At 44.1% G+C, this 70,842-nt stretch overlaps 1 protein-coding gene across 1 annotated transcript; it reads left to right on the top strand.

Moving 5' to 3' along the window:
• The first annotated feature begins 10,111 nt into the window (after positions 1-10,111).
• COX7A2 (cytochrome c oxidase subunit 7A2) lies at positions 10,112-51,234 on the top strand. The gene is made up of 4 exons (XM_078648075.1): positions 10,112-10,261; positions 17,764-17,853; positions 50,270-50,354; positions 51,012-51,234. The coding sequence occupies exons 1-4, from the start codon at positions 10,244-10,246 to the stop codon at positions 51,068-51,070; spliced, it is 252 nt and encodes an 83-aa protein (XP_078504201.1). The 5' UTR covers positions 10,112-10,243; the 3' UTR covers positions 51,071-51,234.
• Positions 51,235-70,842: the final 19,608 nt, after the last annotated feature.

Genomic DNA, 70,842 nt, shown 5'->3' with positions numbered 1-70,842 from the left:
AGTCTCATTCCAGGCTCACTGACCTAAATCCCGGCACCCCTGTCTACCTGCCTACAGACCTTGTGTGACCCACTCAGGCCCCATCCTCCTCCCCAGAAAGGCTCTGCCTGAACTGCTAATAAAGGTGCAGCAGCGCTTTCACTTTTCCGGCGTCCAGAACTCCTGCGTTTGAACTGCAAGAATAAACCTCCACGATTTACAAATCCTTGTGTGCAGCAACCTTCACCCCCGGTATTACCCTTATTGCTTGTCATTGGTTCTTAAATGTGTGCTTGGTGCACATCTTTTTTGATGGCGCACTGGGGTGCCGCGGCGCACAGATTGGGAACCACTGCTATGAGGTCATGTTAGAATTCAGGGTTGTGGGTGTTCTGGTGAACGGCAGTTGAATCTGGGCTTTTTCTGTATTAAGTTGTACTTGCTATTGTGTTCTGGCAGAGTTGCCAATAAATCTTATCTACATTAATACTGGAGTCATACTTTACAAGGATACAATACAAATGCATTAGTATGAGCTTGGTCTGAGCTCAATTACTAGCTAGTCAACATAGCTAGTCTACCTGTACATAACGCAGGAGCAGATGGTGAAGCGCTACCCAGACTCCGCTCCTGGAGGGTGTGGTGAGTGGCCGCACGCCCTTGCCGCTGGACGCCGAAGGCCACCGCTTCTTGGACCGCTACGGACTGCTCTTCAGGCACGTCCTCAACTTTTGCTCATGGACAGTGCGGCTATGACTTGGTAACAGACTGCCCTCCCCCTCCTGACTCTCTTGCTCATTTCCCCCTCTAGTTACCCTCCGCGAAATTTGCTTTTGGTGTTTTTGGAATTTGCTCCCTTGATTTTCTGTCTTGGACTCTTATGCACCCCGCCATTTTGTGACTTTCTTCTTTGACTCCCCTGTCCCTGATCCGCCAACTTAGTGATCTTTGACCTCTTCCACTATCCCAGCTGGGCGACCTTTCTATCGTCTTGGACCTACTCCTCGTTGTCGATCTTGTTAATATCTCTGGTCCCTCTCCCGTTTTGCTTCACTCTCACTTTCCTGTCCTTACCTGCCTTCCTTTCCATTTCTTTCTGTTCTTCCCCCTCTGCCTTCCCCTGCCCCCTGAATACCTGGCTGAACGATGGCAAGAACTCCTCTGTAAATATGTAATATATGTAATCCTGAGTGAATTTGCAATTTGTATATATTTTTATCTCTAACCACTAGTTTATGTAGTTGACCTTTGTACTTACTACCATTCCTATGTGATTTTAGGGTTTATCGGTTTGTATCTCTTCCTTGAGTAACTTTACAACTTGTACATTTGCAATTTTCCCTCCTTTCACTCCACTTGTGTATATATAACTCTAACAGCTAGTATATGTAGTAGACCTTTGTACTTACTACCATTTCTATGTGATTGTAGAGTTTATCTGTGTGTATGTCTTCCTTGAGTGACTTTACAACTTGTACATTTGCAATTTTTCCTGTTTATATCTCCTATGTAACTCATGTAATCCAAAGTCCTTATGAAACGCAACTGGCTCTTTTGTACAGCGCTCTGACACTTTCGGGTAATGTTTGCGCTATGTAAAATTGCAATAAATAAATAAAATAAAAAAATAAATACATAGCAAGGCACAGTTTAACATCTCACGAAACAGCAGGAAGTGTCTTGGTCCAAAGAGTGGGCTCCAGAGGCCGGTTAATTTATCATTCTGAGTGTGTAAGTTGTATTCTCTTATTTTGTTCTGGTGTGCATTTCTCTTTAATTGGCACATTCTAACTTTACTGATGTCATGATGCAACTTGGTGTTCTTGTATTCCTAACCTGTCAGTTGCTTCTTAGCCTTTGATGAGAACACCAGTTCTACTCTGTTACTACAATAAATAATCTCTACAATTCCAATGTCAGTCTTTACCATTTTACTTCGATTACATCAGATGGCGACGATGGGCTTACGAAGCAAGTGAGGTACAGAGTGAGTGAAGCAGAAAAATACTCGACTGATGGAAAAGAACCAAGGAAAGCGCGTGGATAAGAAAACTACATCTAAAAGTATAGTGCTGAAACTTGAATATAATGGAGATGTTTAGCTGTTAAAGAAAAGAGAAACTTTCAGCAAGTACATCGGAGCGGTGAACTATCCAAGCCTCAAAGTGAAGAAAAGCTGAATAGCTAAGCGGTGAGCAAGTTTTCCTTTCTGTGACTTTGACTTTAATTAACTTTCGCGAAGGTAAATGAAGAGCGCTACAAAGGATTTATTGATCGGAAGTTAGTGACTATTGCCTGTTCAATATTTAAAGTTAACTTGCTTGTTTTATGGAATGATGTGCTCATCAACTTAACGAGAGTCAACGAAGCATCATTTGAATGTACTCACAAACTCCATGAGCGGGCGTCTGAGCGAGCGTCTGGTAGCGTGCATCCATTGTTGATTTCCGAGGAGAGTTTAGTGACGTTTAAGAGATCTGACACGCATGCGCTGGAAGACAAGACGTATACGTACAGCGTAAGAAACGTGTGGCCATATTGGATGCAGGAGCTGTTACTAAGCAACAACCGGACGAGCTGGCGTGGAGTAGAGAGTACATTTCATGAACGGAAAATTACCACAGATTGAGTTAAAAGCGATATTTGAAGTGAGTAAAACATATTCTATGTAAGAGGAAGTTTAAAGAGGAAAACTTTTTTGTTTGGAAGTAAGAGTACTCTACCGCTATTACGCTTAATTACGAACTAAGAAGGAGGAAGTGCTTTAAGTGTGTATAATATTAAGCAGCAAGATAATGGAGAATCCAAGTGTCATCGCACCTCCTATGTTTCTACAATTAAGCGGAGAACCACCTATAGAGTGGGATGAATAGATTGATATTTTTGAAAATTACATAGAGGCTTTGGATGGTAAGGACTTTAGCGCTACAAGGAAAAAAGCCTTGCTATTAAGTGTTCTTGGAAAACAAGGACAGCATGCTTTTAAGTATTTACCTGTGGGTTTGAACCAAGATGGTAGAGCAATTACCAATGTGTACACTGAGGCAAAAGCAAGGATGAAGAAACAATATTCGAAGGAGGTGAATGTTGTCATGGCTAGACATAAGTTTTACACACAGCCGCAGAGGGCAGAGGAGTCAGTGGACCAATTTGTGACTAGATTACGGGAATTTTCTTTGAAGTGCAATTTTGGAGAAATGAGGGACGAAATGATTAGAGATCAAATGATCGTCCAATGTAAGAACAAAAAAATGCAAGAAAAATTGTGGGCTGCAAAGAACCCTACACTTCAAGCTGCTATAGATATAGCTAAAGTTGTTGAGGAATCTACTGCGTGTATGAAAGAGAAGGGAAAAAAAAGAGTGTGAGAGAGAATGGAAGCGGTACAGGGGTGTCCTGTGTGGCGCAAAATGAAGTTGCGGTGATTAATAAAAAGGGTTTTGAAGTCAGTGACAAAACGGAAAAGAGAAATGGAGGAGGATACAACAACGTGGAGAAGGGGAGATATCAAGGGAGGATGTGCAGCAGATGTGGCAGTACATAACATAATGCAGACTATAAGCGTTGCTTTGCTTTTGACAAAGAATGTAGAAAGTGTGGAAAGAAGGGGCACTTCTCGAGGATGTGTAAGACGACAAATAGTGACAAGGTGGCGATTGTTGAGGTGAAGCGTGAGATTGATGTTGTGGAGAGTGTTGAAGGTGCAGATAAAATTTTATGTTTGGGTGAAGTGAATATGGAAAATGGAAGGAAAAGTAGACCTAGAGCTGTTTTCAACATCAATAAAAGAGATGTAGAATTGATGGTTGATCCAGGTTCGTTTTGATCAATAATCCCGGAATGCTTGTTCAAGGAGAATTGGAAGGGAACAGTTTTGTTGCCGAAGGATATCAACCCTTGTGGATACCAAGGAGAGTGTATAGATTTGTTAGGGTATATGATGGCTGCGATTGGGTTTCAGGGACGTTCTGTTAAGGGGAAGGTGTATGTTGCGAGTTCGGGACCAGCAATTTTAGGGTGGGGTCACCAGTATGACCTTCATATTGTCATTGACCCCAGAGCAAGTCAACAGGTGATGGTTGTGGATGAGATGACTGCTGGAATGATTGTTGAAAGTATGCCAGACTTATTTGCTGAACGTATTGATGAACTGAAAGGGTATGTACACAAAATTGTGTTGAGGGAAGATGCTGTTCCGATGCAGCATAAAGTGAGGAAAGTACCATTTATTGGGAGACAAGAAGTGAGGAAGATGCTGGATGACATGCTCGAGCAGGGTGTGATTGAACAAATAGAAACTTCACGTTGGGTTTCGCCAGTGGTGATCACGACCAAGTTGGATGGCAAATTTAGGTTCTGTGTGGACCTTCGCACACTGAATCAGAATATTGTGGTGGATAATTACCCACTGCCAAATATCAAAGAATTAATTTTGTCATTGAAGGGTGGTAGGTTTTTTTCAAAACTGGATTTGCGGAGTGCGTACCATCAGATTAGGTTGCACAAGGATTCTAAGGCGTTGACTGCGTTTATTACTACTGAGGGTGTTTACCAGTTTACCCCGATGCCCTTTGGACTCGCATCGGCAGCGGGGGGGTTTCAAAGGATGATGGGGTCGGTTTTGAGTGGAATAAGTAATGTGGTTTACTTTCAGGATGATGTTTTGATGTTTGGAGAGACTGTTGAGCAACACAATCAAAATTTTGAAGGAGGTCTTGAATAAGATGGAGCAAGCAGGGTTAACATTGAAGAAAGAGAAGTGCAAATTTGCTGTTGAAGAAGTAGAGTATTTGGGTTACACTCTTTCTTCTAGGGGTGTGAGGCCGAAGAGGGATCTTTTGGAGTCAATAAGAAAGGCACCGGCACCTTGTGACAAGGACCAATTGATATCGTTCCTTGGACTTATAGAATACTACGCTAAGTTTGTGGAGAATTTTGCAGCGAAGACAGAGAAGATTAAGTTGTTACTAAGGAAGGGTTGTAGATTTGTGTGGGGCAATGAGCAGGATGACTGTTTTGTTAACATCAAGAGGGAGATATGTGGGGCGAAAATCTTAACCCCATTTGATACCAAGCTCAAGTCTGTGTTGACGGTTGATGCCAGTGCCGTTGGTATTGGTGCGGTGTTAGCACAGGAACACGATTCAGTGTTGAAGACGGTGGCTTTTGTGTCACGGACACTTACGTCTTCAGAAAGGAATTATTCCATTATTGAACGTGAGGCATTGGCAGCCGCTTGGGGCTGCGAGTACTTCAGAATGTACTTGTGGGGATTTGAGTTCAAGATGTTGACAGATCATAAACCGTTGGTGAAAATATTGTCACCGGGTGGTGCTGGAAAAGGGTCGGCGAGGTTAGCTAGGTTGGCTGCTAAACTCCAAGAGTTTTTGTATAGGGTAGAGTATATTCCAGGGTGGAGGAATGGTCAGGCAGATGGGTTATCCAGACTTCCATTACCTTGGGAGGTGGTGGACAAATCGGGTGTTGAGTCAATGCAATCTGAAGGATCTGTGGCAGCGATAGACGAATTGGTGGATATGTGCACTGGTGCTACCAATAAGAGTAGGTGGAACTCATATATGGCAAGTGACGAGGTATTAAAAGGAGTTAAAGTGTTGATTGTGAAAGGTCCTAGGAGGGAAGTACCTTGCCTATGGGTGTGCGTCCATACGTGAAGATTTTGGAGGATTTGTCAATTCTTGATGATGAAGGAAATGTCATGATGAAGTATGATAAATTCATCCAGCCTCAAGAATTAAGATTTGTTTTGTTTGAGTTGGCACACGAGGGACATCTGGGACAATCCCTTAAGAAAAGAAGAATTAGGGAATTCTTCTGGTGGCCGGGCATGGACCAGCAGGTTTCGGAGTGGGTTGAGAGGTGTACAGAGTGCTTTGAGAGTGAGAAAAGGTTGAGAGTTGGGTCTCTGGGGAACTTGGGAAAAATTGATAATCCAAATTTGCCTTGGCATACTGTGTGCCTGGATTTTATTGGTCCTTTTTATTCTTTGGGTCAAGAAATGAGGTTTGGGTTTGTCTTGATTGATGTAACTTCAAAGTGGTTGGTAGGGAAATTTACGAAAGAGATTATGACTAAATCGACGATTAACTTGTTGACTGAAGTCTTCAGGGAGGAGGGTTACCCTGTTAGGCTGATAACAGATAATGGAACCCAATTGGTTTCAATGGATATGGTGAAATTTTTAGATGCGTGTGGGATTGTTCACACCAGAACTTCTTTGTACAATCCACAAGGAAATGGTATTGTTGAGAGGGCTAACAGTATGGTGAAGGGTGCGATTCAGATGGCGGTGAGTTCTGGTGGGTGTGTAAGAGACATGGTTAATGATTTAGTTTGGGCGTATAGGACAACACTGAATGGAGTCACTGGTAAAGTTCCGTTCAATATGATGAGGGGACGTTTGGCCGGTACCAAACTAGTTCCGGCGTGGATGAAAGAGTGCATTGGATTGGCTGTTTTGGGTGAAGGTTCTTCAGAAGTTTGTGAGGGGTTGGATGTGAGGAGGCTGGCTGTGAATGATTGGGTGAAGGTTAAACCTGGCCGTGTGCAGTCCTGCCAAGTATCACGCATCAGGCGTGACTCTAACGCATTTCAGTGTGGTGATCCGCATCACCGCACTGAAATGCTTTGTCACGCATTTGCATAGTGTCTCAGCCTCAGTGTAGCGCTGCCTAAAGCTGTAATAACATGGAGTTTGACAGCCGGCAGCCCCTGCCCGTGGCATGCGCGCAGTGCTCTTGCCGCCTCGTAGCTTAGCTGAGGCTGCTCGCAGGCAGCTAATCGTGCATCATCTGTCCACCAGCGCAGTTCTCAAACAGCCTGACTTTATGGAGGTGTGCAATGCCTCCGAGCCTCCTACCATTACAGCCGGGGCAGGGCGCCGTGGGGTGCCGTCACAGCCTGCTGCCAAGGCGGGGAGTTTGTTTTAGAAGGAAGCAGACAGGGCAAGGGACTGGTTATCGCCGGAGCCTGCGCTGTAATTATGGCGCTCGCAGAACTGCCTTCTGCTTGTCCCGACCGGGCCGTCAAAAATCGCCAGCATGGCATTGAATTCAATTATAGGCTGATCGTGCCTCTCTCTGGTACACTGCAGTGCAAGCGAACGTCCAGTGCTGGCACAGTGTACCGTGAAGGTTCAGCAACTCAGCTGCTGAGTACGGACTTAGTGTCTGTGTTGTGCCTGCACATTGATCCAGACAATGACTGCAGCCCCCAAGCTGATGTGAAGCAGAGCACCGTATGACTATGTGCCTCTGTACCACTGAGACTCTTTTAACACGCCTTCCCATTCCGATTCGGAGGCCCGTCCACTTCCGATGTCAAGCCTCCCGCTCTCTGCAGGGAAAGAACCTCATGGAGGAGCCCGGCCTCTGTTAGTTCTCGCCATCTGACAGAACTATGGAAGAATCAGCTGACTCATCCCCTAGAGAGATCCTTATCCTACACAACAGAGGGTGGGCGGGAGTGCTGCGCAGCACACAGAAAGGTAGGTGCGAGCTAGAATATGCACTGAGGGAGAGGTCACAAACGGATTATTTTTTAGTTTAATCAATTCTTTTGAACTTCGTTATAGTAACATCTTTATTGTACACATCAAGTTGAAGGCAGTTGAACAAAAGTCGTTTCACAATCCTTAAGTGTTCCACTTTGATAAACTGAAGCCGGCCTGCTTCTCTGTGGCAGATGAACCCTAAAATGCCTCGTCATAATCAACACATTTCATTCATCATTGTCAAAGTGAAATGTGGGCTTCTGCACAAAATAACTTCTATCAACATTTTTATTGTATTTTATATTCACACGCTTTCAGGGCAGTTATAACTAATACAGCACCCTGCCTACACAACGTGCTTCACTTTGTTTCAAACTCCGACACAACGTGTTTCAGGTTCTTTTAACAATTTTGCCTGGGTATCTCCAAAAAGGATATTATATGTAAATAGAATTTCTTTTTAAAAAATGCAGTCCTGCTTTATTTCTGCTTCAAGAAAGACTTTTGTGTAGCAATCTGTTGTTTCTTTCCACAATGGTTAGTGAAGTGCTTTGATTGGGAATGATGCAAACGTGCGCAGGAATCCAAGCTACACATTGAAAAGGTACTTCATTAAAAAAATGTCAAAACAATTTAAAAATGCCCATACTCTCCTAGGATGACACACTACCGAAATTAAGACCAATGCTCCTTCAGGAACTATTTTCTGCTATGCACATATCTGTTAAGTATGTCCATGCCATGTGAGACTCTTGTGAGTTCTGCTTTTTTTAGCTTACAACACATTGTATTCTGGGACTTGTGGTTTTACTTAAACCAGTGTAAGTATGTGCTTAAAATACCATCATAGAAAGTGTTGTAGCCCAAAAAAACGGAATTAGCTATGGTTCTTTCACATGACATGGGCTTCTTTGGCTAAAAGAGACAAGGATCCTCATCCTTTGCCCCAGGTAACAATAGCGACTGTCCTGCTACTTCAATAAAAGCTTCAGTACTGATCTAGCAGCTGCCTTATCAGTACTGCCCAACCATGCCATGCTGTGACTCTGCGGCAGCCGAAATCCGAGAGTCATTTGACTGCTGAGATCCGTGTTGGGGCCTCTCACGCCCTATTACAGACTCGGTCGGGGTCCAAAAATGGGTGTAATTTATTATATTTTGTAAGTTTCCCTCGTCTTCATGCTTGATTTTGCTTGCAAGAAAGTGTCACTCATAGCCATTGAAATGTCACTCATAATTACAATGAAATTAAAAAAATGTCACACAATGCAATCTGAAACCTTGGCAGCTATGCGTGTGGGAATGGGTCTAACTAAGTTTAGAGGTCCATTTAAGATTAAATCGGTTCATGACAAATTTGTGACACTCTATAACGGTGAACACTGGAATTTGAGGAGGGTTGCCTTGTACAAGAAAGCAAAATGTGAAGAACATGGTGGTTTACAGTCAGAATCGGATTTGGTTGAGGAGAAGAGTGGAAAAGAAATTGGAAAAGGGAAAAGAAATTGGAAAGAATAGTAAAGATACTGTTAGTGGTGATACTTTTATTTTACCTCAAAGGATCAGAAGGCAACCTAAATATCTTCATGATTTTGTGTGCAATTAAGTCTCTGTGCGGAAAATGTGGGCATATGTTCTTTCCTTTATTCCTTTTTATTTTTCTTGTTTTGTTATGTGTGCTTTGGTTTTTTTTTTAGTATGGAAGGAATGAGGATATGTTGTATTCTCTTATTTTGTTCTGGTGTGCATTTCTCTTTAATTGGAACATTCTAACTTTACTGATGTCATGATGCAACTTGGTGTTCTTGTATTCCTAACCTGTCAGTTGCTTCTTAGCCTTTGATGGGAACACCAGTTCTACTCTGTTACTACAATAAATAATCTCTACAATTCCAATGTCAGTCTTTACCATTTTACTTCGATTACATCAGTGTACTTCTAAACTAAAGTAACCATGTGTATAGTGTGCCAGATTATTCGGTGCATGTCGTGAAAGTAGGAATTAATTGCGAATATTCCTATTTTACCAACTGAAAACGGGATATTAATTTCAAGCGTTTGGAGAGTGCAGCCGACTTTCTGGTTTCCTGCTTACGTTTGCGGTTTGTATCTCAATTTCACCGGGGGTAATTTTAAACATGGGTTTTAACGTGTGTTTGAATATGATTCAGACAATCTCGATGCGCAAACGAGCACAATGTCCGATATTTACGTTTCCTTCGTCTTCATAGCTTGATTTTGAAATGTGTCACTCATAGTCGTTGAAATGCCTCTCATAATTACACTGAAATTATGAAAACGTAAATTATTCACTTATATGCCGCGGTTAGCGTTGCAGGGGACGCCTAACACGGATTCCCTGACGATTGTTTCCGCATTAATGACAACGCCTCTGCAATGCTAAAGCCATTTCGTCTATATTATGACGTCGAGTGCGACACACAAGTGGACAGAGGCTACGTTTAACCTTCTCGGCATTCATTTTGTAGTCAGGCACAAAGTACGTAATTTAACCATCGGGTGACGTCGAGTATAGCAATCGAAACAAATAAAGTTGCCTGACCTTAAGAAGGCCGCTTTTCTGGACGCGAGTCCCGAATCCAGTAAATAGTGCAGTGCGTGACTGCTGTAGTTGCGCAGGAGCGGATTTAGTATCTTGTCTACTTCCGCCTCTTTTCTGTAGGTGCCCTTGCTAGGAGGACTGTGGGAGTAGGTTTTCCTTCATTGGTGTCTAGTTAAGCGTGAGCCAAGATGTTGCGGAACCTTACGGTAAGCTAATGGCGCACTCCGAGGCACAGAGCGGATATTTTGTTTCGCATGGGTGTTGGGAATTGGACGAGCGTTTGGAAGCTGGGGTAGTTCACACTGTCCTTGAAGCCAGTGCTATTTCTCTCAATGTGACTCAACTTTCAGCAGTTCCTCCAGGGCTGTGGGGTTAAACGAGAGATAGAGAGAAATTAGCTCTCCAAATTAAGGTTTGTCTACAGTATTACTTTTAAGTTGGCTTTACAGTATCACGACACGATAGCGACTACTTTCCATTGATTGTATTAGCCATAATGACGTATCGACTTTTACTTTAATTAGTAATAACTGAGCACATTAGAATCGAAAAGTCTAAATGAAAGTCTCTTCAGAGACCCATCAACCTTACAACAATAAGCATGATGTGGATAAATGGAAGGTGTTGCTCTCATAATGTCGACTTCGATGGCTGTGTAATATGCAACCACGATGGCTATTTTTGTTTAAAGGAGTTTGTAGAGCGCATGGTAACACCTCCCGGCGTGTCCCCGCGCTATAGAGAAAGACAGCAGCAGCAGAGGGAGGAAAGAGAGAGCCATTTCACACAGCAAAGAGGCAAGTTTTCAGCTTCTTCCTAAATACTAATTCATTACTCTCCAACCTAATCTCTAGAGGCAGGAGGTTCCATTGCCTGGCGGCTAAGGTGCGGAATGATCTGCCACCCATTTTCGCTTTTTTGGGGCAGGTAGTTTTCAGTAGACCCATTCCTTTGGATCTGAGAGATCTGTTGGGTTCGTACACAGACACCAGATCAGACATATATGCCGGCGCTCTGTGATGAATTATTTTATGGCACCATAGCATTGCTTTAAAAGCAATCCTCTTACTGATTGGTAACCAGTGGAGGGCTGCTAGAGAAGGACGTGAGGGGGCACGGCGGGGAAGCCTTAGCACCAGGCGAGCTGCCGAGTTTTGTAGAACCTGTAGTTTGTTTATGTTTTTTACTGAAGTACCCATGAGTAGTATATTCCCGTAATCAATGCGGGACGTTATTAATGCCTGTGTCATGGTGCGCCTGGAGTTGGTGGGTAACAGGTCGAGGGTGCGGTTGAGGGTTTTCATCACCCCGAAACATTTGCCAACAGTCCTCTTTACGTGGCTGTCAAAGGACAGTTTATTGTCCACCCATACACCTAAGTTCTTCGCTTCTTGTGCGGGCGTGGGCAGGGGACCCAGACAACTGGGCCACCATTCTTTCGTCCATTTGACCTCATTTCCTCCCATAATGAGGACCTCTGTTTTTGTCCCATTTAATTTCAAACAGTGTTCATTCATCCACATAGCTAGTTTGGACATGCAGGCGTTGAAGTTATCAGCTTCCTTAGAAGGGGCATGGGTCAGGGATATGAGAAGTTGAGTGTCGTCGGCGTAAGAGACAAGCTCTACGCCGAACGATTGCACCACTTCCGCCAACGGGGCCATGTAGAGATTGAACAGGGTAGGGCTCAGGGCAGAGCCCTGAGGAACCCCCTGTTCTAGCATCACCCTGTCGGAGAGGAAAGTCCCTCTTTGAACCTGGAAGGTCCTGTTAATCAGGAAAGATTTCAGCCAACCCAGTGCCTTGTTGGTGACGCCCGCTTTATTTAGACACTGTAGCAAGATGGTGTGTGCTACAGTGTCAAAAGCGGCACTGAGATCCAGCATGATAAGGGCCATTGTCTTTCCCTTATCTGCACCTTCACGTAGGGTTTCAGTGGCCCTCAGGAGAGCTGTCTCCGTAGAGAAGCCAGTTCTGAAACCCGACTGAGAATTGTGGAAAACATTATGGTTCTCAAGGTGTTCCATAAGTTGACTGTTAGCGATTTTCTCTGCTAACTTGGCCACGTAGGGTAGCAGGGATATGGGTCGCAGGTTGTCCATTATGTCCAGGCTGATGTTTGATTTTTTCTTAATGGGTAATACTATTGCCTGTTTCCACTCCTCCGGAAGGCAGGAGGTAGTGAAGGAAGCATGTAATAGGTGCCTGAAATGAGGCTCTAGTACAGGAAAGGCTTCGGCTAAAATTTTCGGGGGTGCTGGATCCCTAGGGGATCCTGATTTAATTTTTTTGCACATTTTGTATAGGATTTCATAGGAAGGGACTGTAAAAGAGTTTAAACAAACAGGTGTATTTACAAGTTTGTCATTTTCGATGAAATTCGTGGCCGGATCAGTCTGGTTAGAGAAGCTAGAGTAGATTTTATGTATTTTGCCTGCAAAATATTGAGCAATATTGTTGCACACTTCCACCGAGTCATTGTGCGCGGGGGAGGTCACGTCCACTATGGATATCTCTTTATATATAAGAAACAGTTCCTTGGAGGAATTGCCTGCTTCCATTATGCGGGTGTGATAATGCTCTGCTTTGGCCACCCGAACTGATTTGTAATATTCTCTCTGTGTTGTTTTATATTGTATTTTAATATCAGCACAGAGATTCTGTCGCCAAGCTCTCTCGAGTTTCTTACAAGCCGTCTTCATGACTTGCAGTTCTTGGCTGAACCAAGGAGCAGTTTTTTTAGATCTCCTGGCATTGGACAGGGTACGACTTGGGGCTGTGATGTCTAGGGCCTTAATGACAATGTTGTTTAAATTGTCATTAGCTGCCTCACAGTCGATCCCTTTGGGAGGGCCTTCGTCCTGTACGATTTGCTTAAATGAATCAAGGGAGAAGTTCTTCCATTTCCTTCGTTTGTATCGTAGGGATTGATGCCTAACAATTTCCGTTTTGTCAAGCTGCAATGTGAAGGGAATAATGTAGTGGTCCGACCAGGGTATGGGTATAGGATCAGAGGTATGCACTCCCTGCCAATTGCTAAAAACGGGGTCTAGAAGGTGTCCTAGTTGATGGGAAGGCTCATTATTTATTAGATCAAGCTGAATAGATTGCAATTCCATCCGGATATCATCAGCGTTTTTATCTAGATGATCCTCGAAATGAGCATTGAGATCCCCCAGCACTAACAGTCTGGATTTCCTCAGTGCTAGATGAGTGACCGCTTCCATTAGGGTTGATGTAAACTCATGTAGTGTACCTGGCGGTCGGTATATCAAAATTCCAGAGATCGAATGATTGGGGCCAGTGTTAATTGTGAAGGTGCCGGCTTCACTGTGATCAACCTGAGTGTGTACTAGGGAACAGACTAGCGGAGCTTTCGTGGCTATGGCGATGCCGCCTCCTCTGCCGTTCTGTCTGTCCAATCTGGCTAGGGAATAGCCGTCGGGCATGGCCTGGATGATGTCCGGATCCGAGTGATCATCTAGCCAGGTTTCAGTTAAAAAGAGGATCTGAAGATTTAGGTCTTCTAGTAGATGATAGATTTCTAAAGCATGCTTCCGTAGGGATCTACAATTCAATAGTGCAGCTTTGATGATAGGGCCCGAGGAAGTGTGAGGGATTTGAGGAAGGGGTACAAAGCGGCACCTTGTGCATTCTGTAAGTGACTGGGCAGACATTGCGTGTATGCAATCGATAGGTGTGACTGGTTTTAGAGCAAGTAGTGCGTGTCTGCCATACCTTATGGTAATTTGAGTAGAACTGCCAGGGGATGTGGCCCCGAGCCACGGACTGCCGCGGACGGGCGCAGACGGGCTGGACTTTGGCTCGACTTCGGCGCGCTTCCGGCGCGCCCGCTGCGCCAGCCCGCTGCGCCGTCTGGTTGGGCGACACATAATATGGGGAGTAGGAGGGTGGGAGGCCGGCCCGACTTGAGCGCTGACCTCGCCTTCCTCACCCAAGATGGCGCCCACCGCCGAGTAAAATCTCGAACAAAGCGGATTTGAGTACAATATTAAGAGGCAAGGGTGTGTAGAGTGTCAGTGTGCCTGCTATATCAATTCCCCCTTCTAAAAAACAGCCCCCAGAATAAAAAGCGGTATGATGCTAAAAACGCTAAAAACGCTCTAAATAATTTTTTTACACAGCCTGTAAACAGTGCGCAAAGGTTAGCACGATCTCTTGTTCCTACTGCAGCTCGCAGCCCCAATAACCTCTCTAGGGAGAGCTACTGTAGGGCAGAGAGCACTGGGTAGGGCGCGCCTAAATACTGTGGGAGGGCGGGAGGCCGGCCCGACTTGAGCGCTGACCTCGCCTTCCTCACCCAAGATGGCGCCCACCGCCGAGTAAAATCTCGAACAAAGCGGATTTGAGTACAATATTAAGAGGCAAGGGTGTGTAGAGTGTCAGTGTGCCTGCTATATCAATTCCCCCTTCTAAAAAACAGCCCCCAGAATAAAAAGCGGTATGATGCTAAAAACGCTAAAAACGCTCTAAATAATTTTTTTACACAGCCTGTAAACAGTGCGCAAAGGTTAGCACGATCTCTTGTTCCTACTGCAGCTCGCAGCCCCAATAACCTCTCTAGGGAGAGCTACTGTAGGGCTATAGCGTCTTCGCATAGTCCTAACTATCTGAAAATCAAGGGCACTACCGTTACAGATTTATCAGTTGGAGTAAACATAAGAACAGAATTATGCAGTCAGTTTTTTTTCCACTACTTATTTTGGGTAAGCATTCGGATTTGATGGATTTAAACAATCCAGCCCCCTGCTCTATGCCTATTTTTACATTGTTTAAATGTTTTTTTAAGTGGTTAGATTACATTTTGTGGGATGGGGGGCATGACAACGTTGGGGTTCTTGTTGGCACCATTAACTTGAAGGGTGCCTTGTTTATGTCCGTTAATTGAAAGGACTGCACAGCTGTTTAATCTATATTTTGCCGATTTGGTCAGCGTATTCAGCAAATCTTTTCCTCATGATTTTGTAACCTGACGTTACAGAACACTTAATGTGAATGCTGCAGTCTTGATACCCATCTCCAGGTTTTGGAAGCTCATAATGTATATTTTTTGTGTTCCTATGAGCTTCACTTTGTCAACGGGTATAATAATCTGCTCAGATTTATGCCTTTTAATAAATTGCTTCTTCGTTTTATCGGAAGATCTAAAGTGGCAGGTGAGAGGAGTCTACCAGTGGTTTGTAGTTCTTTGCTATCAGAATTTAAAGCTAAGTACTATGGACCCATGACTTGTAGGATCTGAGGCTCACTCTGCTCTGGCTGCAGGTAACTAAAGTTAGATCCTAAACAATTTTGTGTACGTTGGCATTGGGAAAGAATGGAGCTAGGAAAGAGTATCACATGTTTTAATTCCCGTGTAAGCGTTGATAGAGCTTTTTTTAATCAGGTCTAGCCCAAGACAGGTGGTAAACCTAGCCTAGGAGTGAGTGAACAGACCCCACGTTCAAATTTTGACACACGACTTTTTTCCCAGTACTCTGATATTTGTTTGATTACTCCAATGAGTTTTGTGCCATTTCTCAGCTTGAATATGAAAAGTTTTAGGGCCTTTTCCAAAACGTATTCCAAATATTTGCAGAATTAATAACCTTAAACTAGGGTGCACAAGAGGCTGTCTTGTAAATAGTAAAAAAAAAAAAAAAGTTTGTGAGCGAGATTGGACTGAATTGCTCCAAGTTATGACTTTTTAGTTATGGATCAGTCAATATGAAGATTTCGAAACCGTGTACAACCATGTGGTCGTCTAGAATGTTCTAGGTGAAGATGGTTTCAGTTGAAGGTAAACCGTATTACCTTCCAATTAAAAGACATAAAAGAGTGAAACATTTAGCTTCTTTCGGAGTGCAGTTTCCATGGCATCTAGTAAATATTTTCAAACTCTTAATGTTGAAAGAGATATTTTGAAAAACAAACCCTCCCAGTTTAACTATTGCAACAGAAAAGAGCCTTGAACTTCTACTTTTGGTATCAGTCCTAAACCGAGCCATAAACCGGACACGTTTAGCTCCGCAAGAACATGTTCATAGCTGTTCTCAGAATCCCTGCGATAAAACTGGCACGGAAGCGTTTTCTGGTTGTTTATCGCGCAGTATATAGATATCTAAATATTCATTGTGATGATCAGACATTGTAGAAGCCGCACATTTTAAAATGAAATAATTTTAGTAGGATGTCCAGTTGTCTGACGGCCTTGAAGTGGGTTGTTTACCTCAAAACCTTTTCAGTTCATAGGCAGTTTTTGAATTTTCGGATTCCGTTTAGATTTTGGGGCACACTTTAATGTTATCTAAGTAAGGTTATATTTGCTTGATGAAAATATAAAAACATTCTGCGGTCATAGATTTTGAAATCCTGATAAACTTGAGGAATGTAAAGTAGATGGGTTTTAATTTTAGGCAGATATTCTGCAGTACTTGGTATACATGTAAGGTCTGGAAAGAGGTACGCAGGGAGACCAGTGTTCAAAATTAATCGGCACCCACAAGTTTGCTGAAGTTTACAAACATTTTTCTGCTAAGGAACTTATGCTGCAGAAGTAGTTTTGTTTACGAGGTCGAAAGGGAAACATTACTATTGCCAACTATATTAGGAGTGTACCCAAAGGGTATTTCTGCATGGAAAATATTTTCTTTTTCTCGAAACCCAGATCTACTCAAGTGATTGTCTACAGGAGTACGTTTATTAGAGGGTATGTACACATGGATATCTATGTATGAGGTTTTCAAAAAGTTGGAATGCTAAATTGAGTGTGTGTGAATGATTGCTTAAGTACTTTACAGTTAATGGGTCTATATAGGTTATACATCGAGAGAAAAGGTACCAAACAGTGTTTTGGTGTTTAAAAGACTGAATTTACTTACATACATTTTCGTACAAAAAAATGAAATCTATCGTAAGTCAGTAGTTGAGCACTTTTGCTTTAGTCTAGTAAATACCAAAAATTACAGATGCAAAGCACTATCATGTGTTCTATAAAATACAAACATTTGAGCAAAGAAAAGGTTGTGCCCTGTGATCATAGATTCATAGCCAAACACAAGTCTCAACTTTGCATTTGGTAACAAAGAATAACTTCAATTTATAATATGGTAAATATTAAAATCGAAATCACGTGTGTTGGAGATAGCCTTTGCTTCTTTAGTCAGAAATCAATAAATGTTAACTAGAGTTTGAATTGGTCACTGCAGAGCTGACTCACCTACCTCATTATCTTCGCATAGACACCTTAATATACATGTTTTGGTTTTAGGCTAATGTTGCCAAATGTTGTAAAGCTTTTTGTCAACTAGTAGTCGGTTAAATAGTTGTCCTGAGTTTGTGAATTTGTCGATGTTCTGTGCAGTGCATAACATTTAACTCAATAATTAATACAACTCACTCAGGTTCTGAATTAATAAATGTTCTCCACCTACACCCCCCAGAGTTGCTTGTCTAAAGGCTGCATACATTGTGAGTAGTAAATTCATATACATGGTCTGTATTTCTGTTGAATTATTTTACTTTTGCTGCTTGGGAACATTAAAAATAAAGCTAAGAAACCAGTTACCAAATGTAGAGATATCCCAGCAGTAGAGGTAGTATGGTAGTTGTTGTGTTTCCATGCTAGCTCTCCTGCTAGTGGAAAGCTAGTATGGAAAAACATAGATTGCGATTACATATTGTTTTTTAATAAGGTACCCTCTTTCAGGCGCTGCGTCAGATTTCTCGGAGAATGATTACCACAACTTCAAGGAAAAGGCTTGAAAACAAAGTTCTAGAGAAACAGAAGCTTTTCCAGGTACTTTTGTCAGTTTATGATGAGTGATACCATTTTACACTGCCAACCATGTTTTCAGTCTCGACAAAAAAATTGTCTACGAAAATAATGTAGATGGGGTGATTTGTAGAGACAAAGGGTCATTTGGGGTGGAAGATGGGCAAGGGAGAATGGCACTGAAATGTTGGAAGCTGCGGTAGAGAAGTCAGATGCACACATCTTTGTGATTTTAAGTCAGAAAAAGATGTAAACTCGGGATGAATAACCATTTTGTATTTTTACATGATGCTGGAAATGACGAACATAAATAAGATCTTGATAGTGGCCAGGTGTTCTCTGAGAGGATTCAAGAACTCAAACAGGGGAAGACTTTAGGCCAGGCCCTTTTTGCGGGTGACATGGGAGAAAATAGTAAGATGCTAAGTTATCTGGGAGAAGGTCTTTATTCATTTTCCAAGGTAAGGTTGCACATTTATTTTAGGGCTGTGTTTTGCAGTGCTTGTGACAGGAGTGTTATGTGCGCAAATGCTGCAGGAATATATGGTGTTGTAAACGCATCTTGGGGCATCCTCGTTTGACGAGAAACAGTCCTTAAGTGGTAGTTGAGAATGAGCAGGTAATAGGGATGATCTTGTGATGTAGTCGGTCAACGTTGGCACTATGCGTCTGATAGGTATGCTGGAGAGTAGGTTACCAGTCAGAGGCAGCTACTTGATGGTGGCCATTTGCTGTCCTAGTGGATGTGTAAGGGCTATTGAGACACATCGTGGTGAAGGAGACTCCGTCTTACTGTAATAGTGTATGCTTTGTGTTGATGGTTGTTGTCTTACCTCTGATATTTTATTCTAGTTAAAGCTGTAACAATAATTTGTAAGAGCCTGTCCTAGGATTTTATTAGTGTATTGTGGTTCTGCACTTTTTTTTTCTCGAGGTGAGATTTTCCATTCCTTCTCCTAGTTAAGGTGAGAGTGCCTGGAGTGGTATTAATCTTTTATCTCTTTTTTTAAGATGACCGTTTTGTATTCATAATGAAGTTTATGGGTATTGAATAACTGTATTAACATGGTCATTGGTAGTTGGCTGAAGAATTGCGCTTATGTCCTCCAAAATGTGGGAGCAGGTTTTGCATTGAAGGATTTCAGACTTAGGCTTGTTTAGGACTCTTGCTTGTGTCAGTCTTGAAAGTTTTACATCGGTAAGTTAAACTATTCTGTACATCTAATCCCACACAAGGAGTGGTCAGCTATACTGTAGTGGTAAAGAATTTTGTTTGTATAACCTTGTAACTCTCTCAAAGACCCATCTCCCCTCCCCAATTTCTTTTGTTTTTAGGTCGAGCTAGACAGCGCAGCTGCTTCTTCAAGACCTGCAGTAATCAGTCTGTGTGAATAAAGTCCATCCTCTTTTTTGCTATTTCTTTAAAAATCCTTGCTTGCTAGTGGTCAGTGCATCCTCTTTGTCCCTCCTTTCTCTCTTCTGTTCCTCCCACGGAGCAGGGGCTTAGCACTCTCTCATTCCTCTATGGTTCTTTATCTGTTCTCTGGGGGACCCTTTTCTTTCTTGGTTTCCTGCTCTTTTACTATTTGTCTGTGCTCAGCTTTACCACCCTAGCTTCTTGCATTTAAATATAGCATTCTTTCTCCCACTCCTCTTAACACCCCAGTTGTGTTACTGCTGCCTCCCCTACCCTGCCTACTGCTGGGTTACTTGTTAATAATAGTTGACATCCGTGCTGCTACCATTTTACAAGTGCAGTGCTGGTATTGTGTTTGTTGTGTATTTCCTGGACCCTCGGCCTACTTTCTCTTCTCTCCCTCCCCCTCTCAATCAGTCACAGGGATCCAGCCTGCCTCTTAGCAGATGGAGAGTGAGGGTTGTTCTGCAGCCTGCCTCAGAGCAAGGGGCACTGCTGTCTGTGCCTTTCCTGCTCCTTGCAGCTGCCTGGGCCCATGACTGGGTCTGGTCTCCGCAGAGAATGGCAGGTTCTTTCTATTATATTTACTGGCAGGCTCTCTCTATCGGCGTGGTTCCCTTTCACGAGCTACGCGCTGGTTTCGCTTTCATTCTCTTGTGTCCCCCCGCAAACAGTTTGGCCGACTAGGGGCTACCAAATGAGCAACTGCGAGTTTTTGCAGTCGACAGAGCCTGCTATACTTATTCCCCAAATTCCGTAGCCTCATCCCAGCTGCAATGTTACTCATGGAAGACAGCACACTGCGCCTTCCCCCACCAAGCGCACGTTTCAAATTAGCACTGTCCCCAAGTGCCCATTAAATGGAACCCAGTTTCTGTCCTCTGCTCCAGTTTCTCTTTGTACCCCCTCCGATCTATTTGGGTGTGTGAACAATAATTCTAGAATAAAAACAGAAAACCTTTTATTCTAGACATGTATGAAACCCTGCGACCATCATCAAACTCAAACCAGTATGTTCGCAATTTATTTGTACTCTGGGTCCAGTGAAGTTGCAGATTGTGTACCCCTGCTATCACAAAAACAATCATTTGCAATGCATTAGGTCTCGCATTTACGCGAGTTTGAGCTATTGGCATTTACAATGCCTGCCTTTTATTTGGTTTTTTCGTACCAAAAAAGGGGTTTGCCCTAATACTCCGCCTGCACCTGGGCAAAAGGAAACCACAAGGGAAAAAAATGATGCAGCGTAATAGATACAACAAACCGTTTATACATCTGACGAATACCTGAATTAATCCATCACTGAGAAAATATTCTCTTAAAGACCAATTATCTTATTTATAGACACACTCACACTGGGCTGTAAGTCCGATGTATATCTCTATACATCCATTTTGTGTGTGTGTGTCACACATATAAAGGATATGTATATGTGTGTGTATATATGTATATGTATATTTTGTCAAAAGCAAATCAAAAGTTTTTTTTACATACAATACATGAAAATACAAACCACAAATATGTAAATACATTTATATCTCAAGAAACCGATTCCTTACTGCCCTGATATTAGTATGGCTGCGAACGACCAATTTGTACACAAAAAACTACAAATCGCAACTCATATCAACAAAGATAGCCCTCATATCAACACCTCTCAGGGTACTCTTACATTTCATCCTGTTTATTCTATTCACTGGTGTTATGAATTTTCTTTATATATCGATGTAAGTAGTACGGGCTTCTTTCTATGTCAGGTCGACGCGTTTCAGGCCATTTCGTCTGGGCCTCATCAGGACTGGGGGCTAAAGGAAATCACCAACTAGGACCGAACTAACAAAGCATCTATCAGCTTTCAAACCTCGCCAGTGGGACTGCTTCTAGGCAGGTACAGTTTACTCCGGACTGGGCAGAGAGAATTGCAGTGGTTATATAATCAGCGTATCTGTGGACATGCGCAAGATACTTACAGCACATCTCCATCGACCATGGCCACAAGTACTGTGACGTGATTCTAAAAACGTGGCTCTGGAAACAAGCGTCACAATAAAATACAAGTAAATCTCAAGGCATACATACTTGACGAATAAAAAGGCTATCGCTTATCGTCAATAGGTCCATCCATTAGGTTGCTGGATGTTTTGGCTTTTTAAATCTTAAATTAGAGAGGGTTAGAGATAAAGGGAAAGGAGCCCCTTGGCATGACGAGTCCCTAAGGGAGAAAAAACAAACACTCCGGCTAGCTGAGCGGAGATGGAGACTTGGGTATGAGCCTTTGGAGCTAATTAATTATAAAATCATCCTTGAGAGATATAAAGCAGCCATCCTGGAGAAAAAAGCAATATACTACGAAACTAGGATTACTTCGGCAGGAAATAAACAAAAAGAGATCTTTGCAATATTGAAAGAACTGAGTCAAGTAGGGGAGAAAAACGTCACGGGAGTTTTGCCGACCTGTGATGAATTTCAGGAATTTTTCATTCATAAGGTCCGGGATATCGTCTCAGAAATCACTGCTAATCCCATAGACCATAGTCTCCTAGACCAGTATGTCCCTTCGCACTCCACCGGCCAGAGCTGCCAATTGGCCAGCTTTCCAAATCTCGACCAAGTTACTTTAACCACAGTGGCCAAACAAATCCAATCCGGTTCGAGACTGGAACCCTGCCCACCCGGCATTTTTCAAAAGGCCCTGCCAGGGTGGAAGAGCAGACTCTGGAACTACTCAAGGAGTCCCTGCATCTGGGCTACTTACCAGAAATACTGAAAGAAGCAAGGGTCACTCCCCTGTTGGAAAAACTAGGGGCGGATGCGTCAGCCGTAAAAAACTACAGACCCATCTCACAGCTCCCGTTTCTTGCTGAAATACTACAACATGATGTCCTGAAATCCCTTTCAAAATATCTAGATGACCACCAGCTTTTACATTCTAGACAAGCGGGTTTCAGGGCACACCATAGCACTGAGCTGGTGATGGTGGCTGTTCTGGATGAGCTCAGACGTAGGGCTGACAATAGACTTCCGAGTGCCCTGATTTTATTAGACCTTTCAGCGGCATTCGACACGGTCAGCTATGACATCTTGCTGTACCGGTTGTCTAATCTGGGCATAAAAGGACAAGCTCTCCAATGGCTAAGGTCCTTCCTGACCAACCGTACCCAAATAGTCCAAATGGGAGACAGGTGCCGACCCTGGGCTCCCTGACCTGTGGAGTCCCCCAGGGCTCTGCGCTGTCTCCACTTCTTTTTAATATCTATTTGCAGCCCTTGGTGGAGGCGCTCACAGGCAGGGGCTGCCAGGTATTTAATTACGCTGATGACACCCAACTCCTGGTCCACCTTGATCATACCAGCCAGGCTCAAGAATCCGTGAGAAATCTTCTCACTTGCACTGTAAACTGGATGGCAGTGAATTCACTAAAAATTAACCCAGACAAAACCGAGGTGCTTATTGTTCCAGCTCAAAATAGCCCTTGGTGTGAATTGTTCTGGACCCTGGAGTTGGGCGGGGCACCAACCCCAGTAGCAGTAGTAAAAAGCCTGGGTCTGAAGATTGACTCTGAACTGTCGCTGTCTAGCCAGGTATCGACAGTGGTAGGTGTATGCATGAATCTGCTCAGGCAACTACGGAAACTGGTCCCGCTTCTCTCCACCTCCGTCTTACAAACAATTGTATCAGCCACGGTCATCTCCCGGCATGATTATGGGAATGCTCTCTAGGCATCCCACAGAAGCTATTACGGAGGTTGCAGGTGGTCCAAAATGACACAGCTAGGCTTATTTTTAGCCTACCTAGGCGCACAAGAGCTACCCCCTTGCTGCATAAACTACACTGACTGCCGATAGTACAGCAGGTTCACTTTAAGAGCTTGTGCATAGCCCACAAGGCCATATACGGAGATGCCCCACAATATATAAAAGACAGAGTACAAAAGTACGTGCTGGGATGGACCCAGCGTTCCTTAGAAGCACTGCAGATTAGCCTCCTCTAGCTTCAACCTTAAGACTAAAGGGGGCAGAGCGTTTTCGATTCTCCTGCCAAGGATCTGGAATGACCTGCCAGAGTCCTTGCATAGGGAACCTGCCTTGCTCCCTTTTAGAAAGCTGCTAAAAACGCATTTGTTCAGAGCAACACGGACATCTGTTTAGCTCGCTGTCCTGCAGTTTTCTGCTTCCTCCCTAAAGCGCTTAGAGACCAGTGGTAATTTGCGCTGTATAAAAATCAAATAACAAATACATGGCGCTGTCATTTACAATATCAATAGCTTAAACTCTCGTAAATGCGAGACCTATTGCATTGCAATTGGTTGTTTCTTTGTATTTTTCATGCATCTACTAATTGGGGCACAGATATGCTACTATATTGTTTTTTTTAAGTTGACTTTTTAGTACAGTGAGACTTGCTTGACTTTGTATTGTGGTCACATCTTAACAGTGGAGAAAGCTTAATTAGCCCATTTTAAGCCAGCTGTAAATGTACAGACATGGACTTTTGTGTGAGGATATTTCCCTACACTGTCTAAAATGGCTGTCATGCCACTTTGAAAGCTACACTGACACCTGGTTGCCCTGCTGCATGTCCCATATTAATTCTTAAATTGGATCTCTAGTATGGTGACATGGTTATCAGATTAGATTCTTCTACATAATTTAGCCTGAAAAAGACTAAATGTGCAGGCACATTCTAGGTGCCTATTTATGTGGACAGTTAAGTATGCCTGTGCCAGCTCAGTTACTTTCCTTGGGCTGGAGGGCCAAACCAACCTTACCTCTTAGTGACTCACCAAGTGCCATCTTGTAACATCAAAGGAAACTCGTACAGAACTAGGAGGTGAATGATGGGATAGGTGGTTGACTTTTATTCCCCTCACATTTACTAAAGATTAGCCCTTCTGTTGCCGAATCTTTCAGTAACCAATCCTATATAGACTCTTGCCATGTGATGGCTAGGGTATTCTTTGAGAGGCCAGCCAGAAGACATGGAAGTGCCCTTGAAGTGAACTTGGCTGACTTGGATTCAAAAGGGTAAAGGCACTTTTTGAAAGCAGACCTGTTGGATTTCTGTTGCACCAGTTCCTTCGAAGCTTCTAGTACCATAAGGAAAGACTTAGAAGTGGCAAACATTACACTTGCAAAAGTTGGCGTGTAGAGCTTGGGATGTTTTTAGGAATTGCTCCACTTCACTAATACCAATGGCAAGTTAATTATTCCCTTTAAAAGCCTGATAGCTCTTCGGAATCAGATTGCTCGCTGAAAACGTTAAAAAAAAAAAAAAAAAGTTTCTTATCAGTTTCACAGGTATATCACTGAATATGTTAATACATATTGCGTAATATAAAGCACTATCTGGAATGCGGTTATACAGAAAGTAGATCACCAATATCAGACAAACTTGACAACAGTTGCAAATTGGAATAATAACATAGTTCTCCCGCGACCTACCAACCCGCCCAACTGAACACACCCCTCAGATTACATTGATTCATGCAGAGCATTCATTTGTCTCCAGGTTTTACACTCCTTGTTGGATCTACCGGCGGTAGGTGTACATCCCAATTAGCCCACTTTTGTTGGGACAATCCCATGTTCCTGAGGTGAAGTAGCTAATGAGTGTGACACTGCAACGTAATCTTTTAGGGGTTCCCAAATGTCTTTTGGTTGGGACGATCTAGGCAAGGTGCTGATATACAGATCGCTTTTCGTGTGAAAATGCCAGGCTGTTTAACCAGCTCTTTAATGATGGTGCAGTTTTTCCCCCCATTTAATTGCAATTTCTCTCTTGGCCAACATTAACCCCATGGCAATAAATTTCCGAATCCCCTTCGGGAAATTAACCACATAGCCCATCAATGCGACCTCTGGACTGTGTGTAATTTCCTTTTCCATCATTTCTGTAAACGTGCAAAAGATTTCTGCCCAGTATGCTTCAATTTTACCACCATTCCAAGTGAGATGCGCAAAGTCTGCATGAGGAGCCCCACATTTCAAGGAAAGGTGGGGTCTGTTCGGGTCAATCTTATGAATTTTCCCTGGAGTAATATAGAGTTGCTGTTGAAATTTGAAGTGGATCAGTTTGACGGCTGTTAAGGGAGATTTATTTTGACTGCATACAGCACGTTCAATAACCATGGTTCGGGTTCCAGTGGGAAACCCGGTAGTAGCGTCCTCAACGCCGAACGTACCCTGTTGAGAATGAATCTATCCATAAACTTTGCCTCATAACATTTCTCCTCCTCTGAGATAGAGAAAGCCTGCCCTCCCGTAAACGCGTCCCCAAGTTTATCTAGGTCGTATTTGGATGGCGTTCTTTGCACTATTTTTTTCACCCGTGATTGGGATCCAATGGCCATTAATAATTGGGAAGCCAGGAGAGTATAATATGGGAGCCCTCGTAATTCTAATCAGTTTTTTTCCAAGCCCAACTGGTGGTCGATACAGTTTATATGTCGCAGGGACCTTGGGGGAAGCCTGCCTCCGGTCGTAGGTACGAGATTCTGGCATCTGGGTGGAACCAGGAGTGCGCATAGCTGCATTGTGCGACTAAATATAACTGAAAATTAGGAGCACCAAATCAACCACCCCGTAAGGTAAGGTAGTGTCATGACTTCCCAATGGGCCTCTGGCCTTCCCATTTGAGTCTAATGATTCTAATGAGATGAGTGCGCAATGTCGAAGAGAAGCTGTTCGGGAGCGGTATGGGGATATATTAAACTGTACAGGAATTTGGGGAGGATAATCATTTTTATCAGGGCGACGCGGCCAGCAATCGAGAGGGGGTTTCACAGCCATTTTTCCACCTGCTTCTCGAGCTTGTGTACGGCCTGGCCGTAGTTTAGTCCAATTATTTGGGTAGTGTCTAAGTGGATGTATATTCCTAGGTACTTCGTCGAGTCCTCCCACCACTTTTTTACTGCTTGTAGCAAGGGAGAATGTCACTGATTTGTGCCAATTGATCCTCAATCCCGAAAATCGACCAAACCGGATAATTTCCCTTATCAGGGGTTCAATGTTTACCTGCGGTTCCCGTACGTACAATATAACGTCGTCCACGTACAAAGAAACTAAAAGGGGGCATGTGCGAAACTGGAGCCCTCTCTGCTGGTGCCGCTCCTGAAAATGCCGGAAGAGGTGATCCATTGCAAGTATAAATAAAAGCGGCTATAGAGGGCAGCCCTGCCTGGTTTCCCATGAAAGAGCGAATGAGCGAGACAAAGTGCCATTTAGGTGTAACATGCCTGTCGGGCAGCGATATAGGAGTGCAATAACAGCAATGAATCCCATGGCCATTCCCATCCTGCGCATAACAGATAGTAAAAAAGGGCAACTCCAGGGAGTCGAAGGTCTTCTCGGTGTCTAAAAGGATTGCTGCTGCTGGAGTATCCGGATTAATTCCGTGCAACACCGCAAACAGAGTTCTTACATTTAGGGGGGTGGACCTTTGGGGTTTGAACCCCGACTGAGCAGGGGAGATTATTCTGTCGAGTAATAAAGAGCCGCAGTGCAATCGTCTTCGCCATGATTTTGTAGTCTAAATTTAACAGTGACAGTGGTCTGTATGACCCACAGAGCAAGGGATCCTTCCCAGGTTTGGGGAGTAATACAGTCACTGCTCTCAGAGGGATGGCGGCAACTCATTACATTCAAGTGCCTCATGGTAGACCTCAAGCATTCGGGCAGCCAGTATTTCCGTATAAGATTTGTAAAAGCCACCAGTGAAGCCATCGAGGCCTGGTGCAGTGAAGCCGTTCAGCGCATTAATCGCGCTGATGATCTCATCCAATGAGAAGGGATCCGCCAAAATCTTGCAGAAATTTTTCTAGGTATACCAAGGCTATTTCGGCCAGGTAGTCTGACAGTAGTGTGTCATAGTATACTAAAAAATTCATCGCAAATTTCAGCATTGTCGGTGAGGAGTTGTCCTGACTTGGATCTGAGTTCAGTGATATAATATTTACTGTAAGGGGGTCTCAAGAGACGCGCCAAGGTGCGACCTGGCCACTCGCCCTCGCCATATCTGCGGGCAGTTGTATATTTACTAAGAAAATGGGTTTACCTCTCTGAACTCCGTGAGCAACGATAGACGTTACTCAACACTGTTCGGTGTTGGGCAGTGAAGTTGCTCCCGGTCTAGGGTTTCCAACTTCTGTTTGAGGCGGGCCAATGTCGCCCTTAGATCGTTGAACACTCCGGCATGTTTGGCGATGCGAACTCCCCTGATGTAGGCCTTAAAGGCCTCCCAGAGCACTGCCCAGGTATCTACCGATCCTGTGTTTAATTCGAAATATTCTTCTATTGCCCCATGAATCTCGGCATGGAACATGTCGTCGGTCAGGGCCCTACCTGGGATTCGCCATTGTCGTGCGTATTCTTCTGGTCCGGAGACACTAACCTTTAACACTACTGGAGAGTGATCTGAGTATGTCCTAGGAAGTGTTGTGGTGGTCTTGTACCATGTGTTCAAACATGGGGAGCAAAGCCAGTAGTCCAGCCTGGCCCATGTATCGTATTGAGCCGAGTAGTGTATGTAAGTGTTGGCTGTCGGGTTGCGTCGTCTCCAGATGTCAGATTCAGTGAGTCACACATTTCTACTAGAGCACCTCGTGAGCATGGTTTAGTATCTGAGTAGGCCGAGGATCTATCTAATGTGGGGGTTAAGCAATATATTAAAATCCCTGCCCATAAATATGAAGTCGCTGCCCAAACGAAGAACTAAAGAGTGTAACTCGTGGAAATATTCAGGATTGTCTGTTAGGTGCATACAGGCATACCAGTGTGACGTTATGGCCCATCAACTTTCCTATTACAATGGTGTAGCGGCCTTCTCCATCGCAGTGAGCTGCGTACAAATGAAAAGGGAGCCTCTTGTGGATCAGTATCGCTGTGCCCCTAGCTTATAAGATGTAGTTTGAAAAATGGTGACGCAGTCTCCAGCTAGCTGCAAAATGGGTGTAGCTGGACTTGTGGCATTTTTACAGGAACTCCCATCTATTTGATGCCTTTGTAGGTAATGGAGTATGTGTTTCCCTTTTCTGGCGTTGTCGGGTCCTTACGCCTGCAGACGTAAGGACCCGACCGTTTCAAACGATTACCAAATGCATCCAGTAAACATCCAAGTTGTAAATGCAAATGTACAGTATAATGCATTATTATCAAAAATACACACTGGAGAGAGGCAACGCCCGACCACGCCCAGCAATGTAGAGCGTTTACATGCGATACTTATTCTGCCTTAGCATTTATGGGAAAAAAGAGAACGGTTCTAATCTGAAAACTGCGGCACTGAACATGTTAACAAAGTTATTCCGTGAAAAAAGTTCAACACTGGCTGCTGAGCCGCTGGGGTGGGGAGAACCAGACCTAGCGTCTTTTTGTTGACTTCTGCTGTTCTTGTAGGATCCGCAGAATTCATGCACCGCTATGGGGGTGTCGAAAATGCGTTATCAGCCATCTATATCGACCCGCAGGCGAGCTGGATATAACAGCCCGTACCTACGGCCCAAGTTCCAGAGAGTGGTCTTAACACCGTTGTATTTTCGCCGTGCTTCTTGCACCATCGTTGATCCCTGCCAGATGGTCTCGCTATGCTCCCTGGAGAGGCAGCGTGCAGTTCCTCTGTCTCGGAAGTCCATTAATTGTGCAATAATGGGTCTCGGAGGGCAGCCAGGGTTGGGACGAGAGACTAAAAGCGGTGTGCATGCTCTACAACAAAGCCTGGGGTGAAAGCGTCTTTCCCAAAGAGGTCGGTAAGCAAGGTTTCAACAAAAGGTCAATTCGGCCAGTGTTGGAAGATTCGGGAATCCCAAGAATGCGTAGATTGTTGTGCCTGCTGTGCCCTTTTAAGTCTTCGTTTTTAATTGCAACGTCTTTAAGGATTTTTTCATCCGCTCAAGATGTTTGGTGGATTGGGCAGTTCCGTCTCCGAGATCGGAGACTCTCCCCTCCACCCTGTCCAGTTGTCTATCATGAACAGCTATTTTGGCCCCCAAGGTATCCAGGCAGGTTTTTCAAGAGTGTAAAACCTGCCATCTAGTGCTTTAACTCCGGCTCTCAATCCTGCCAAAAGGGAAGACTGGATTGTAGCCACGTCGACTGTGGGAGTCGTGTCCTGGCCACCACCTGCCATGTTGGCGTTGGAATCTTGTGCTTGCTCAGCCGGTTTTCCGAATGGCAGCTATCTTTGTTTAGGGTCCTTAAGGCCGATACCGTCTGCATGTGCGGAATGAGTAATCACCGCAGGTATTATCCGCACAATAGTTTTGTTTAAAACATTTTTTTTAAATTCTTTTTATTGATATATAACCAACACAAATCGGCACTGAAGCAAGACATATGAATAATTTACTGGTAGGAGTTCATACGATGACATTTTGACAATACAGAGTATCAATCAGAATAAAACCGTAGAGCTTTAGTTGGTACATGTTATGGTGTGGACAAGTCATCTTGGCTAGCGCTACGTAGCGGACTACAAATCTCCCCACGGTACGTGTTCCAGGCCCCCCAAATTAACAACCATTTCTTCGGGCATCCCCTTGCAACATTGACCATCTTTTCCTGGAACATGCATCATCCATGCTATTCTTCCATTCCGTGAGCGTAGGGGGGTTAGTGGCTAACCACTGCTGATCTATATTTCTTTCCGCCAACAGAAGTCCCAGTGTTACCTAGATCCTGCCCATTCTCCCCAGGTCTGTAGGTTCCCACACGTTCAACAGATTATCTGCACAATTGATGGAACAGACTGGCCAAAAGTCTCCCCTCAAGTGCCGAGGATGTGTCCGCACAAGAAAAGTACCCAGGAGCCACAAGTGAAAAGGCAGTGTTCCTAGATAGTGTCTATGTGATAGGGGAGCGAGAGTAGCCAAAGTGTGCAATGCCGGGAGCGGGCGCTGCCTCACATATGTTTTCTCTGCAAGACTGTGAGAGTAAGCTCTGCCAGTTAGTCTCAAGGGCCAAATAAAAAGGCGTGGGAAATGCTGCAGCGTCAGCTAATCCTTCATCTTCCCTAGCAGCTTCCAAAATGGCGGCTGTTCCATTCACCCCATCTGAAACAGTAAGGGGCTCTCTGTAGCTCCTTTTTACACCAATATGCGCAGTGGTTGGGTGCTGGCTGGTCGTAGCCTTGTAGTGAGGATTGCAGGCCACAGGCCCCTGGGTTCCATGCCCCCCCCATACCCCCCCCCCTTTACCAAATCGTCTACGCAGCCGGGTGGCTGCCTACCAGTCTTTCCCGCCGTCCCTATCACTGTGGGGCCTTGAGGAGTGCTACCGGCCTCATGCGCTCACTCCGATCCAACGTGGAGCAGTGGCGTGTCGCGGCTGTAGCAGCAGGCATAAACGGGGGGTGGGGTGGCTCACCCAGAGTCACACTACCGTTTTGGGCAGGAGCCCCTTTGTCTCCTCCTTTGTGGCCCGAAGGTCGTACTTTAGGCCGGGGATGTCCGGGCCAGTCTCGGTAATTCAAGGAGTCATCGACGGCTCAGAATAGTCTCCGCTGCATGGGGGGGTGAAAAGATTGTGTTCAGATGCCAACAGCAGTAATTAATTAAAGGACCGAAAGCATTTTGCTGGGGTCTGTTGGCGGATCTTCAGTGCTGCGCAGCCATCACGCTCGGCAGCCTGGCCACGCCACCTGAAAAGAAACCTTGATGCCTACCAGGAGAACATTGGACGAGATGATAAAGTATCCTTTCCTGTATCCCTTTCGGTCCCAATCCATAAACTGGGAAAGCCAGTTAACTGACTTTGTTCAAAGGGACATTTGGAGTTAGCCATACTTGGGACATTTGCGTGCCTGATCTGACACCTGCTCTCTGGAGAACAAGGAAGAGTGAAGAACGCCCATACAAGAGAAAGCTGCTGACCTTTTACCGCAATCTAGTATAAACGTTTTGTTGCTAGGCATGCTGTTGAAGACTTTCTGGGGACCTGCTCAGCGGCTTACTGTAAGAGGATTTGTACACCCCTGCTCTCCAAGTAGTGAGGCACGGATATTCCGGCCACACATGTTTTAGTTTGAACAAATCAGCATTAAAGACAAGTATCTTAGACAGTTAACAGAGTATCCTTTCCATTCCAAACACCCCACCGTGATCCTGTGAAACTGCCTACGATGTGAGCATGAGATTACCTTATTACGGTTTAGTGCAATATATGGCTTAACTTGCATGAAGGAAACTTAATTATGGGTAAAGACCGAGATAAAGCTGGTGCATTTCTCCTACCAAAGTTCCCCCTTGAGATAGAAGCACTACCCCTTCCTGTTTAGAACTTAAAAAAAAAAAATCTTTTTATTGGTGTTTTTGAAACTGCATTACTGCAAATTTGTCACTGTGGTAGGTATATCAGTGCTTACCAGTTATTGCCCTATTTTCATCCAGACATCACTGATACAGCGGCCAACCACACAAAAGACCTTCAAAATACTTACTTAATACCTGGATCAAAAAAAACACCTACATGTCCCCACACAATTGGGAGTCTGTGCAAACCAGAACAATGAGACCGCCTTGATCGCTACCACAGACGGCATCCAAACCCTCCTCGACTGCAGAGACTGTGGCCCTCTTCCTCCTCCACCTCTGTTGCTTTCGACACAGTTTCCCACAGCAGACTCTACAGCATCCGCAAACTGACCATTTTTGCAACCTAGGTATCATCCTCTACAGTGAACTAACCATGAAACCAGTCCACGCAGTCACCTCCTCCTGCTTCCCCTCCCTTTGTACGCTCTGCAAATTCTTCAGATGAATCCCACTCAACACCAGAAAGACCATCACTGAGGCCCGTGTCACCAACCACCTCGACTATGGCAACGTGCTCTCTACGCCAGCCTTTCTACTGTGCTCCTCAAGAGTCCAGACCATGCAGAATGCTGCAGCCAGACTCCTCCAGGACCTCCCCACGCCGAGCCATCTCACCACCTCAGATCAGAAAGCTTCACTGACTCACCATCCAGAAGAGATGCCAGTTCAAGGTCCTCACGCACGCTTATAAAGCTCTGCATGATCAAGGACTGGCCTACATCAGCCATCGTCTGAACGTCCACCTACCTGCAAGACACTTGCGCTCCTCCTTACTAGCCTGTGCATACACCCCTTGCATTTGTTGCATAGGGCTGCTCCTTCTCTTACATCACCGCCAAGACCTGGAACGACCTACCCCTCCATCTTTAAACAGCACCCCCCCTAGTGGACTTCAGGAAGAAACTCAAGGCATGCCTCTTCAATGAAGATGTCGCACCCACAGCGCCTAGATACCCCTAGGGGTGACAGTGATGCGCTGTACAAATGCTGATTGATTACCTTCTGAGATCTTGGAAATCGAAGAAAATGTCCAGTTCTCTACATTTATTGAAACTAGCAGCATCTTTGTTTCGCAGGCTGGTTTTCATTCTCTACATAGCAGATGGCTATACTAACTTTACCACAACGTCCCCATGATGCTGGACAAATAAGGTATTCCAGAAAAGGTGCTCTATTGGGTATCCTGCTTGAAAGACTTTTGTGAATCTGTAACTTTGCCACCCTACCACTCCCACTCTAGCTCTCTGGTACGTGGGGTGCTGTTGTGATTCTCATTTAGCCCTCATCTGTTTAACATCTGTATTACATCAATGTCTATGCTCGGTCGGCGGGGGCTGGACTGATCACATGACAAACAGGGACAAGCCTGACTTGCATATGACTGGGTCTAAACTGGGGTGGCGTAATGAGCAAAAGAACAATGGAGTTAACCCAGATCTCTTGACTGGGGTTGAATGTTTGATTCGTTCAGCATTCCGTCCATCATTTATTGCTACAGCACTGTTTGACAACTGTGGCATCTTAGATGAGCAGAAATTCACTAAAATTGAATGGCAAGAAGATTGATTTGCTCCCTTTTCTGGAGGAACCTCCACCAATTTGTCTTCTTCCAGATTGCTCTCATGTGGGAGTAGCCCCATCTCCAAAATAGTCTGTGAAAAACGTAGTGGTGTTTGGATGCTTCCGTTTCCTTGTAAGCTCAAAAATGTAACTGGTTTTTTAAATTACTTTTGGATGTTAAAGAAGTTCCGTCTCTTGCTTCCTCCACAGCACTATAGTTCAGTGGTTCAAGCAGTCCTCATATCCTAAATTGATTACTGAAATTCTCTTTACCTTGAAAAGCCGCAAAATTCATTACATTGACTTCAACTTCACAATTTTTCGTCCATATTCCTTAATTTCTCTCCATTCTGTTCCATTTCCCCCTCATCTTAGACGTCTACAGTGGCTTTATGTATTGTTCAATGAGCGTATCATAAACTCAGCCCTTCTGTTGTGAAATCTAGAATCAAAACTTTTTGCCAAGGATGACTCTTTTGATATCCTTCTTACCTTTTAGTATTCACTGAAGTTTCTGCTCTGCATAGGGTGGAAGAGCTTTTTTTTTTTTTAACTTGGGGCCAACACTGTGGAATTCTCTTCCTATCCATCTTTGCTTAGGAGCTGACCAGCTAAAGTGTTGCTAGGTCATAAAAACATGGCTGTTCGATTAAATTCACCTATTTCAAACTTGGCGCTGGGACACCCTGTCTGGTAGCAGTTTGCACTCTTTGTGTCAGTTTCATCATCCTTCATCTACCTCTGTGTATGGAAGACATTATGTGCATTTTATGTAGCCAAAGGAGAAATCTTCCATTTGCTTCCTCAGCAACTGCACTCCGAACATGTATAATACAAATGAAACATTTATTTAAACAATGATTCACAGAATTAACACTTGCAAGTCTCCAGCGGAAGTACTTGAATATACATTGGGATCCTCAACAGAAGCTTCATTCACAATATTCACTTCCTAACAAATGTTGTACATCGCTATTATATTGACGTTATTCACTTGATGCTCTGTGGGAGGGATGGCTTTGCAGCGGGACACTGATTGGGAGGGGGAACGAGCAGGAGAAGTTGAATTGACCACTACAAACTGAATCCATTTCATTATAATGGCGTTTACATGAGTGTGGCATAAGTTCATAGCATCTACATGACCTATTTAACTTGTTTCAGGCGCAGTCTCATTGGTTACAAACCATGCGTCATTAAATCTAAATCCCAAAAATATTTTTCACATGATATATGCATATTTAGCATTTTTTGAAACGCTTTAACAAGGGTTAAGTGCTGCAGGCCTTCCTCACCACTCTCGCAAACGAATTCAGGACTTTCAAAATCAGAAAAACGTTACCAGACTTGCAGGTCTAGTGACTTGAATGGTCTACTTGACTTAACTGTAATGTGCTTTACCCATAAACTCCTCTCTTCCTGTGTTCCTAGGCAAATATTTTTTTCACCGAATCGCATTTCACTTCATTGCCACATACAAGACCACTTTCAAATATGCGGGTTTAGCATGTCTGGAAAAATACTCGTTTGATTTAATAAGCTAACATTTTGTTCCATGTTTAAGAAAAAATTATTCAACATATACTGTACATGAGGCCTGACCTCCCTCTTTAGTTTACTAATAGCATTGCCGTCAGGGCGGGGTCCAACATGTTTCTCAGTTCATATTTTAAAACTCTTTTAATAAATAGATAACAACAAAAGCATGATTTGGTACACTTTCATTTACAGACAAACATTTTTAATTGAAATGGCCACAAACTTTCTCACTGACATGCAGTTTTACTGATTTAAAATTGTAATGATACGATGTGTTGAATTAAGCAAAGTATTCTGATTAGTTTTATTCATATCATTGTTTCCATCTCGGGTCAGAATTACAAAAATAAGTGCTTTTCAAACTACTGAAATGTATTTTGAAACGTGTACTGTTCATTTGCAAGCTAATAAAGTGTTGTTTGCTAATTCACTTCCGGAATGAGCAGAACATATGTTCTTTACCAGCTCGCCAGACGGGGCCAGTAGGTCCTAAAAAATGCATGGCCTTATAAAATCTGACTCGCCATAGCGAGTTGGCGACTAGATTTCTCAAGACCTATTATTATTTGTGTGACCAATATTCACCCTATTGTCTAAATGTCTTATGCTTTGTCCGTTTTACATCTCTAGTGGTGAGGATCATGGCTTCTGTTCATTATGCAGAGCTTTTTGTTAGTAAACACCGTAGAAGTATTTAAACTGTGAGGCAAAGGTGGAATGATATGAGTGTATGAAGCCCTTATAAGCCTTGTCCATTCTTTGTATTCGTTGCCACCAAAGTCAATATCTCATCTAGCTCCTATATCTTCCAGTGGGTCAGGCATGTTTAATACCAGGGTCTTGTAAATTCTGGAGATTTCCTTTCTTGCCCATCTGTTCCATTGTCCCTTTTGGCTCTAGTGTATTGAAGTCGGGAACAGCTGTTGGGTTTGTCAGGTGTACCTTCAATGTGTGACGTAGCTGTTAGTTTCTGAATATTTGGGACTTGCGAAGGGTGAATGCCACTAAATTGAAGAATTTCATTTATTTACCCTCCCAGATGTCGCCCAGTTATGTAATTCCAATTACTTTCCTTTCTGATTCATCCCACTGCTTGTGGCACGAGCATTGCAGGTGGTGCGTGTTAGATCTGGCGATCTCTAGTTGGCAATGGTATTCACCTTTTGTCCAAATAGGGACCCTTACTTCTAAGTCAGTATAAGGGGATTACACTTCTCAATAACCCCTGCTCACCCCCTTGGTAGCTTGGCACGAGAAGACAGGCTTATCTCAGAGGCAGAGTGTTGAGCATTTGTGAATATACACAGTAATACAGTGTAAACACCACAGATGGACACAACACAGGTTTTATAAAAATAATTATTCTTTAGATAAACTTAAACACAAGACCACAAACAACAAAAATCCTCAATACTACACTTAAGATTACTTAAAAGATGATTAAAGTCTCTGAGTTCAAGTTGTTGGTAAATGCGACAAAGTTCTCAACCAAGTACCTGGCCCGGGACCAGGGTTCAATTCCCGGCTCGGCGGGGTCTTGGGTCCTAAAATGTCCATGGACTCGACAATTCTCGCTCCGGTGCCTACTCGATTCACGGGTTCACACTCTGCGACTCTGGGCAATAGCTTGCTTAATCTCCACAATGGCCCCTCGCGGCGGGATGCCTGGCTTTCACCTTGCGGATACCCTGCCGGGGTTATCTCACAGGGGAATACCAGGACGGGTTCCCTAAGCAAGCGCTTAGAAACCGCTTGGTGATTTGCGCTATATAAATTCCTGTACATTTACATTTACATTTACATGTGTAAAGCCAAGTGAACAAAAGGCTCGCAGAAGGGGAGATGCGTCGGTTCTGTGACCCGGGGGAACGGTTTCGTCCTTACTCCATGCTTGCGCAGAGTAGGGGACTCGTCGTGAGCCTGACCGGTGCGGAGGTGATGCGTAGATTCTCGGCCTGCGGGCCAGTTGTGGTGCGCAAGATGGCACCTTGATGCGATGATCCAGTTGCGATGCTAGAAGATGGCGTCTTTGATGCGATGATGCCCTGACAGCCTTGCGGTGACTGTACTTTGGAGCCGTCACAGGCCCTGGGACACGCTTCTCTGACGATGCCATGGCGACTCTCTCGATGGCGTCACGCCTCTCTGGTGATGCGACAGCAGGCAGCTTCGATGAACATACGCTTCCAGGGAGATGCGACGAAGGCTCGCTTTTCCGGCGTTGGGATGATTTCAACTGCGGCGCAACACGCTTATTCTTGATGCGTCGCGCTTCCAGCTCCTAGTGGCACGCAAGTGACTGGAGTCAGAATTCCCAGCAAGGAAATTCAGGAGGGAGCTGGAGGTGAAGTCTTTTGTCCCTGAGACTTCAGCATGAGGCAAGCATAGTTCAAGCCCTTTGAGAATATTCTGTAGATGAAAGTCCTTACAAAGTTCCTTCTCCTTTCCCTTGGCAGCAACCACTGCAGGCCAGCCCAGCAAACAGCACACTGGCAGAGAGGCAGTACAACTCCTGCAGCTTCCTTGGTTCATCTCCTTGGCAGAAAGGTTTCTTGTTCCAGAAGCGATCTAATTTCAGGGTCCCAATATTTATTCCCCAAAATCCTTTGTTCTCTGAAGGCAGAGAGGCCTCTGCCTAGTCCAAACCAGTTCCTAAGCACTTTGTTTACATGACTCTCTTCTTCCTTTCACTGGGCAGGGAAGAGACATCGGCCGCCCCACAGGAAATGGAGCCAGCACAGGGGAGGGACGATAAAGATCTGGAGCACTCTGTTGACATGATTCCTCCTCTCCTTTCACAGTACAGGGCAGATACATCCGACAATCCACAGGGGGTGAAGCCAGCATTGTAGAGGGAAGGCCCAGCCTTATTCAGGTCCCAGGTGCAACTCCTCCCTCCCATCTAGATTTAGATCTCTCTATTCACCACTGGGCTGCCCCAGCCTGTCTCCTGGAATCTCCCAGCCCTGTCACTCACACACTCAGACAAGGAATACACAACCCAGCAGAGGCAGGCCTGGATAGTTAGGCAAGCAAATAACCACTTTCTAAAAGTGGTATTTGCAAACACATATTATTAAAACCACCTTCACTAAAAGATGTATTTTGTTATTCAGGCATGCTAATTTCGAATTTCTACAGTGTTCCCTTAGTCAGTTAGGATTATAAGAATGTAATAATCTAACTGCCCATTCTGGCCTATGAGAACAGGTAGCCTTCAATAGTGAAAAACGAAAATGGCTGTAATTCACTATTAGAACGTGCTACACACATCAGAGTATGCCCTACCTTGTACTTACAATGCCCCCTGCCCTTGGGATTACCATAGGAGTGTCTAATATGAAGCAAAGGGAAGGTTTAGAGACTGGCAAGTGGGTGCACTTGGTCAAGTCGACATGGCAGTGCGAGACTGCACACAGGCCTTGCAATGGCAGGCCTGAGACACACTTTACAAGCTGCTTCTGTGGGTGGCACAACCAGTGCTGCAAGCCCACCAGCAGCATTTGATTTACAAGCCCACGCCAATGATGCCAGGTCGAACAGTGGGGGATAATGTGACGCCTGCAGTGGATGTGGTATAGCTACCCCATATGTAAAGTCTAGTACTCCTGATTTTATAAGATGTTTTTTTTTTGTCTCTAAACATCCAGTTGCTTATGGGGATCAATCGAGCAACCCAGTAGTATTATCAGAAATACCCCCAGATGCATCATCGGGTAGTTGTATACATTTGTCGAGTACTCCTAGTTAGTCCCTGAATTTATAAACCATTTACTTACAAGATGATGTGCTACAAAGCTCTTATTACTGTTCATCTACTGTAGGTAAAGTGCCTTTACGTCCATACCTTGGGATGCATAATGTTGCCGGTGATCGTGCAGTGTTTATCCATTGCAGTCTATGAACTGACATTCCCTCTATATAAGTTACGTCTTGCAATAGATCCAAGTGTCCAGAGATGGAGAAGTAAATCTCCATCTTCCGCGCCTCGGCAGCGCCCGGCGCCCCACCCGCGGCCTCACCCTCCTCGCTCACCAGCAGCTCTCCGCACTTAACGCGTGAGGCTTTACTCCTCCTTAGAGACTACGCCCACGAAGGCCAACTGTCCTTCCAAGACACCGCTTATCCTCTGCACGACTTTGCGCGCAAAGGCCTATTTACTGGCGGCCTGCTGAATGTCAGGTCCCTGCCCAAACACGCCCACGAAATCGCGCAGCTCATAGACAATCACCATCTTGATGCCTTATTCCTAACGGAAACATGGACCCACTCTGACTGCAATATAGCACTGGATTGGGCCTGCCCACAAGACTTCAAAATCCTGCACCTCCCACGTCCTAAGGGGCGGGGCGGCGGAGTCGGCTTAATCCATAGAGCATCCTGGTCAGTAAAAACTATTGCTATGGACCCAGTGGTCGGGACCGAAATTCTTGGCCTTGCCATCGACTGTCATCTCGGAATTACCTTTACGGCTGTGATCTGCTACCGCCCGCCGGGAGCCTTCAACCCCACTCAGCAGCAGTCGCTCCTCACCACTCTTACTAATATGGCCACCTCACACAACAATCTGATTGTCTTGGGCGACTTCAATCTCTGGCCCAACGGCAGTCTAGATTCTGCACTTAACAATCTCCTACTTTCCTGTGAAGGAATAGGACTGTGCCAGCTAGTGAACAAACCCACACACTTAGCAGGGCACCAGCTCGACTTAATCTTCTCCTCCCCTCAGCTAGCACGTCTGAGCGATATTCTGCCGATGTGCTGGACCGACCACGCACTCATTAAGTTTTATATAGCAGGCAGCAGGTCTCGTAGACCGGCACTCCACGGCCCTGCACCCCCGTACAGAGATTGGAAGGCTCTGGACAAACTCAGACTGAATGGCCCAGTATTTGAAGTGGCAGACAGCTTTTCCATTACTCATCCAGTGGAGGCAAACTATCTATCCCTTTGCACCAGGATTTCCAACACTTCGGACCGCCTCGTCCCTCGGAAAAAGGGTAAACCCCAGAGACGGGCACCGGCCCCATGGTTTGATGACTCTTTAAGAGCTCTCAAACTAGCATGCAGACAAGCAGAGAGAAAATGGAGGCAGGGTTACTCTGATACCCACAAAATTCTTTGGAAAGAAAACCTCCGGGAGTACAAAATGGTTATCGCTCAAAATAAGGCTAAATATTACTGCTCCATCATTTCCAACGCCACTAACAGCTCAAAAAGTATCTTTCAGATACTTAAAAATCTAACTAATCCGGACTGTGTCACTTCTACACAGCCTCCCACCCAAGCCCTCTGTGACAATCTTGCAGTGTTTTTAATCAATAAAATCAACACTATTATTCACAACCTGAAATTACCCCCAGCCTCAGGCATTTCCAATACACAGAGACTAGACACCAGTTCTCGAAACTCGTCGCCTCCTGGCCTTGTCCTTTTGGCTAGACTTCGGGAATTCCCCCCGATTCCGGTCTTCGAGTTTGAAAGACTGGCGCTTGGTATTTCCTCGGGTTCTCCACTTGACCCCCTACCACCAAAAATCTGGAAAATTTTTGGAAACGAGCTCTTTGACACCATGCGCCTTATTTGTAATCAGTCTCTGCGCAGTGGCTTTGTCCCTACTCCCTGGAAACAGGCACTGATTACCCCTCTTCTGAAGAAACCTTCCCTGAACTCGGACTGTCTGTCAAATTACCGACCCATCTCCCTGCTGCCTTTCCCAGCGAAGATCGCCGAACGATGGGTCAGCTCGTGCTTGTCCGCCCATTTAGAACAAAACAACCTTCTTGATGATCACCAGTTCGGGTTCCGTCCTGCCCACGGCACCGAAACAGCAGTCCTGACAGCCATGGAGGACCTTCGCATGCGTGCAGACAGGGGTCAGCCAGTGGCGCTGATACTACTGGACCTGTCTGCCGCATTCGATACGGTCAATCATGATATGCTGCTGCAGAGACTTGGTGAGGTGGGAGTGGAGGGCACTGCATTGCTCTGGTTCCACTCCTACCTTCGGGACAGAAGACAGGCTGTCTCCCTTCCCCCTTTTCAATCCACCTTTGCACCAGTACCCCAGGGAGTCCCTCAGGGCTCCTCCATCAGCCCCATCCTTTTTAATGTGTATCTCTTCCCGCTAATCAAACTAATCCAATCCTTTGGGATCAAAACAATAAACTACGCGGATGATACACAACTCATCCTCTCTTGGGAAGGTGAAGATGCCACTCCTTTCTCGACCTTCCACGACTGCCTAAGAGAGACGGCTGGTTGGCTTCACATAAACTCCCTCCAGTTTAACTCCGCAAAAACGGAGGTCCTGTTCTGTTCAGGCACCAAGATACCCCGTCAGTTTCCGACTGATTTCTATCCCCCAGAGTTTAGTGACAAACCTCTGCCGGTTCCCTCGGTTCGCAACCTGGGAGCCATGCTTGACAACAAATTAAGTATGGAAACCCAGGTGACGAAAACCGTGGGGATATGCACAGCCCTGCTTCGCTCACTGCGGAAAATCATGCCTCTCCTCCCGGCACAAGCCAGGGCGTCAATAGTCAGGTGTACGATACTCAGTCGCCTTGACTATTGTAACGCCCTGCTCCTGGAGTCTCCAGTCACGCTGATGGAGCGTCTTCAGCGAATGCAATCTGCCGCCGCTAAGCTGGCTCTTGGCTGGTCGAGGAGGGCTTCGGCCACAGCAGCTCTATCTGAGCTGCACTGGCTACCTCTAAAACAACGAGTGGCCTTCAAGTCCCTCTGCATTGTCTTTAAGGCTCTGCATGGACTTGGACCTAAACCTCTGCGAGCCCTGTTTATGTGGTACACTCCTGCCAGAGATCTACGCTCGTCCTCGGCTTGTCTGGTAAAGGTACCCAGATTTAATAAAGCCAGAACAGGGGGAAGATCCTTCAGGGTTGCAGCGGCCAAGCTGTGGAACAGCCTGCCCACTGACATACGTCAGATGTCCCAGCTTCTTCCGTTCAGGAGACGTATCAAGACCTGGCTTTTCCCTCAATAACTGTCCGTTTGACTATCTCCCCCGGTTATTCGCTAACAGAGTATTCTACAGCGCCAGGAAGCCTGCAAGGTATCAGTCGCGCTCTACAAATTCCCAAAATAATAATAATAGTATCCTGTGACAGCCTTTTCGACACCTGTAACCAGTAGGCCATCCCTAAAAGTACATGGCTCAAGCCACAGTCTCCCTGGCCATCAGTATAAGTTAGTGGATAAAAGAGTAGCTCTCTAATTCCAGTGGAGTCCTATGACCATTGTGTGTGTTTATTTATTTCTTCCAACAAAACTTCGTTTTTGAAGTCACAAGAGACTCATTCAGTTATTCTTCAGTGACTGGGTTAAATGATCCAAATCTCCCACTTGTGAGGGGGATCGGATAACCCTGCACAGCTGGGTGGTAAGAATTTGTCAATATTTTCGTGTCCACTTTTATTAAGGATATGGTGCGGTAGCTGGAACAGCCGAGGAGATCCTTGCTATATTTAGGAGAGATGTAGTGGAATCCGAGGTGGGGCCAGGGAGCAGCCCAATCTGCCTCCTTCCATGCATTATACAGCCGGGGTGTCACTAGATGGCTACTAGTATGATAGAATTGAAATTTGCCTAGCATAATAACGGTAAGTTTCAATTCTATTAAGGACACGGAGGTGAGGATTATGCTTTTCACTCTACGCTTTACCAAACCAATTTTTTCAGCAGCCAGAAAAGCATCAAACTTCAATCGTTTCCCAAAAAAGGGGGAAGAAACACCAGTCCAACAGAAACTCAAACAGGACTACAAATCCCATAGTTCCAAGAGGTATTGTCCCTTAAGTCAACAGTGTCTGTCATCTACATAGACCCTCAATCTTGGTTGTCCTTCCTCTTTCTATGCACGAAGCACGCAACATCGTTATTGGCCCTGTATGTGCCATCATTTCCTAAAAGAGACAAAGACCGCACTTTAAGCACAACCAAACTACTCTGTAACACTAGCAATACTCAAAAACTATTGTGAACATAGCAGAAAAGATTTACTCACGCACATACTGGCATGCTCACACGAGATCGTGCTACGGGTGAGAATCCTTGCCTCTGTGTCCGTAATAGAATTGAAGCTTACCTTTACTATGCCATGCCTTGAGACAATTCACAACACACATTTGGCGTATCTGAAAAAACTGGGTATGAAATAGTCTGTGACAACGATTTAGGGATGCTACCCTACCGGGGCCCCTTCCACCGGGCAATGGGCCCCCGAAATCGCAAAGCGAATAGTATTAATAGAGCGATGCTCTAAACCGGCTGTTGCCAACTCTACCAGAAAATTTAGGATGATACGACGCCTGCGACCATGGGATGCAGACTCCGTCGAAGACACCAATGCATCCACTTCGCCCAGGCGGAATGATAACGTTTTGAGGTGCTGTCTGCCCAGGCCTTGGAAAGGTGTTCCTCAGCTGAGTTTGAAATACCAGGGAGCGACCAATGCTGCCTGGAAGCCGCCACGCAACGAGGCGGAGAGACCCCTCGGTGACTAGATGATGTTGCTCCTCGTTCGTACTCTGAAAGAGCCGAGGAAACAAGGGGAGTAGGATTGGAAAATCCCAAGAAAGTTCCAAAGAACAGGAAACCAAACTTGGGGCCTCCAATAAGGCGGCGCCATCACCACCTCCGCTCTCTGGCGGCGGATCTAGGCGGCCTGTCGTACAATCATCGAGAAGGCAGGGAACGCGCAACCCTTCTCCGGACTCCAATCTTGAAGGAACGCATCCGTGGCTACTGCAAGAGGGTCCGGCCTCCAGCTGAAGAAGTGCGGGAGCTGATGGTTCAGGTGGGATGCAAAAAGGTCAACTGTAAACTGTTCCCAAAGACCCGCCAGCCAACGAAAGACCAGGACATCCAATTTCCATTTACTGGAATCGACTAGATGTCTCGAATGCCCATCGTCCACCTGATTGGCCTGACCCGGGAGATTCTCTGCCATCACGGAGATATGATTAGATAGGCAGTATTCCCCAAAATCCTTTGCTAGATTCGCCAAAGCCGGAGATCGAGGACCCTCCAGGTGATTGACATAAAGGATCTCTGAGACATTGTCCATTTTTAACTGGACACAAGACTGCACTCTGTCCCTAGTCCAGCACTGAACGGCGAAGGACCCCGCGAGGAGGCGACCTGAAAATCGCTCTGCCGTTCCACCTTCCATGTGGGTGAGCCACCATGACATCTCGTCCTTCACTTCCGCTGAAAGGCGAACAGATTGATCGAAGGACAACCCTCTCCGAAGGTGATTCGCCTTTAAGTCTTGCATGGCCCGATAGTGTAAGGGACCCGGGAATATTGCCTGGATTGAAGAGGACAGAAGGCCCACCACCCGGGCAATCTGCCGGAGCAAGGTGTGAGTCCTGGGGATGGTCTACCGGAGCTCGTGCTGAATCTTGGCCATTTTCCGGGATGGCAGGCTCAAGGAAGCAAAGCGCTGACTGAATCCACAACGAACCCGAGAAAAACAATGCTCTGAGCCGGACTGAAGATGGACTTGTCTAAGTTGATTACCAAGCCAGGTCCTTCAGAAGCGACACCGTCTGACGCAGCTGCACCGACCACTTCCTGGGAGACCGCCATAATCGGGATGTCGTCCAGCTAAACAATAATGCGGACACCCCGAGGAACTCCACCACCAGATGAAGCACCTTTGTGAAGCACCAGGGTGCCGAAGAAAGACCGAATGGAAAGGCAGTGAACTGGTAAATCTGATCCCTCCAGCAAAATTGCAGAAACCGCTGATGCGGTGGGCGAATGGTGACCGCCAAGTACGTGTCCTTGAGGTCCAACCGCACCATCCAATTGGACGGATAAAGAGCATCCCGGAGGAGGTGAATCCCCTCCATCTTGAAATTCTGGTACACCAACCACCCATTGAACTCCTTGAGGTTGATGACCGGATGGCCCCCCCCCCCCCCCACCCCCCATCGGGTTTGTCCACCAAGATGTTGCTTAAAAACCTGTTGGGGTGCAGAGCAGAACAACAAACAGCCCCTTTCTGAAGCAACGCAGGCACCTCTTTGCAGCTGTGCATCCGCGACGGAAAAAGAGATTGGGTGCGGGAGGCACTGCTGGCGCGGGGTTTCGTAGAAATCTATATGAAACCCTCTGATGGTCTGCAAGACCAAGCATCCGTTGTGATATTTGCCCAAGCCCCTTGAAGAGTGCTAAACCACCCCCGAGACAGGCATGCGCCGCCGGCAAGACGCTTGCCATTTGAACCTCCGCCACCGGTGTTAAAGTTTCCACGGCCTCTGAACAGTTGTCCTCTTGTGGGATAAAAGTTGGAGTAATTGGCGTCGAAACTATAATTGTCCCCGCCTGGAGTCGTGTCCCCTGTTGGGAGTGTGTTGTGCACCACGGCCGATCACCCGGCCCCTGCCACGACTGACCCCTTGAGAGACCCGGGGCTGGAAAACTCTTCAGATTGGACTGAGCCTTGTCCAGTGAAGTAAATGTGGCCACAAATTTGCCTAATTCCTTTACAAATGTATTTCCAAAGAGACCCCCTTGTGCCACTGCTCCTGTCGCTGAAGGGTCCAGGTCCCTTAACTTAGGGTCCAATTTTATTAACCAGGAACAATAGCGTTCCGTCGAAAGGGCACAGTTGACGTCGCCTAGGAATATTATAGCACGCTGCGCCCAATTGGAAAGGATGTCAGGGGAGATGGCAGAGCCTGACACCTTAGCTTCCTCCACCATGTCCAGTATCTTGGTCAAAGGCCCTATCGCGTCCAACAGCTTGTCTTGGCAGGAACGCCAAAATCGATCAATACCTTTTTCGAGGGTCCTTTATGTACTTGGCCATGAAGGTGGCCATCTTGGAGTCGAGCTCCGGCGTGCAGGTGACCTTCCCTTCTAAAGTGGGCCTTGGGCACTCCGACCTCAAACAGCCCCTAGCCTCCTTCTCTAGGGATTTGTGGAGGCGGCCGGCCACAAACTTAGCCACCTTAACCCCAGGGCTCCAGGCCCCTGACTGAGGATGAATTATTTCATCAGGGTCCAGCGTACCCGAATCGTCCTGCGGCAGAGAGGTTGAAGAGCCAGCCAGGTGCCAAGTCGACGAGGACCCCGCATCATCGTCCGAATCCCCCGGTGAATCCCCATCCATGTTCGGGGAAACCGGCGCGGAGGGCAGGACGGGCTCTGGGACAGGAGGCGGGGCAGGAGCGGGGGGAACCTTAGCTAAAAAAGCGCTCTTCAACCTCTCAAATGCACCCTTGTCCACCCCCTGTGCTTCCGCAGGGCCCCCAACTGGACAACTCTTCTTGGGGGGTGGGGGGTCCCTCCTCAGGGGTGGGAGTACTGGTCCGGGGCTTGTAAACAGCCTTGCGCTAACTTGGCGCACTCCTGAAGATCTTGGTGGATCGTCGGAAGCGCCGGAGGGACGCGGCTTCAGTGACTGTAATTGGTTCCGGTCACGGTTTCGGACACGTGAACAGTTGACACGGTGTCCTGAGGAGTGACGCTGGTATGTGCTGACGTAGCGCACTCCAGGTCCATTACAGGTTGAAAAGATTGAGAATAGCAAACCCCTCATATGCCCTGATGAAAAAGCCACAGAAGGAGCGATGAAACATGTCGGCTTGAGGAAATGAACTTTTATGGTATATAAAGCAACCATTTTTAACTAGTAGTGCTTCACTGCATCAGATTAAAACGGCATCAGCAAGCAAAGCACCACTACACAATTCATTTATTTTTGTGGTGTGGTTTGTTTGGGGTTCTGTTGTGTGTACTTTGACACTTTCAACAGGTATCAGTGGTTTGATACGTTGGTCACTATTTGTGTTTTTCCTTCACTATTCTCACGTCCGCACTACTCTTCTGTTGAGTGCACGTTTGTCTTTTCACAATAGAGAGAGTTGCCAATGATGAGAAGTGGGTATACCGGGAATTATCGGGTTGTTCTACCGTGAGGTACTCTCTATTCTTCACACTTTTCTAGGTGACTGTTCTGGTCCTGTGTGAGTGTATTTTTATTCAAAAACACATCCAGACCTTGGAATTTATGTTATTTAACATATTTCTGGTAGTATTGAAATTTTGTATCTACCCGGTCTACGTTATACATGGATGTGTATAGGTGGGTGAGGCATTAATTGTTTGAGCACTCCTGAAGAAACCTCTCGGAGGCGCTGTTCCATGGACCCCACGACCTCATTCACATAGCGGTAAATAGATGAGTCTACCGTGTCAAAGAAGGCATTATCATAGGGGAGATACTCCTCTTGGACCTCCTCCTCCACATAGACCTCATCATGCTCCATTTGCACCAACAGACTGGGGCAAACAAACCAAGCTGGCAATGGGCCTGAGTGTCACAGAGGTAAAACCTCGATGGATGATCCTGGGGAACCCAGAGGTGATGTGTGGGCAGAGTATAGGACTGCACAGCTTTTTAACATGCAGCTCAAAGAACTGCCTTGAGGCATGCACTGGCCCCAGGCGTGCGCAGGCCGAAAAACTCCTCCCAGCGCGCCTGCACAAGAGTGCAAATGAACTTGCCCACAGGCGATTAAACGCGGTATCACAGCAATACAGACCCCCACCGAGGTGTTGAAATAATGGTGCCAAAAGCGGGAAATACAGACCCCGTTTGGGGCATAAGGTGAGGCAGTGAGGGGACAAGGCTCTTGTGTCCGACTCTCGCCACGTGTCTTCTCATCTGAGGGGACCGAGCTGCTGGAGCATCGAGACACAAGAGAGCCCCTAGCGGTACAAGCGAGCTCCGCAAGTCAATAGGCAGCGGCTGCATAAGGAGCGCTCACCCTCCCGCGGCCGTTGGAGAATCTGTGAAAGCAGGTAAAGCCAATAAAATATCACAATGTGCAGCACAGCCCTGGGCGCTTCCCGATTACAGATAAGCGCCCAGGGCAACAAAGCATGCAAGAACATGAAAAGAGAACTTCACTGCCTGCGAAGCAGCGAAGAAAGAGGGACAGCCAAGATGGAGGGTCTGTGAAGATGGCATGAACACTGTTGTTGGACTTATAGGACAATACCTCTTAGAACGATGAGATTTGTAGTCCCGTTCAAGTTTTTCTGTCGGTCTTCTGTTAAATTGGTGTTTCTTCCCCTTTTTTTTTTTTACGGAAACAATTGAAAGTTTTATGCTTTACTGACTGCTGAAAAAATTGGTTTGGTAATAAAGCGAAGAGAGAAGCATAATCGGAGCCTCTGGTCCAGACATGGAATTCCTTATGTAAGCCAGTCTCTCAATGGTATTAGTGTGAAGGGATGACTTTTGCAATTTCTTATTTAGACATTTTGCCTTCAAACAAGTCCATACGTTTCAGTGACAAAGTGGGGCCCCACTGTGGTCAGAGAAATGACTCCTCTTGTTGTGCAGTTTCATTAGTTTTGAGCAATATAGAGCCTCATAAGAAGAGGGAGGTGGCCTTTTTTGTATCTGGAATGTGTGACCAAGTGATTTCCAGGGGGTCGGAAGGCTTCGGCCTGCGTCTGATTTATTCTGGCACAGATCAGGGCTCGAAAAATCATAAACGTTTCACTAGACCTGCAGGTCTAGTAAGGTGAAACATACTTGACCTGACTAAAATGCACTTGGCCTCTGTCTCTGAAAGCTGTGCGAATGTGACAAGTTAACAAGATTTAAAAGCATTTTTATTGCTCATTCACTTTGTGATCAATAAAGATGCCTTTACATTTTGCTATCTTGTCACATTTTACAATAACTTGGAACGAGTAGTGATGGATATCAAATTGCACCTCTCTCGTAATGTGCAGTTGTGTCGATAAACCATATTATCCAACAAAATTATCTTTTAATATAGTGCTGTGTGGTGCATATGCATCATACTACCCCAAATGCATAACCCACTTTAGCCTAGGGCCTCCGTGCCAACATGAAAGATAAGTACCATAGCACTCCTTATAACAATCCACATAAAATGTTTCCACTTTACTTTAATAATTAGTACATTCAATAATTTGAGAACCACAGCCAAGTGTTTTATCATAGAAGCTTGTATTTTCAATTGGTGGAAAACAACCAGTCTGGTAAGTACAGCAGACACGTGATTCGCCCCGTCCGTGACTTTAAGGCTAAAGCAGTGGTAATAAGCCGCTGATACGATCTAGATTTCCGATGAGACCTTTGTAATATATGTGTGATAAAGCCCGCCTTTTTGCAGTAGTATTCTTAGTAGAGGGAAGCAACGTATAGGCGTAGTTTCATGTGATGTGATGTGAAAAGTATTTTTAAAGCGCAGCGTACACTATACAGTTTCTTGGCGCTGGAATAGAAAGGACAGAAGGCACCGCCTGGGCAGGGCGCGGGGGTGCATAGCAGCAACAGGAAAGAAGAAAAGAAGAGGAAGAAAAAAAATAAAAAATAAAAGGGCCAGAGAAAAGAAAACGTTTTAATTGTACGCAGTGCGGAACAGATGAGTCTTGGGATCTGAAATGGGTGTAGGGAGAGGCAAGCCTAATGTCCAAAGGGAGGGCATTCCAAAACGATGGAGCATGGATGCCATGTATGTTCCCTGAAAAAAGGACATCTGTACCGTCTTTCTATAGTAGGTATCTTCTAAAAGTGGTGGTGGTAGATACGAGCCCCGACACCAATAATGTCCTTCTGTTGCCCGTCCTTGGAAACCCGTTAGGTTACAAGCGAACCATGATAACCCCCCGTATGCAATTGCCATGTCCCCCATTGAAAGTCCTGAGCGCCCATAAGTGAAGTGCACTTCACATCCGGGTGTTCGAGACTTTAAATGGGGACACAGCAATGTGGTACTTACCTTTTTATCTTGTCACATTTGCTATGCTTGCAGAGGTCAAGTGTCAAAGGTCAACTGTCAGTCTGTCTTCCTACTCGCCAGAAAGAGCGAGTAGGACCTAAAAATAGCTTGTCCTTTGCTGAATCTGACTCGCAGATACAACTGGGTGAGTGGATTTTTCAAGCCCTGCTGATGCACTGCTAGTAGTCCACTACTCTTCTTCCTGTACTTACAATGCCTTCAGTGGAGCATGATAGGCAGAGTAGATTGGATACAGCAGAGTGGCAGTTATCTTGCCGGGTTGGATGCAGTCTGTACGGCAAGGGTCACACTATCCTACCAGGCCGCAGTTCCATCGCCAGTCCTAGGTAGCCAGTAGCCTCTATTCACTGTGGGGTGAGGTATCTGTTGGAAGATGGCAGGATAACCTGAGCAGTTTGGCAGTAGGAAAGTGCCAGTTGTAGCTCACAGGGCAAGGGTTGGTCTTCATGCAAGAGGTATATGATGGCCTAGAGAGTATCTGTTCATGCTACAGGGGCTGCCAAAAAACCATTGCAGCAACGTTTTACACCAAGTAGTTATTTACTGCATAGGTTTGCTGTCTGGGTGCAGGGTGGATGGTGCTGCCTTGGTAGAAGATGAAGTAGACTAGGACCTTACTTTTAAAGTTCCTCATCAACAGAATAAAACTGTGCCAGGGAACTAGAAACGGTCTGTTTCAGGGAAGTAATGTTTCCTTTCTTAACTGGTTTTAATGAATGTTTTGGCTTAGAAATTAAAATTGCATGGATAGAACTAATCTTGAGCTTTATTTTTTTCTTTATTTCCAAAACGTTTGTTCAGGAGGATAATGGCAGGCCAGTGTATCTAAAGGGAGGAGTAAGTGATGCATTACTCTACAGACTCACAATGGTTCTTTCACTTGGAGGTATGTTTGCCAGAATTTCTAATTTCTAATTCCTATTTATTACTTTACTGATAGTCCATGTGCGGCATGCTATACCTTGCCAGTGTACTCCCTGCCAAGGCTTTTGAATCTAACTTGTAATTTCCACACGTTATGTAGTTCCATATAGGTTCTGACTGATTTGTACGTTTCGAAACATTCAAATTCTTCTGCATTACTAGTCCTATATTTAGCATGTCTTTGTTACACAGCTTTCCAAATATTTGTTGTCTCTTATTGGTTAAATGACTGTGGCCAATGTATTTGCCGTATGTTTATATATGTTTGGATTTAATCCCTATCTGCATGACCCAGGGATGACTTTGTCCCTTCCTCTTATGTGCAAAAATTCCCATATGGTCTTTGCTTTTACGACGGACAGCATTTATACCTGCCTAGTGCCATTTTTGCATCTTCAGATTATGTATCAGTTTCCAGGCAAAAAGCATGGACCTAAGGATTGGGGTGTCAATGCCCTATGGTAATGATTCATACTTATAAGTGGGCATGACCGCTATAACCATTTTATCCCTGTTTAGACTTGCTTGTGTTTTTCAAGCCACAGATATTCGTGGATTTAATTGGAATGTTGGGAATGCCATCAACGTTCTCTTACTAACACTGTTGTTCTTATTACAGGAACAGGGTATGCTTTATTTGAACTCTTCAGCGCCGCTATGCCCAAAAAACAGAATTGATTCCAGTCTACAGTTTGTCAACTTAACGTTTGCCAGTATCTGTTTGCCCATCTGAGTGCAAATCTTCATGGACCGACTCCTCCTAAAAGCTGGATTCTCTTTCGGGATCAATATTTATTAAAATGTATTACACAGACTGTGACAAATAAAACAGTTCGACATGGCTTCTTGTTTTTTGAGTATTTTCTATTTTGCCTATTTATCTGGGTGCAGCGTAAATATTGTTGACCTTCATAAGATAAGTCATTTTTAAGTCGAGCAAGACAGCACAGCTGTCTTTTCGAGACCTGCAGTAATCAGTCTGTGTGCATCAAGTCCATCCCCTTTTTTGCGATTGCTTTTAATTTGTCTTTGTCCTTTAAAAACCCTTGCTTGCTCGTGGTCAGTCCTGCCTCTTTGTCCCTCCTTTAACTCCTCTGTTCTTCCCTCAGAGCAGGGACTTAGCACTGTCTTATTCCACTATGGCTCTTTATCTGTTCTCTTGGGGACTCTTTATTTTTTTCCCTTTGGTTTCCTGCTCTGTTACGGTTTCTGAGTTTAGCTTCAGTGCCCTAGCTGTTTACATTTAAATATAGCATTCTTCCTCCCATTGCCTCTTACCACCACAGGTGTGATATTGCTGCCTCCCCTGGGTTGCTTGTTAATAATTGTGGACATTATCTATCAGCACTGTGCCTCTTTCAGGAGCTGGTTCCATTTTCATTGTTTATTTCCTGTCGTCCCTCTGTCTCTGATTCTCCCCTCGCCCTCCCCCCCTCAATCAGTCAGCAGGCTCCAGGCTGACCTGCCTCGCAGTGGAGCCCGAGGGACGCTTCAGAGCTGGGGGCACTGCTCTATGTAGGTACTTTGTTTGTAAATATATATGCCCAAAAGCATCTCCCACTCGACCAACTCTAAGTCAGTTGTGGCTAAATATAGCTCAGCTGGGCTTTTCCTAAGATGCTGTACATAAGTCAGCATACAAAGAAACATTGATTCTTATTGATTGTTTTTTTTTATTTATTGCTTGATTTGGAGGTCTGGGAGACAAAGGCTAAACAAGACTGTAAATATATATATGCCCGAAAGCACCTCCAACTTGAAGTCAGATGTGGCTAAATATAGCTCCGCTGGGCTATCCCTAAGATGCTGTAAATAACAGTCAGTATACAAAAAACATCGATTCTTATGGATTTGTTTTTATTTTATATAAATTAGAAAAATATTTTATTAACAATTTTTTTCTTCCTTTTTTCATATATGCCTAATACTGCTTGAATAGTGCAACATGATGATTTTCCCGGTCAAATATACACATTCGAACAAATAATACAATACATACATACTTGCTATCAAGAAAGAACTTATCCCCCTGCCATATCACATATACACTCTCCTGTCATGCACTCATTACATACCAGTCCTGCTCATACATACTACACAAATCATACTTTGAGTTCCAGCTTCAAAGTGGTATTTGCTCTTATTGTACACATGGGGAGAGATTTTCCTTTATTTCCATGTTTTTGCCACCAGCTGGAAGGGTAACATGGCTGACGTACGTTTCAGTGGATACAAATAATTAAGTCCACCTTCATCAGGGCAACTTACTCATTTTCTTTAAATGCAGCGCAGAATTAAAAGAGGGGGGGGGGGTCTGAAAGTAAAACGGGATGCATATCATTTATGATGCCCAGTAACAAAGTTAATTAAAGTTATATTTTTTATTTTTTTATCGGTCTCTACTGCTACAGTTTTAAGCTTCTTAACATAAAAGTATTAACGAAAAGAAACAAAAGCTCCACACCGTGTTTGTGATAAGATTTGAAGAAAAGTCATGTGAAGAAAAGTGCCTTGCATATCCTATGAAGTGAGGTGATGTATTCTGTACCTTATATCCCCCATGCTTGTTCTGCTAATGTAATAATAAAATGAATAACCCCTGGGGCCGTGCCGGGCTATTATTGTGACTTCACAATCTGGTTGACTTTTCTCGGATTCCACGTGGATAAAATCACTGTACGTTAGTTACTAGTGTTCCAACCTCTTCTGGTCACTAGATCGCTGTAATAGACCGGAATATGTTGTCTTATCCATTCATCTGCACTTTATTCAAAGAATGACAATTTGTGTTCTCTCTATGGTTACCTCTTTTTTGCTTTGTGTGTTGGTCTTTACTGGGGCATTGGGTGTGGCATCACCTGAATGCCATTGATGTTCCAACAGTCACTAGTTTACTAGAATAAACCAGAATTAGTTATCTTATACTGTCATCTTCATGTTGTTTAAAGAATGCATATTTTGATTAATTCTGTCTTTATACCGCTTATTGTCTTTTGTTCAGCCTTACTGGGGCTTTAAATTTGGAGATAAAAAGGGGAAGAAAAAGATTTTAACAAGCCAATTTCCTCTTCTATATATATATATATATATATATATATATATATATATATATATATTCCATTTTATTAGTGAGAGGGAGATGCTGTTATTTCTAAAAACCTCGTTTTAGAGTAGTTTATATAATCACTGAAATGGTGGAAATGCAAGCTATCTGTGGACCAAGAAACCATGTCACTCCGTTTTTTGCCAAACAATTGGATACTGTCACTGTGCATTTGCACTGTGCTTATGACTTATGTGCATGTCTACTTTCATATTCGCTTCTGGAATACCGCGTATGTTACCAGGTGAGATATTATACCCTCAACCTGAGAATGAATGAATAGGAGAGCGACTCTGCAAATGCAAGCTTGTGCTTATTGCGATAATGTTCAAGAAGTCCGATATACTTTGGCTGTGGTGGGGAGTCTTTACACAAAGATTTTGAGACGTGGGTCCGAGAGATGTTGATTCGTTTTTGCTTTTTAAGTATAGATTATTGTTTGTGGTATAAACCTCGAAGTAGCAGCATCTCTTTATTGATCATAGAAAGGGTCCTTTTTACATGGGCTGCACCATTATCCACTCTTGCGTAACTTCCTCACTATATTGATGATAAAAATTATGCTTTTTATGTGGGCTGCCCCTTGATCTACTTAATCTCCTCCCATATTTCATGTCTATCCAGAATGCAGAAGGTACATCCTCTTGAGGACAGGTCCTAATCTACACTGTCTGAATGCTAATTGGAATGTCTCCTTCTATTTATCATGTCTGACAGTCATTTGGAAATTTTTATCTATCTCGGAGCTAAAAAAGGGTGCGTGTATAGTTTAACTAGACTAATTTGCAACACTTTTCTTGCTGTCATACATATGTTACTGAGAAACTTCAACAAGCATTTGCAATGCAATAGGTCTCGCATTAGCAAGGGTTTAAGCTATTGGCATTGTAAATGACAATGCCTTTTATTTATCTGTCTTGGTAACGAACACATAAATAAAAGGCATCATCATTTAGAATGGCAATAGCTCAAACTCTTGTAAATGGAGACATATTGCTTGGAGAGTGAAAACTGGCATGGCGCCTCAATGCTGCAGGATAACATGTCGGGCCTGCAGAAGGAGAAACTCATTAAAGAAAATAGTGCTTACAGACTAAATAAGAGGTAGCATGTAACAACCGAAGTAAAAAGGCTAGTGCTCATTGGAGGTTACACATTTAGAGAAGGCAGTACTAAGGAGAGACAAACAAGCCTATTAAGAATCCGAAGCCAGCATTTACGAAGGGCAATGACACAAGCCAATGACAAAAATTGGCGGAGAGTGGACGGGGCTTCAAGTCCATACTCTAATACAGCATGCCTCGCAGCGCATGCGCTGGCCAGGCTCGACCTAAAAACTAATTAAAGGGGGAGATTAGGGAGCAAAAATCAGGATAACCAGAGAGCTGCAGAATAGTCAGCAGAAGGTGCAGTTAGGAGGCTGGTTGATCAAGATATTATTCCTTCAGGAAGGGACACGCTCAGAATTATGTATGAAGAAATTAGGAAAAGTTACAGTGGAGTGTGCAAAAGAAGATAAGATCGTTCTTACGCTAGGTCCTGGCAACCATAAGAACATATTGACACCATCAGAAGCCTTACTGCATCTTTGGCTCATGAAGTTTCATTATGCTTCCCACACTAACCCACTCAGCTCATGCGGTTTAGACCCTTGCATCAATTTATACCAAACAATCCCTTGGAAGACATCTTTTTACACATATTTCTACTGTTTTTACACAGTCTGTAAGAACCAACATATGTAAACAAGTGCAGCACCCCTTTGTGACTGTATTTACAACCCGAGGCTTAGTCAGATTACTCCCTTTTACACTGTCCATGGTCCTTTCCACTGTTCCTCTCAGACCTTCCTCGTGTTTAAAGTTAACATAGTTAAGGCCACTAGAATCATACAATTTGCTGACTGTGGTGCTTCCCTCATAAATATAGATGTACCAGACTTGGCACATTAAAATCTGGCATTTGATACACTATTTGCTGTTTTTACAAAAAAATGTTTCTTGCTCAAATGGATAAACAAATGACTAAAACCATGCCACACAGTGCTTCACAGTGGCACCAACCCCTATACGTGGGTAACTGGTTGCATTTCAATTGTTAGGTTGCTTATTCCAGTTAACTTTTAAACTGGTACCACGAGGTGAACATTTTTGCCTAAATCCTTTACTAGTGTAATAACACCACAAAATAGTGCAATAACATGGCCACAGAATGTGTCACATAACTTGTCTCGTAGCACAATTTAGTAATCGCTGCTGCATTTCGGGTCCTCTATTGCGGTTTAATTCCAGTGGCTGTGAACACAATATGCCCTTTATTGATACGTTGTAAATAGGATCTTCTGCTGGCCTTGGCCCTCGACACAAAGTTTTTCCAGGCATATTAGATTTGATTTTGTCACTAATAACATTTGCAGAGCATACACAACAAACAATTGTCTTTTGCAGTTATTTTTGAGTTAATTAGTTACCACATCATTTAAGGAAAGTAAGCAAGTACTGATCTTTTCTTCAATCTCTGTCTGGAACACAGAACAAAACGATATAATATGCTCGCTTCTGAGCAGTGACAGATGTTAATTACACTGAGGCTCTTCCTTGCCTGGGGAGTAGGAAAAATAGACTTTTTTTATAGAAATATAATCCTAAAGTTACACTTGTCTCTGGCCTCCTCAGCACCCACGGAAAATACTTCTGCCCCTCTTACCAGGCTAGCAGCACTGTTTGTCTGCCTGTGACCTCTGGTCGTTGCTGAATAGCAGCATACATTGTTTGTGAAACCAGTTTTGATCACTCGGAAAAAACAAGCGGAAAACCTCTGAAGGCTGTGCCGCGTCCAACACCAAGCCCCCTCAACACGTCCCCAGCGCTTCAAAATCCTATAGTTTGATGGATGCAGGGACGTAATAAAAGCAACACGTACAAACAAATGAAATAAAATAAATGTAATACAATCCACACATGTGCCGCCGCAACTGGCATTCTTTGTGGGAGATTGGCGTTCTCATAGCAAAGCGAAAAAATGAAAACATTTTCAGCAATGTGGCTGTAAATGTATCCGTACTCGGTGACTGCAGCCACAGCTAGCTGTTACTGGGGGTAGCATAGGCCACATAACAGCACAGAAAATAAGTAATGAGAAACAGGTCCTGGACAAAACATGTTTTTCCTTACCTTGTAGATTCCAGACTCTGATATCTCATATCTGTCCAATCAGCTCCTTCTACTGGAACCTCCAGAATCTGATATCGCATATCTGTCCAATCAGCTCCTTCTACTGGAACCAGTCCTATTCGTGTCCAGCCATGGGGGCTATCCAGGGTGAAATGATAAATGCTGGTCTCACACACACACACACCCCAAACGGTTCGTGAGCATGACGCCGGAGGGGGTCCTGTTTCTGTGCCGGGGGGAGGAGGGCGGCAGCTTCCCAGCACAGGGAGCAGAGCAGGAGGATGGCCAGCTCACATAGCATTAGGCAAGGGCAGCCATAGGCAATCTCTCAATCAAGCGTTGTGGGCACCGAGGGCTATTTTGATTAAGTAAAGTAGGTGGTGGATCTACAAAACACCCAAAGCTCAGAGGGAACGCTGAAAATATTCTGAATCTGGGGACATTACAAGGCAACCAAAGTACAGCATAAAACACATAAAATTAATGGGCGCGTGAGAGTGAAAAGCACTTCAGGCAAAGTGAACGGCCGTAAAATCTCCAGCAGGAAGTGAGAGTACAAAGCGACCAGAGGGCTGGGACTTGCATGGCAGCATCGAGGAACATACACCACCGCAAACCCCTAAATACAGCTGCAGGATTCAGGGTAGCTTCGGGAAGTACTGATTCCTACAGAAAGGAGGGAGCAGCTACCTCTCTCAGCGCGGCCAAAATAAATCCTGAAATATGTAAATCTGTAGAAATGTACAAACATCCGCCACCAAGGTTCCTGCGCCAGTCAACCCACGCAACTACCACAGCAACAGTAACTGGCAGCCTCCTACCCGACGCAGAGAAGAAGGGCTAAAAGTGAACAAAAGCACGCGCCAGTTCTCATAAACATTAGATGCATAGCGGCCCCTAAAGCGGCCGACAGTGATAATAATGAAAGCGGGCGCATTGTAGTGTAGTTCCTATTATCCCAATAGGCTCTGCGCATTGGAATAATACCTTCAATAGTATAGGCCTAGACCAGACGTTAACTAGGTCTTCTATTGTCGATATTAGACTTAAAGTTTTGGGTTTGCCAGCTAGCTCAGAGTTCACTAGAAACTTTCTCGAATAGGCAAGGAGGAGTTGAACCTCCCTGGATAGACAAGAAGGGATTTAGTTTCTGACAACCATAGAACATGACAACTTTGCTCTCCCCTAATCAAGAGTGTATCTCTAGAGTCGTGTGAAAACAAAAGACAACTTATTTTACTCAGTCAGTCGGTGCATTCTTAGTCTCACCAGATTGTAGAGAAAAGGAAGAGACGGGCGTGTTCAATAAAAGATGTTATTTATTGATTAGTCTCTTTTCTCATACAAGAGAAATGGATCGATATTATCGCAATACTTATGGTTAAGTAAAGTGCATACAATAAAAGCAGAAGTATAAAATAATACTGTAAAAACATTTATATGGTTTCTGAGCCATATGCAGGTTTAAAATGGATAAAATATATATATACATATACATTTGACTAATCGTACTCAGCTGGTGTTTCTAACTACGCCTACCCCGGTGTACCTGACCTAAGCCTAATACGTGGGCGGGAATAGAAAGTAGCAGTTTAAGTTAAGTTTGTTTTGCCAAGTGACTGACTCAAGAATTCTCTGCGAGGGGTTATTCAGTTCTGTACCTGGAATTTAGGATGAATGAGGGATGGTATCTCTCGTCTCTGGTCTCGATATTCCAGGCTGCCTGCGAGGGCTACCCGGAAGCGCCGGAGCTGGATTTCTCGGCAGGAGAAAGCAGCGTCTCGTTCTCAGCGCGTCAGGAAGGCGGGGCTGCGCCAGCTGGGTCTGCTCTGCTCTGGGCTTCGGCAAGTCTGGCTGCTCCGATCTCGTCACCACCGCGTGTGTTTGCTTAAGGCAATACCGGTAATATTTATACCTGTAAGGTGCCGAGATTGACGTAAGGATGGACATAGATACGTCAATAAGGATGTCATACGACTTGGTCGTTAGCACATTCTTTTGCTGAAGTTCTCGATGAAATCAAAACAATGGCCGCAGGGTTTTTCCCAGGTTGTCATAGGTTTGATTTGTTTTGAGAACTCCGTATGCCTTATCAGGGGCTGGAGGAATATCGCTTGTCTAATTAGATGGCAAGCGTTATGACCTAATCAGATAACACGTTCCTGTGCCGTGGTGTGGCTTCATCAGATAACGGTTTCTGCATCATGGGATGGCTGCTAGTTAACTTGTTAACCAGAACAGGGTCAGGAATAGGGGGATCGATACAGAACCTATAGGAATACATCACACCCACTCCACGCTAACTATGGCCATATTTACGAATCTAGGCATAGTAAAACATACTGTAGAGTATTGTGTATACCTTACCACCCCAAAATACATATAATGCATTTCGAATTTATCTAATATACGAAAAAATAGTCACATGTATTATATGCACTCAAGCTGTAGAATAATGCCAAAGTAATCAAGCATATGTATACATTATTACTAATCGAATATGAGAATTACACATGAAATGGCTCTTAATACAGAAGAAAAAGTTCGAGATCATTCCATCACAGAATAAAATAATTATGAACATACCAGCGGGCAGCTAATGTCTATAAAGTATCTAAAAATAGAAATTTCAGTTCTCTAAGAATAGTTCTTACTTTAAGCAGAAGATAAGTGTCCCGAAAAATCGTAAAAAATATTTTGGGGCTGCTGAAAAAATTGCTGTCCGTGAACTGGAGGGAAAATTGTTCATGGTATTTTGTTATTAAAGTTGAAGGCCAAATTCAGGGAACGCTGTGTGCTAGCTTGCTCAAAAGTCTCTCTTTCTGCTCTGGAGAGAACATCATATCATTTAGACTGTCGAAAAAGCTGTCAACCGCTTCCTGTGAGAGTTCCACTAACTCGGAATAAGATGTAACCATGCATTCATGTGCATGATTGTCTCCATTGACGTTTTGATTAGTATTGCTGACAGAAGGTCGTACCTGATGGATGCTGCTTTCATCTTGAACTTCACTACCCCTTAATCGTAGCGGTGAAGTCTCCACGAATGCCGTCATCAGGATTGGCAGCCGTTGAGGGCAGCACAAAGCATGGGCCTTTATTGGGCTCAACAATGTTTCTGCATCCATTGGCGCATCCGATTGTAGCGTCAGACAGGTGTCCAACACGCATTCTTCTCCGCACAGCATGCACCTTAATACAGGTAAAACACATCGATGCCACATTGGTCGAAATGAAAGAAACCAAGTCATGTTCAGGTCTCTAAGCCGGGTTAGTCCCAGGATTTTTGATATCCGGTCCCGGTATCCAATGGCTCGGATTGTTTCTTCCCTTGTCGCAGGTGTTTTGTCTGTGACACGGTTTGCCATAACGAAATATAAGGACTAAGAATAGAATTCCTGCAATTAGTCCCAAAATGAGGGGAAGTCCGCCAAAAATCGAATGGACGAAGTCTGGAAAAATACCCAGTATGGCTTTGAATGGTGTTAATGCCATTGAGAATACTGTCTTAAATACTTTTGAGACTCCACTGGTATCAGAAATATTTAAGATTTCATTCAGGATTTCTGCGAAATGTATGGGGGAATTAGTTGATAACAATGAGTGAATCTCTTCAGTCGTCCTTGCGACTAGGAGATCATACGTTTCTTTTGATGACGTGAGCCTGGTTGGCGTCTGAAGAAGCACTGTTTTCATTCTGCTTAAAGTGTCTATTCGAATAGAAGTAATTTTCAAGTTGGGCCATGCCCTTGCCTCCCTGTCTGGAAAGGAGCTGGAGAACAGTAAGCGTCCACAGCACTTGACCTTCGCAGTCGTAGTTATGAGATAAGGAGTCCCGGGCATAAGACTACAGCATCTGCGGTCCACAATTAGAATGTAACTCCCATTATAGAGTCTTTGAAAAAATGGTTCTATCTCTGTTGCAGGTGTGCCTAGCTGGTGACATGAAAGGTTATTCGAGTTCCCTTCACAGGCTCCATGCAAACTAATTCCATTACACAGAAGTGTACCGCTTAGTGACATCGCACAATTATTGCCACTAAAACACTTTCTGTCCTTTAGTACTGACACATGCATGTGAATAGGGCAAGTTCCATGTTGTCTTAATGTACCCTTTTCCCAATTTTTCGTACATGCCAGCCTGTATATATTTTTGGCAGTATTGAAACCTGAAGGTTGATATTGGAATATTAATTATCCCATGTATTATCCATTCACTGACAGGTCGTTCTGACATTGTCACTGGTAATCTCTCGAGTTTCTCAATGCTCAGGATTGTATAATCAGCCCCCTTCTGTGCCATACTGATTTGTTTATCAGTAAGGTTAAAGATATTGAATAGTGACGTTGTGTTGATTAAACGCCAAGGCACATAGCCTGAACGCAGATTTTGTAACGTCCAGCCAAGCTGTACAATAGAACGCAATTGAGACTGACCGTGTTGTAACAACAGTAAGTCTTGCGATAATATGTCGATTGCTGAAGACACAATGCTGTCCAAAGAAAAAATTCTGGAGGACAGAGTCATTAACCCATTGTCCACTACAGAAAGTGATTTTTCCAAATTAATACGGTCAATTTCCCGTATACTTTCTGCTGTCTCAATTTGAGTCACCTTCCAGGCCTCGTTGTAAGCTGCATATACAGAGGCTGCTATGAAACGTTTGACGCTGTTTGCGCGGTCCCATAATGAAATCACGCAAGTCAGCACCATCAGTAAGTAAAGTTAGGTGTTGCTTAATTTCTGTCAGTGTGGAAGTTTGTAGCCATTGAAGGCATAATTTGCCCACACTGTAGGTGGTTATTATCCCTGGGTGTTGTCTTTGGGAATATCTAGGGTCTGGCCTGGTCAATGTGAACCCCTGTGTTTTGTTCAGGAATCTATCTTGACAGTTATTAGTATCTGTGGGCCAGATTAACCATTGTTTCCAATCAGGATTTGTTCTGTTTTGGTTTAATATATAGTTTACGTCTATCCCTTCATCTGTAGAGCTATTGCTGTCCATTGTTGGTTTTGGAATAGACGGTTTATTTAAGTCTTTGATTTTGGCTAGGCCAAGACAGGTAGTTTGTTGAACAGTGTCATTCAAAAATATAATTTGTTCTGGGATCATGCAGGCTCTAAACAATGATTCTATACCTTGTACTTGCCATTCTTTTGTACCCCAAACACTTTTTACTTCAACATTTTTGTCCCAATAATCAAAACCAAAAGTATTCATTTGTTCAAAAAATGAGTCTGAATATATCAATTTCGTGTTTGTTAGCATGATCTTTGTCCCTGTCTTATTTGACAATTTGAAATAAAATGTTTCAGCATTACTTGTGTTGAACCCTGAAAAGTATGAATATTTGTCGTAAAAGGTTCTTGAGCTTCCTTTTGGAGGGGTCGCACAATGTTCCCATTGATTATATTTTAAAACATTTATAGGTTGTGCAGATTTATGTAGAAAATGGTTACCATAGTGGTTGTAACAGTACATACTATCATAATTAGTCGAACCCTGCAAATAATCATGTTTGGTAAATTTAGCAGACATCACTAAGTCAGACATCATATCATTTATGTTTTCAAAGTCCCAATCATCAGCAAATGAGCTTGGTTTTACAAAGTCACTTAACGAGATCTTGATTTGGTGTGGATATTTCAGGATTTCTACCGGACCATAAATTTCGTAGTCAGTATTGTCCCATGCTACCCCACCTGGTATAGGATTGGCTGTGAAGTTGACTGAAGAAAGTTCTCTTTTCTCGACGTGTGAAGATGTGTGTGGCTTGAGGATCAAGTTGATTTTCTGACTTGCTGTGTCCATTTTAGCATATTTTCCCTCAATGAAGCGTCCCAAAGTTAGTACCATGATGAGCCAAAGTATGAGGATAAATGCACCAAAGCCCACCCAAAATTCAATCCATGGAGAAATTAGATATGTTTCTTTCAGTTGTTTCAAACGTTCTGTAGCTTTATCTTTAAAGGTTTTTGTTGATGGCTGTGTTTTTGATTCACTTAGGTTTTCAGAGGAATCATCGAAGTTTATGAAGTAGCCGGATGCAGTTCTGTCAATTGTTCCAATTGCTTCAGGATTACTGTTTCTTGCATATTCGTTTGTTACTTCATTGTAGGTTGGTGTGTCTCTACTAAATGTTTTTATTTGGGTTGTTAGAGGTCTGAGTTCCAATGCATTGTTGCATAGTCCTTGTTGTCGTTCTGTAGGCGTTTCGAATGTGATTAGCCTCTTAGTTTGGACCTCTGTATTTGTAGCAAACCTTGGTGTTCTGCTACTTATCGGGAGTCCACTTGGCCTACTGTTTGTTATCGGCCACATGATTGTGGTTTTACCAGGTCGATGGATACAACTCGGTTCTCCTTTTTACCAGCAAGCGGCGGTAGTACAACTGATCTTGTCCCGTTGATAGACAAGACAGGAACTGCTTTTCTGTAAGAAGGCCCAAATTCCTTCTTTACCGCTATCTTTTCTCTGACTAGATCCCCGACTTTTGGAATCCAGACAGGTCTTGCTGGGACAGGTGGTGGTTCTTCAGTGGTTGTTGGCTGCTGTTTCAACTTTATGTTGCTCAGGTCTTTTCTTGTTTTGTTTAAGTCCTGTAAAATAGCCAAACGATCTTTGATATCAAAGCTTTTTTTCTTCACCACTGAAGTCTGACTGTCAAGATCTAAGACTAACATCCTAGTTCCAAACAATAATTCGTACGGACTGAATCCCTTCAGAGAATTTCTTGGCAAGTTATTTAGACTACGTTGGACACTTATTAGATGTTTGACCCACCCAGCTCCCGAACCTAATACCCTTTCCGTTATAGATAGCTTTATGCCTTGGTTTTTTCTTTACACCATCCCGTATCCCTCAGGAAGGAAGTGAGAAGAATCCCGCTGTGCTATGCTCATTTGGCCGAGCTTTCCCCCAAGCTTGAGGGCTAAAGTGAAAACATTGGTCAAACGTAGCATGCTCCTAGCGTATATGCCATTTAGACTCGCAAATCTTTGTATAACAGTCCAGACGTCAGCCGAGTGCTGGGGATCTACATTATAAGTGGAAACTAGCCTGTATATGTTAATCGGACGCTTTGCTTTTTACTGTCGATTCTTTCTGGAGTGAAACGCCAAGGTAGTATACCGTTTCTCTCGCCACTGCGATCTCTGTTGCAGTCCGGGCATTTTTTTTACAAAAATGTCATGCTGCAGGCTCATGCCTGGCCACCAGTACACTGATTGTAGTTCTTCCAGAGAATCTTTTAGTTTGAGGTGTCTGAGACCCTCGCCCATATGTGCGTCTGCAATTAACAAAGTTCTCCTGTCCATGTTTGGAATTACTCTATCCCCCACTCCAGGGATTCGAGCAAAAGAGACTGAGTTTGCATCGATTATGTATGTATAATTGAGTGGATAGTTGATCGGTAGCGCTGAGCAGTCGCCTTTTGATGACGTTTTCACCGCCAGCACTGTTTCACCGTCAATGTATTTCATTGTACGCTTTTTCCTAGCTACGGAAGCCGATTTAGTTGCTACCGCTGTGGCTGTCTCAGCCAATGAATTCCCTGCAACGTGAACGCCATCACGCTGATGACTCAGTGTATGTATCACGTGGGTCTTTGGTAGTTCTTTTTGTAACAGAACTATGTGTTCCCAAAGCAGTTTTTGCTTTATTGTTGCACCTGTGTCATCTTTGTAACCGTTTTGAATCCATTTCTGCAAATCGTTGTTATATGATTTGACGCAGTAATATGAATCGGACACTATAAGTGTCGGGAATTCGCGATCCGCATTATCTAGCGCCATTTTCAATGCTATTATTTCAGTCTGTTCTGTATAGATTACACAAGCGTACTGTCGAAATGGCAGAATGTCGGCCGGCAGAGGGAATATTCTTTCATATTCTAGATTTTTTAATTCCTTTAGTTCTGGATCAAAGTAGTAGTATACTTTGTCCGTTGTAATTGAATTCACCCATTGTATCCACTTTGGATTCAATGCTGTGGTTGGTAAATTACACGGGGTTGTTAATGCCTCAAAGGCTGATTCTGCTGTTATGACTGTGATGTGTCTACCGTCAGCTTTATCTTTTTCTTTAGCTATTGCGGTTTGAACTGCATGAACAATGTTTTCTTTAATGCTGAATTTCTTTTCAGCTTCTGTGTACAAGTGTGATTTGAATGCAATTGGTACCTTTTCTCCCTCGTTAGAGGTCAGGTATGTGAATCCGCATCTTCCTGGGATGACTCGAATCACAAGATTGCGTGCGTTATCACGTGTTTCTAATTTTGTTTTAATTAACATATCTGTAAGGATCTCAGAATTTCTGTGTATTTGAGTCCAATTGGTTTTTTTAAAATCTGGTTTTATTAGATCATAAAGGGGTTTGACCCTTTCTGCGTAATTTGCAATGTATGTTCTTCCGAAATTTAGGAAGCCTAGAATTGACTGTAGGTTTTTTAGTGTTCTTGGTGCTTGGAGTACGGCACATTTCTCTAGGAAATTGTCAGCCAGGCATTTGCCTTCACTTGATAATTCATATCCTAAGAACAGGACAGTTAGATGGGCAATTCTGGATTTTTTAAAATTGAATTTGTAACCCTCTGCTGCGAACCCAAGTATTATGGTGTTCACTCTCTTAAAGTGAGTATCCAAGTCATCATCTGTTAGGTATATGTCGTCGACATAAGATAATGCCTCTTCGTCATATGTTTGTAATAATTCCGTTACTCTCGCTGAGAATAATCCTGGGCTGTTCATGAACCCTTGGGGTAACCGACAGAATAGTTTTGAGCGCCATTTATTGAGAACGCAGACAAATATCTGCTCTCTGGTGCTATATTTTGACAGAAGAATCCATTAGAGATGTCTAATGTTGTTTTGTATTTTTTCCGCACTATGTTATTCATTAGTGCTGCACTATGCGAGTTTTGTACTGCAAAAGTTTTGCAACATGAGTTAAGGTGTCTGTAATCCAAAACTAGACGATATGAATTGTCTGGTTTGGAGACAGGAAACAAAGGGTTGTTCATTTGTGAGGTGCAAGTTTCAATCACCCCCTGGTATTCTAATTGGTCTAGGATTTCTTTTACCTGTTTTTTAGCTTCTTGCTTAATTGGGTGCTGTCTTTGTGCAGTAGGTTGTGATTTTAACTGGATTTTGTGAGGAGGAGAGTCCTCATCCCATCCTACATGATTTTTATATAAAGCAGGAGCTTGAGCTACTGCCCACTTTCTTGCAAGTGTATATTTTTTATGAATTGGGATATGATTTGAGAAGGCAGGCATAATTATTTCTTCGCCATGAGGGCAGTCCCTGACAAACTCCGGTGGCCAGTCTTTTTCAGCTAGAAGGATGTCATAGCCCTTGGAGAGATTATCCCAAAATAGTCCCCTTATTTTTCTAGTCTTATCCCCCTCTATACGTAATGTTATTTCATATATTTTGTGAGGTTTGCTAACTCTGGTGTCTGCAGTTTCCACTTGAAGGTATTCATTCGTGTCCACTGTCTCCAGATGATTCATAAGGACTTTGCGAGCTATGCTCACTTCTGCTGCGCTGTCTAGCATTGTCTGAGCCCACTCTCCGTTTTTCAGCTGTGTCCTCAGTATTCTCGGCATTGTTGAATACTTTAATACTGGCTACCTTCTTTTTGGGAAATTGTAATTTCTTATTTGGATGAGCAGGTTCCTTGTCTTTGGACTTGACGTGCCCTTCCCTGGGTTCCGATCGTCCTCTTCTTTCTGATTTCTGCAAGGAAGTCTGAAAAGATTGAGAGGGACGTGTATCAAAATCTTGATATCTATCCGGTTTCTTTATATTATCCCTATTTCTAAGGTTGTATTTTTTCCCAGAGGGCTCACTTTGGGGAGACCTGTGTCCTTGGTTTGGAGATTTTTCTCTCCGCCGAGGAGACCTTCCTCTGGACTGGAATCTCTTTTCTTTCGGATTGGATTGTTTGTTTCCATCCCAGTTCTTCTTCTGTGATGTTAAATTATTTTTAATAAATATTTTTTCAGGACTTTCAATCAGTTGGGGGTTTTACTGGTATTTCACCTAAACTATCTCTACCTAGTTCCTCATAGGATTTTTCTATGATTCTGGCTATTTCAGCTGGTTGGTCTGCTATATCTGTTTCTTTTAACCTCTGGCGGATCGCCATGTTTGCTGCTTCTCCCTTTATATTGGCTAGTAATATAGCCGAGACCTGCTTGAAGTCTTTCAGTAATTTCATACCAAGAGTTAAAGCGGGTTCTGGACCGTATTCGTCTTGAATTTGTTTTAGCACATCTGGTATTACCGAGATGGATGGAACACCATGCGTTTTTGTGTAGATGGAAGCAAAGACTGTACCCCAAGTGTCACAGTCCTCCACGTGTGGTGCGATTCCCATTGGAAGACAGATAGTCAGAATCCTGTGTTTATCCACAGGAGTGGTGTCTGGAAACACCGCCTCTATTTGGGTGATTTTTTGTGCTAACCAGAATGGTATTTGTTCCCTTTTAGCTGGTACCTTACCTAGGCAGGACTGTATGTTCTGTGGTGTAATTTTATTTGTGTTCCCCTTATGAGGGGTCAGCTGTGGAATTTTAATTGCTGGTTGGATTGTTGAAGTCCGCATTACATATTGGACTAATTGTCTATGTATTTTTATTAATTGTTTTAGTTGTACTAAAACATCTGCTGCAGACATTCTTTCGATGTCTGGATGTGGTGTGTATCCGGCTAGGACCGGCCACGTTGCTCCTGGTCTACCTAATGGACCGAGCCTGGTGATGTGATTGTTGTGTTTTAGGGCGCCATTAAACAAGAGCAGGTGCTCTTGAAATTTAAGTGGTACTTCCACCTCCTCGAAAGGAGTGTTCTTCAGGAGGTTCCTCTGTTTTGTAATGGTGGAAGACCTTTGTTACAGCGTTTGCTGCTGGAAAGTTTATCCATGAATAGAATACCTCTGTCTGCCGATATTCGTGTGCCTCTATTACGAATATGACTGTGCCACCTCTAGGTGTCAGTCCATTTTCTATAAGTTTTAAAGTTATAGATTTCCTTGTGTTGACCGGGATGAGTATTAAATCCGGGTCTGCTTCTTGCATAGTATTATCAGCTGCTACGAGTTCAGCTGCTACTCTAGCTATCTCTTTCTTCTTCAGTATCTGACATTCTACTGTCAGGAAGGTTATTTTGTTTGTTTGCAGATCAGGTTTCTTATGGAAACAAAGATTTAGATGCACAATATTTTGGAACAGTGTATCCTTCAACGTTGACTAAACCAAGAACCATACATAGGAGTTTCCTCCTGCGAGGTTTGGCGGATATGACCTTTCACCCACTCCAGACGTCTTTGGAGTATTATGGGAAAAAAGGGGTCTGAGTGAAAAAGCACGACTGAGTTACTCTAATGTCTTGCGTTAGTTTTATCGCCTTTCCAAACGTTTGGGCGCCATGTAGTGTAGTTCCTATTATCCCAATAGGCTCTGCGCATTGGAATAATACCTTCAATAGTATAGGCCTAGACCAGACGTTAACTAGGTCTTCTATTGTCGATATTAGACTTAAAGTTTTGGGTTTGCCAGCTAGCTCAGAGTTCACTAGAAACTTTCTCGAATAGGCAAGGAGGAGTTGAACCTCCCTGGATAGACAAGAAGGGATTTAGTTTCTGACAACCATAGAACATGACAACTTTGCTCTCCCCTAATCAAGAGTGTATCTCTAGAGTCGTGTGAAAACAAAAGACAACTTATTTTACTCAGTCAGTACGTGCATTCTTAGTCTCACCAGATTGTAGAGAAAAGGAAGAGACAGGCGTGTTCAATAAAAGATGTTATTTATTGATCAGTCTCTTTTCTCATACAAGAGAAATGGATCGATATTATCGCAATACTTATGGTTAAGTAAAGTGCATACAATAAAAGCAGAAGTATAAAATAATACTGTAAAAACATTTATATGGTTTCTGAGCCATATGCAGGTTTAAAATGGATAAAATATATATATACATATACATTTGACTAATCGTACTCAACTGGTGTTTCTAACTACCCCTACCCCGGTGTACCTGACCTAAGCCTAATACGTGGGCGGGAATAGAAAGTAGCAGTTTAAGTTAAGTTTGTTTTGCCAAGTGACTGACTCAAGAATTCTCTGCGAGGGGTTATTCAGTTCTGTACCTGGAATTTAGGATGAATGAGGGATGGTATCTCTCGTCTCTGGTCTCGATATTCCAGGCTGCCTGCGAGGGCTACCCGGAAGCGCCGGAGCTGGATTTCTCGGCAGGAGAAAGCAGCGTCTCGTTCTCAGCGAGTCAGGAAGGCGGGGCTGCGCCAGCGGGGTCTGCTCTGCTCTGGGCTTCGGCAAGTCTGGCTGCTCCGATCTCGTCACCACCGCGTGTGTTTGCTTAAGGCAATACCGGTAATATTTATACCTGTAAGGTGCCGAGATTGACGTAAGGATGGACATAGATACGTCAATAAGGATGTCATACGACTTGGTTGTTAGCACATTCTTTTGCTGAAGTTCTCGATGAAATCAAAACAATGGCCGCAGGGTTTTTCCCAGGTTGTCATAGGTTTGATTTGTTTTGAGAACTCCGTATGCCTTATCAGGGGCTGGAGGAATATCGCTTGTCTAATTAGATGGCAAGCGTTATGACCTAATCAGATAACACGTTCCTGTGCCGTGGTGTGGCTTCATCAGATAACGGTTTCTGCATCATGGGATGGCTGCTAGTTAACTTGTTAACCAGAACAGGGTCAGGAATAGGGGGATCGATACAGAACCTATAGGAATACATCACAGCATGACCCCTCTGCATATTAAACTTATGCATGTGAAAACCTGCGAAGCGTGAGCCATAGCGATTCAAATAAATAAGCGGTGAACGTGGCGCCCACGTACATAGAACGTGTGTGCCATGGCAGGAAGTGGATCGGCAGCGCCGTTCTTTTGTTTTTGAAGGTCAACCGCTAAAGATTGAATGAAAGTGGGTGCTGCGCTGGAACAAAGCACAGCACCCCCATATAAAAACCTAATTGTGCAATGGTAGGAAGTGGATCAGCTTAAAACATGTGCGTGGCTGAGAGTGAAGCCGGCGCGCATGCTAATGATGAAGTCTGGGTGCCATATAAACCAGCAGTGAGTGCAGCGCACAGCTGATGCGGATAAGAATCAAGGAAGTAGTCTCTAAATACTAAGATAACAGCCCAGCAGCGGAGCTAAACTGTAGTTGGTCGGTGCTGCTTCCTGCAAAACAGAAGCAAACCGGAAGTGATGTATCGGACCAACAGCCAATCAATGAGCGAGATAAGCAGAGCAATGGCAGAAGTAACTAACATCAAGGGACAAAACAAATAGAAGCACAATGGGTGGAGTTTCACCACTAATACAGAATACTTAATGCCTCAGAGAGGCAGCATGCGCTGCCTATGCGAGACCTAAAAAGGACTGCATTACACCAGTCAGTGCTAGGTATATCCGTCACTCTGAGATCGCGACCTATCTTGGGTCTAAAATAAATAAGTGGCTGATTTTTGGTTTTAATTTGACTGCATGGTTGTAACTGTTTGCCAGGAACTGAGTGTTCGGTACTCGACCACCAGTTTGTATAGCGCGCATAGCTCACGTCATGAGATACGTATTTCCGTTTGTGTAGAAACCTTGCACGCCATCATGGAATGGTGCTACCTGATGTCCTACCTTCTAAACACGTGACTGTGCAGGCTCAGAAAAGGTAGCGCCATCTTTACGTGGTGGTATTCGAAAGTGTATTATTGCACTAATCCTGCATTTTTGTAATATTAATGATAACCGTTTTGGTTGTCTTAATTTCTCCTATGACAGGTGCTGAGGTATTACAAAAAGATTTCAAGTGTGTTAATGTACTGACCCTATTCTTTGGGGGTGTTATATTTGCGCGATGGATGTTTCATATAATCAGATCCAATACGCTAAGCGCTAAACAGTCAATATTGCAAAAAAAAAAGATGTTGCATAATCGTGTCTCATTTTGTGACTATAGGACACATAGTGTGTATGATAAAGAGGAAATGAGACAAAGTTTGCAATGATCTACTTATGACTTAGTGTGTTAAGTATTTGCCTTAGTGAGCCTGATACGTTGAATTAGTATGCAGTGGCTGACTATCGGCAAATTGGTCAATAATGAGCATTCAGATAAAAATCTGCTTGT

The sequence above is a fragment of the Lissotriton helveticus genome, chromosome 6, assembly GCF_964261635.1.
Source record: "Lissotriton helveticus chromosome 6, aLisHel1.1, whole genome shotgun sequence".
NCBI lineage: Eukaryota > Metazoa > Chordata > Amphibia > Caudata > Salamandridae > Lissotriton > Lissotriton helveticus.
This window is presented reverse-complemented; position numbering and strand designations above follow the sequence as displayed.

What these genes read in the sequence shown, in the direction of transcription:
- COX7A2 (XM_078648075.1), top strand. An exon ending in AGAAACAGAAGCTTTTCCAG is followed by an intron (nt 17,854 to 50,269) that starts GTACTTTTGTCA and finishes ACGTTTGTTCAG; the next exon opens with GAGGATAATGGCAGGCCAGT. An exon ending in AATGGTTCTTTCACTTGGAG is followed by an intron (nt 50,355 to 51,011) that starts GTATGTTTGCCA and finishes TTCTTATTACAG; the next exon opens with GAACAGGGTATGCTTTATTT.